The 71076-nt window shown below is 46.8% G+C and overlaps 3 long non-coding RNA genes across 4 annotated transcripts in view; all 3 read left to right on the top strand.

Annotated features, from left to right (window-relative positions):
* The window catches only part of LOC311421276, a 26906-nt gene extending 22976 nt beyond the window's left edge, over nucleotides 1-3930 (top strand). The window contains exons 7-8 of the long non-coding RNA XR_014684782.1: nucleotides 1-233; nucleotides 2258-3930. The exon at nucleotides 1-233 is cut by the window's left edge and continues 11 nt beyond it. This is a non-coding gene — a long non-coding RNA (uncharacterized lncRNA). The remainder of the gene's footprint in view (nucleotides 234-2257) is intronic.
* An 8603-nt stretch (nucleotides 3931-12533) lies between these two features.
* Nucleotides 12534-23760, top strand: LOC311421277. Its single transcript, XR_014684783.1, has 4 exons — nucleotides 12534-12559; nucleotides 13216-13327; nucleotides 13408-13496; nucleotides 22354-23760. It is a non-coding gene; the product is annotated as an uncharacterized lncRNA (long non-coding RNA).
* A 1548-nt stretch (nucleotides 23761-25308) lies between these two features.
* On the top strand, nucleotides 25309-59606 carry LOC311421285. 2 transcript variants are annotated; one of them, XR_014684788.1, is made up of 5 exons: nucleotides 25309-25504; nucleotides 54662-54725; nucleotides 55024-55098; nucleotides 57977-58167; nucleotides 59290-59606. It is a non-coding gene; the product is annotated as an uncharacterized lncRNA (long non-coding RNA). The 2 variants fall into 2 exon arrangements; XR_014684789.1 differs by lacking the exons at nucleotides 25309-25504; nucleotides 54662-54725; nucleotides 55024-55098 and adding an exon at nucleotides 57235-57484.
* Nucleotides 59607-71076: the final 11470 nt, after the last annotated feature.

The raw sequence follows: 71076 nt of genomic DNA, 5'->3' as shown, positions 1-71076 counted from the left end.
CTTGCATTCACAAGCTGCTGGCCGAATCCTGAACCTCTTCCAAGGGTGCAACAGCTTCAAATGGATGTCGTGTTTTCTACCTCTCCTTCTCATCTGGCCTACAGTGCTCAACAAAGCCACTGCACACCTGAGATCTCCACCCAAGAAAGGCTGTGTCACTGAGATGAAGTTGCACAAAACACATCTTACAGTGGCAGGATTTCTTTGAGACGAGCCCCTCTACCTTTGTACAGGTAAGATACTGCTGCTCTCTTTCCTGCCTCTTCCCCAAACCCACATGGTTTGTTTGTACACCACCCCACCCATTTCCCATGCAGACCTGGTATTAAGTCTTTGGAAAGCAAATCCCTTAGAATACTGCTATTCCCACGCTTCTCTATAACCATTCAGCTCTTCTAGCATGCATTGGTGACCCCAACAGATGACGTTACTAATGGGATTTCACTGATGCCAAATGCCAACAAAAACCTCTGCTTCAGGTAAACTGGGAGCTCTGAAGGCATCACTCATGGTTCAAACAGGAAGGTTCACTGGCCTGACAATGGACATCTTCTTACCAAAGCCTACCTTACCTGTACAAGATTTGGGATAAAATAGGGCCAGGTGGGTCTGTAAGCATCAGGCAAGACAGCAGGACATGGCCAATCTAAATCTAAGCTCTTCTGGGCAGTGGTGTGGTGGTGCAGGCACAGCTGAGCACTGTTGTACTCGGGCAGAGCACTGGGCCAGCGCTGCTGCAGGGCTTTTGGTAGCAGAGCCGTCAAGGGGCTGTGCGCAGCACTGTGTGTGGTGTATGGACATACCTGACATTTCTAATGTCAGCAATAACTGCTGTGAAATGTCTCCCTTTACCTTGAAATCGTTACAGTTTTATGTGACAGCAGCAGCTCTAGTCCCCAGCTGAGATGAGAAGTCCATTAAGTGCTTGAAATTGTGCGAATGCATAGTATGAGGACATGCACTCCTGACGAACTCTGCATTGCCGATTGCCTAGCTAATCCTGTTAACCCTGTCCCACACAGATCCCTGTCCATCTGTAGGTACCTGCCTGTGCAGATAGGGGTAATTCCAGAGAGGTGTCTGCTCGGGGGTAGTACATACTTGGGCTACTCTAACCTTCTCATTCTGTTTGCATCCTCTGACATTTAGAAGTGAGAAAGTGCTTTACTTCATGGAGCTACTACTAGCTGGATTTATAGATTAAACATAGGAATTGCAGGTTAAATTCATTACTGGTTCAAATGGGAAATAACTCCACTGAAGAGAGTGGAAATTATTAATTCAGGGAAGCAGTTATCTAACATTTCCTCTCTAAGGAAATAAAGAAAGAAGGCTTGTTCCTCTAGTGACATCCCTTGCTTTTTTTCCTTACTGTAATTCTAGTGATTTCTGCAGGGTTATTTCTGGGACAGAAAAACTGGAAATGCACAAATGCTCTATTCATGGTGAAGTGGCTTGTATAAACTCAGACTAGAGTCAAGTGAACACAGAGGAAAAAAAATAAAAAAGGATTGTGTGTGTCAGATAAATAGTTCTGAAGAGGAAATGTCAATGAAGAGGTTTGTGAAAGTAGGAGCATAAGACTTAGCAACCGATTGAGTTGTAGGAGATGCTTTAGCTTCTGTCTGAGTGCTGAATTAAACAGAGTCAGTGACTGCCCATGGTAACATAACTTAGTTACTGCTTACTGTAGGTTGCACGCCCATCAAGCTTCTTGCTGCTCATGTAGAGAGAACAAAAGAAAACTAAAACAAAACAGCAGCAACAACAACAAAAACAGAAACCCTTCCTGGAGCCGCTCAGCAGCTCAAAGTGGGAGCAGGATTGTCATGAGAAAATGGCAACCAGTCTGTGCTTAAAGAAAAATTAACATATCCCTTCCAAATCTTACAAATTGGAAGTGGCTCAGTATGCACAGGCAGGGGATGAACTGATTCATGCCTGATATAGGGATCTCTAGTTTATACTTAAAGGTGATTTATTTTCATGTCAATGAGATTCTGAATTCTGGTTCTTAATAACTAAAAATACTGTATTTTTACTTAGTTGGTAGTCCCCAAGGAACTGAATCTTGGTGGTAGACACATTAAAAGTTTGGGAAGTTGAATCCCAGAGCCTAAGGCTATTTCAAGTCCTTGTCAAAGTGGGGCTGTAGCCCTGTGACAACCCGATTCCCAGCCCTGTGCTTCACCTCGTGTCAGATCACAGCAATAACGACTTCAAAATGCCTGAAATGACGATGTGATGTTTTGCACAGGGGGAACATTCCACGCTCTGGTGGTCAAGGGCTCCCATTAACATAAATCTTCCCAGTCATCAGTGAAGACCATCTTTGAGGACAGGATATCAATCAAGAAAAGGCAGAAGCCCTGCTGCCACCAGTCAAACAGCCTCCTGCAAGTATATTGCCCTGCCTGAGAGCCAAAAGCCATGACCACAAGAGGCTTCCAGATGCTGGCAGAGAAGCAGGGATCATTACAACTGAATAGAGCCATACACAAAGGTGGAAAGATCCTCTTAGCACTCATTAATTGTAATTTTCAGGATTAATGCAAAAGATTTGGCAGCTTGACAGAAGAGAGTTTTAACACAGATAATTCACTGCAGCTCACTGGAGCCGAGGAAAGGGTCAGTGTCCCCCCTGCCACCCCAGTAATAGGTAAAGAGAAAGACAGAAATAACGAGACAGGGAACAGGGACATAAAGCACCCAATATGTCAAAAGATGTATTTTACACAAGGCAGTGTAAATATTCATGTGATTTATTAGAGCAGCAGACTTTTCATTGATGACTGTATTGAACTGAGGGTTATTTAGAAGAGGAGATCAATAGAGGAGCTGGGAGCCAAAGCCTCTGAAGGCAGATGAAGTAAAAGTACATTTTCTAGGGCCTCACTTCTCTCTGAAGTCACAACTGCCCCTTAAACCTTAGCATGAACTTCACCCTGTCTGTACTTCAGTGCTGGAGCAAAGACATCCTTCCAGAGGCCCAGCCCGAGGCTGTGAGGTGCACACAGAGAGCCTGGCTCTGACAAGCTGCTGAGCAGTCTGATTTCTGTCGTGCAGGGTGAAACCCAGTCGTGAGCACCAAGACAAGCCCTGTACATATCCTGTCACAGAGCCAGCCTTGTGCTGGATCATGGTAAAGGCTCACATCTACACCTTCACTTCCATCCTCAGCAGCAAGGTTTCAGGCAAGTACAGAGCAGAGGGGAGGATGAAGTGAGACACACCATGGCCTTTGGCCAGTGTTTCTGAGGCCTCCAGGCCTGCTAAACAGAACTGGTGCCTGTGGGGACATCCGGAGCTGGCGCCTGCGGGGACATCCCAGAAGTGGTAGCACCCCACAGGCAGTTGCAGGTCTGTGACAAAGGCTTCATAAATGCAGTGTCAGTATTGTAGGAACAAAATTGTGAGCAAGATGATTCCTTGTGTAGATCAGGTTATTCTGAAATACATAAAAAGCTCCTCACCATTGTCTAACCACTGTTGATTTTGTGTGCATTTGTAATATTGGTTTTTACTCCCTATCACTCTTTATTACATTTATTCTTTCAGAAAAGAATAACTCAAATGTCCCTAATCTTTTTAGCATGGAATTTTAGATTCTAATGGGCTTGTTTTAATTTGCACACATTCTTGTTAATAATGAAATCTGTTTAACGTGAGTTAAACCAAAAAGCCTGTAATGGTAATTCAAAACATAAAACTCTAGTGCATTTCTGTAAGAATTCCCTGTTAATATTCTTAAGGCTTTTTAACGGATATTTTAAGTAGGCATTGGTATTAGCAGAAACATCACACAAATTAAAATTAGGCTCTTGGTGACTATTTTAAAATGAATATTCACAGACTCTTCAGCATGAAATTAAATCTAGTTACATTTGATGCTGCTGGTGTATTTTAAGGAAGTATACTTTGCTGAAAAAAGATAGTGTTGCCTGTGAATTTATTATTGGTACTTAATTTATAGCAACCTGTTGAATGTACTGATCGTATTGTATGTAGCATAGCATGGGAGCCTGTGTCAGGCTTTAAATCTATGGAAGAAAGCCTGACCTAGTAGTTGAATGATGAAATTAGGAATGAGGACTTCCAGCTCTGGCCAGGACTCCTTTTCCAGCTTGGGAAAATTATAACTCTGCCATACCTACTCCACTCATCATGATGCTCTAAAACAGGAAATCTGCCTTTAAGGATATGGGGTAAACCTACAATGCCTTCATCAGGTCCACTTAGAAATCTACATTTTTTTGTGTGTAAACCCAGGACATCTCACTGGGGTCATCTCTGTCTCACATCCACTTCAGGACCTTACAAAGGTGCATGTCATCTTGCAGCTCCTCCTTTGCACTTTGTCACAAGCTGTGCTTTCACTTATGTTTAAGGGACTGATGGAGCTTCTACAACTCTACACCTCTGTCATGTTTAATGTGTGCTGCAGTTAGCTCCTCTGATATCAGTGGGATATGAAAAATATCAGGTAGTGACCACTTGTCCTTTCTTCACAAATCAGTCTTTCCTCTTTGCTGCTCTTTACTGAATTATTTCCCTATTTCATTTTCTTCTGACTGTACAGAACTAAGCTCAGCGTTATAAAATCCAGATTACCATCCTTAAGCATTGTGGCAACAAACATGCTTAAAATTAAACACATGCAAATCCACTAAAAGTCCATGGGATTCATGCATATGGTAAAAATTAAGCAAAAGGTTAAATCCTGCAAGGATAGCTTTAGGAACACTCTTTGGGGCTGAAATGAAGTGAAGAGGAAACACAATCCCTACCTACCATAAGAAGATGTTCCTATGGTCCCCTGTCCATAGTTGTCATCCTGGGACAGTCAGATGCAAAATCCCCCCACGTTTTCTGTTTTATTTTGACAAAAACACCTCATGCCTGCCCTCAGGCTCCTGAGATAAGACAGTACTTCCCGTGATATATCTGGGAGCCCTTAAACCACAAAAGCTGAGTGTCATCTTCCTGCTGATGTACACCACAAGAACCTGTCATTCTCCTGATATAGTACAGCGTTGAGAATGGTCTCCATTCACAATACATCACTGGGGCAATGGTGTTTTGAGTTATATGGTGCCAGGATGGCAACTATTTGAACATTCACAAACATAGACAAGACAGGGTCAAAAAAAGTCTTTATTTTTCACAAGGGCAGCTGGACCGGCTGAAGAGTGATTAAAAAGTGGTTTACAGCCATAGTCATTTAATAGGAAGCAATGAAATGATGCTGGATTAAAGCACTCAAGTGTTTTAGGTTCCTAATTCCCATTTGTAAACATGGCCATTAGAAGGAGGACCCTTGAAGTCATGGCTGGAGATCTTCTGTCTCCAGGTAGCGTAGTTGAGAACAGCACAGGCTTTTCACCACCACCCACCTCCTAGGGAGCTCCCTGGAAGAGCAGGATGTGTGCGCACCCCAGGACACCACAGTACAAGTCTGGTGGAGGATTAAACCCAAGATGAAGTCATCTGAGTCCCGGTGCAAATCCCATCGCTTGTTTCCTCTTCTGTTAAACTCAGGAGCCTGTCACTAGCACTTTTCCCTTGCTTGTGCTTGGGAATGTGCTGACTGTGATATGCATTCTCGTATCATTAAAAAACAAATGGTAAATGTATTTGCTCTGTAAGACCTTAGATTAAAAAATTCTCTATCCCCTGGCTCACTCCACTGCTGTGAGCTGTCTCACTGGTGCCAACAACTCTGCCTGTAGCAGCAACAATATTCACTGCTTAAATATTTGCAGGATCACCGTCTGAATTGGTATACTGTGCCAAAACTATCTGGGCTCCATGAAAAACTCATGGAATAAACATACTAAAGCGGGGCCAGCACTTCAGCTATCGCTAGTCGGCGAGGTTCTGTGTAAGCCAAACTGACGATCTGCTCTTCCTTGGTGCCTCTATTAGATATGCAAGAAAATGAACAATGCCAGCAAATGTACATGCAGTTTAGCGATGAATTGGTGCATCTTTTCATGTGTTGTTTTGATTTTGCTGCTTTCTACTGCTGGGAAATTACGCAAATGTTTCTCGTCCAGGGGAAGAATACTGATAATTAAGAAATGTGCAGCTTGGATTTAGGATAATCTCATAAATCCACACTAGTGTTCTCATGCAGTAGCACTTCAATAGCTGTGGCAACTGCTATGTGATAGCAAGGACCAGATTCTCAGCACTCCAGAAGGTCACACTGTGAGTTTCTTGCTGGGCATGTTAGATAGAAATGGGGTGCTTGCATGAGAAGAACACACCAACAGAAAGAGAAGGCAGAACTATAGCACACAAGGCCCTGGCCAACTTTCAGACCAAGTTCTTCAGGTATAGATAAACCACCTCATCTCTTTAGGGGAAGAGAAGGAGGCTACATGGCTCTGCTGCTGTGCCAACTTGGAGCAGAGATGTCACCTTCTTGTCTTCAAGGGTCAGGCACTGACTGGAAGGAATAGCAAACAAACTTTTTGTTTTTGTAACCTCCTTAAAAATAATTTAAAAAAAAGTTCACAACCACTGAAGATTAGGCCATTTCTAGCTACAATTCACATAAACTATAATCTTTTCTGAAAGGTTGGGACTGGATGATAAAGATGTTTGTGTCCCAGGGCGAGACAGAACTCAGCAGTGTTTGGGCACTTTACAACTGCAGTACAAGGGATGCACAAATGTACTCCAGAGGGGTGAGTCTCACCCCACATAGATGATGTCAGTAAAAGAAAAATGCTTTCCTGTGGCTTGATCTGAACTGGCAGTTACTTTCATAACCAGAGACAGTTTGGGGACCAGTTCCTCAGTCTGCTTGTCTGTAATAGCAGTAGATGGGGAAAAAAAATCCTGTACCCTGTACCAGCAGAGCTGCTTGACTTCAGAGGGTACTTGGCATAAAATCCTTCAAGAAAGAACATTAGCAAGGAGATAACAGAGACTGTCCTTGAAGGGTGTTTGTACTCTCAGCCCTCTTAATGAAGGCCAGTTGGGTTCTCAGTTTGAGTTCTTACTGCAGTGTCCTGCGTGGGTGCACAGTCCCAGTTCCCCAGCCCTCCCAGTACTGGGTACTGGAACAGGACACCTAGATGAGCTTGTGGTCCACAGGGAGCCACGGGCAATGGGGACCTCAACTTCGGTTGCTTGAGTCTAGAGGCAACCACTTTAATTCACAGATACTGGAATTTTTGTCAAGGCAAGGGGGCAAAACAGTAAGTTGCTTGCTATGTGGAATTAAAGAAAGATTTCCTGACCAGGCTTCAGGACCAGCATTTCAAGGGCAGACAGTTGGGGTCAGGTTGTCAGTGGATTTCCTTCTCCCTGCGCTGTGCTGCCAAAAGAGCCCAGCTGTGCTGGTGTGCAGCTCTTCCAAAAACCCAGGTGTTGATGAAAGCTGAAAATCTAGCCCTGGCTGTGGAAGTGGAGTAGGTCAATGCTTGGCCCGAGTTATAATTAGCACAAGGGTAGGTTATTTTCAACTACAGCAGACAGTCTCATTAGCATAGTCTCCATACAATTTATTGAAAACTGCAAGAAGCTCAACCAGGGAGTCACATTAGCAGAATGAAAATTAACCTGGGAACCTCCACAAAAAACTTTACCTTGACTTTCTGCTATATTTTTTTTTTTGCTTGATACCGTCCTGGCACTGAGCAGTTTAATTCTCTTCTGGGCACAATTGTCAACCCAGTTTCCAGGAGGGACACATGCCCCAGGATTTATTTTATTCCATTTAAGTAACTATGACCAGTTTTCATAAATTGAGGAGTGGAAATTGCCCGTTCCCTAAGGCGCTCTAACAAATGAGATCAGAAGTCCAATGAATACATGTCTTGCAAAGCTTTTCAGTTCAATTACGTGTATCCATGTGCAACTGGTAACGCCACAATCAGTTCAAATAGTATCTTTGCAAGTGTGAAAGACTGCAAATTAAAGTCTATTTCACATCAGTATCCAACATGTTACTGGAAAGATTAAAAGGAAAATTTTCTAGGGACAAAGGATGAACAATTAATGAGGCCTGGGGTGACTCTGAAACAGGTAGCAAAGAAAAAACAACTGTAAAAGGAGACAGCATCAGAAGTGAGCAGTTTGGTGCCAAGTTGCAGAAAGAGATTAGTGGAGAGTCTCACTAGATCCATTAGTGTTTGTGAAGTACTCATGGAGTAGATCAATGAGCATCACAGAAACTCCCAGGAGGAAGTGAATTAAAAGCTTTTTCTTTTTCCTTTTTTTTTTTTTTCTTTTTTTTTTTTTTTTTTTCCCTTATGGTGGGAAGCAAATAAAGCAGAGCTTGCACACTGGCTGATGAGACTAAAACAAGTCATCGGATGGGCATTTGGTTAGGGAACACTGGCTGTCTCTACGTCAGTTAGGTTAAGATCAAGTGGAAAAGTAAGTGGCCACGTTAAAATTTGTGACAACAGCCAACAGAGGTCAAGTCATTGTTTTTAAGCAAACTGAACTCAGTGTACTTTTAGCTTTAGTTTTTTTTTTCCTTAGAATCTTAGCGTTTGGTGGGGGTGGCTATTTGTATACAGGCAGTAAACTGTGACTTGGTTTTAGTGGCAGCAGTAAGAAGGTACTAAAATCATGAGAGCCACCTTAAAAACACAGCACCAGATCTTCAAATGATTACGCCAGTGCAGCACCACTGAAGCTTCTCGAGTGCTATTGATTTACACCAGTGGAACATCTGGCCCATATGCTTTGTATTATTAAATACTTCTGCGATTATTATGTGAACAATTAAGATTTGTGGAGATGAAAAAACGGGCTATGAATTGTGCCTTCACTGCAGTTGAGGAGGAAGAATTGCTCAGGCAAACTGCTGCCTTTTAGTGTAGCTTGCAGTTTATCTGTGTGTTTTTTCTAGAAACCAGAAAGTGTGAATGGGACCCCAGGAGATTTTCCAGGCTGTCTTCTTCTAGGAAGGATCAGCTTCAGCGCTGTCATGTTTGCCCACCTTGTTCTTTAAACTCTGATATCCCACGGCGTATCCCAACAGCCAGTTCTGGTACAGGAAGCTTTTTCCCCATCCAGCCTACCTCTGTTCCAGGCTGCTCTTCAGATCTCCAACTTATTATCCTATCCACCAATGCCATATGGAAGAATGTGATCTCTTCCTCTGCCTAGCAGCCTTTCTTCATACAGAAAGCTTGTTATTGTGTCTCTTCTGTGTAATGTTCATTCAGTCTGGTCAGCCGTGTTGGAATTCAATGCTGACAAAGTCCAGACAAGCCCAAGTAAATGTTAACACTCCAAATTCTTTATTATTTTTTTCTTTCCTTAAACCTGATTCCCTTTCATGGTTTGCTGCTGATGTATAGAAGTATATCTAGCCATAAGAGAAAAAGACCCATCTTTCAGCATCAGGAGATGAAAGGAATACAGTGAGATAACGTTTTGCAAACCTGAAAGGATTTGAAAAACCCTCTCCTATTTCTGGAAAAAAAAAGTCAATGACAGGGCAAGATTATCTTCATTAATAGTGTGAGAAGGAGTGTTGGCTGCAAGTTTTGTTTAACCTGAAAAGCAGCATTCAACAGCTGGGTTTCCAGATCTAAAATAATATCTGGGGAATCAAAAATTCATTGCCACATGTAAAGTTGTCTCCTGGTAGTGTGTAATGGTGCTCACCAGTATAATGTGCAGGAGAGAAGGATAACCTTTAACATCTCCACCATCCCCAGAGACTGATGTGCTGCTGATTAACAGGTGCTTGGTGGCTTGAAGTTCCTGAAGTTAAAGCTTTGCATGTGTTGCACAAGTCACCATTTTTACTGAGGGCCGGGGAGAGATGTGTTTTGGCTTTTATCCCACTTTTCAGACATGGCATGATGTAACTCAGTGCTCTGAAGGGAAAGCAGCCGTTCCAACAGAGCAAGTGAGCTAATGTGGCGTGGGGGGCTGCTCTGCAGGGCCTGACCCTCCACATCCTGGCTCTGGTGGAGGTTGTGAGCACCTTCTTCAGGCAGCCCGAAATGCAGCAGCTATTTGGGGGGTTTCAGTGCACATTAGAGCTTGGCTAAACCTGAGCAGCATGAAGCACGAGCAGGCATGCCCTTCCCAAAACACCTCTCTCTTTTTTGATATTCGTCATGTCTGGAGGGGAAGGGTTGAGGTTTTTGTTTTTATTGATTCCACCCAGGCTTCAACTTCTGCATAGAAAATATATGGAGGGGCTCGTACAAAACTTGCCTCCTATGAAGTCTTGTGTGGGGTGAGGTGAGCAGGGCAGTGCCTTTGAAGTAAGGTTCCCAGAAGAGGTCTCTCTGCATTTGAAAAATAACCTAGCAAAGTAGCTCCAGTGTAGATCCATTTGGCTGAGCTGACTGCAGCCAAGCCTGCAGACTTTGTTCATCAGTTCTCTGAGTGCCATAAAGACTTGTGAGCAAATGGATGGACTCGGTGTGCAAGCCACAGTTGCTTTGTCCAAATTGAGGTCTCAAGCAGTATTGGCTTATGTGAAAAACATACATTTATATGCTAAAGACAAGGCTGCATGTAATTCAGTGAACTAAAGCAACGTGGTTCAGTGGCAAAATCAGGAAAAGGACCCAGAAACTGGATGGTATTGCTGGGGACACCCCTCACAAAGATTGGGCAGATCATCACGTGAGGCTGCGAAAGGGTTTTTTTTTTTTTTGTGCCTTTGGATTAGGCAGGTCTTTCTGGAGGAGGTTCATTTCTATATCTTGAATTCAGGCAGCTGTTGACTGCTCTCCTCTTGAAAACATCCAACACTTGGTTGCTCACTACGCCTCTCTGCCACAGGAGCTGTGGAGAGCTGGGACTGTGTGCAGGAAGAAGGTCTAATTAACAAAATCTACACTCCAAGAATTTGCTATTTTCAGGGCACTTCTTCTCCACCTGCCAACTGTGCTAATGTTAGCAGTGCATAGCAAAAGGAGTTTTTAAACAAGTGCTGAAGAAAAACCAATCTCTGTCCCTGAACAAAATGCCACCAGCTCCCAAAAGACTTGTATGAAAGACTGATTGCCCTGTAGCTGTCAGTTCTTCATGCTCCTTGGCAGTCTGCTTATTATTTTTGAATATTTTACCTCTCTGTTGGTTTTTCTGGCAAAGTCTCTCCTGTACAAGCAAAAAATAAGGGTCCTACCATGGCTGCCTTTAATTCTTGATATAAATAGGATAGCTAAGACTTCTACTATAATAATAATAATAATAATAATAATAATAATAATAATAATAATAATAATAATAATCTGGATTTTATATGTGTTCTGTAGGAAAGTAAGGTGAAGGTGGACTGCCTGAGCCTTTGAATCCAGTTCCCTGAACTTCAAGTCCCCTGTGTGGGAGGTGTCCAGCCAAGGAGGACCTCCAGACACACGTTGTCGTTGTACCAATGTCATTGGTACAAGCTTCCTGACGACGTGGTACATTGCAGAAGGAAGCTGTCATTGTCCTCACATTGTACCCTGGTAAGGTGAACAGATGCAAGCTGGCAACTTTTCCAAAACCCTACAATGAAGCAACAGAGAAGTAAAAATATTCAAAAATAATCAGAGGCAGAGTAAGGGTTGCACCACAGTCCCCTTCCCTTCCCTTCCCTTCCCTTCCCTTCCCTTCCCTTCCCTTCCCTTCCCTTCCCTTCCCTTCCCTTCCCTTCCCTTCCCTTCCCTTCCCTTCCCTTCCCTTCCCTTCCCTTCCCTTCCCTTCCCTTCCCTTCCCTTCCCTTCCCTTCCCTTCCCTTCCCTTCCCTTCCCTTCCCTTCCCTTCCCTTCCCTTCCCTTCCCTTCCCTTCCCTTCCCTTCCCTTCCCTTCCCTTCCCTTCCCTTCCCTTCCCTTCCCTTCCCTTCCCTTCCCTTCCATCACTCACATTCAAATCAGTGACATTTCATGTGCGAAGGGCAAATAAATACACGAAAATTATTTGGAGATGGAAGTTCAGAGAGGTGTGGAGAAGGAAGGATTTGGTGAGTGAAGGTTTTGTGAAGAGAATCACTGGATGAGATTGCTTGACAGAATTATACTTCATTACTGACGCTTCACAGCCTTGATTTTCATATTTATTTGTGACTCTTCTTTTTTAAACCATGGGCTCTTTTGACATGAGAGTCATGCTGTGTAAAGCGCTATTGATTAGAGTTTCTAATTTCATGCCATTACAGCATGACCATTGGGGAATGAAATGTATTTTATTTTTTCCACTACGGCTATGCCAGCAGTGTTTGGGACGCAGCCATCACGCGGGCTGTCAGCAGCAGGCATTTCCAGCTAAAGATCTTTGCTGTTTCAGCCAAAAGGCGAATGTGCCCGAGGTCTAAGCCTCAGCTCAGTGTGTTGTTCCTGGAATTAGAATAGATCTGTGGTAAAGTGCATTCTGAGGCCAGAGGTTTCCAGAAGGATGGCTGATTTGGGGACTTTATGTTTTTCATTCAGACTTGCAAAAGACCATTTTTTCCCCTTCCAGAGGAATGGTTGGCATCTGCAGCAATACCTGCTCTCTTTCCAGTGTCTCTGGTTTGGTGCTCAAGGAAGTGGAGGGACCTAATTTCACTAAAAGCTTAGGAAAATCCTAGTCTGCTATGATCAGGTAATTTACATTTATCCCTGTTATGTACAAGGGCCAAGAAAGACTGATTGTAAACCTCAGGAAGACCTGTCCCAGCCTCGCTGTAAAGAGTTTTTTTTCCTCTCACCTACTGGATTTGGGCCTTTCTGGTGTTTCCCAAGGAGAGGGTTCATGGTAAGACCAGGGAGGCTGTGAATTAATAGTATTTTGCTCTCTTGGAGCTGCCTGGGGGAATCCTCTCCTTCCCTCTTCCTCCCAGTATCCTCCAGCCCCTCATTTTTCGATATGGCCCAAAACAATCTGTAAGAGGATTCCTCTAGTGTCTTGCAAGAAATTACCACCTCTTTTTCTGTGTAACAAAGGCTTGTGCTATCCTGAGGTAAAGACATCAGGAAGATAAAGTCAGCCTAAGTCTGCTGCTGAGCTTGACTCTAATGAGTTTCTCTCACGGTATAACTAACGTGGCTTGTCTTACACTCTGGTTTTACCTCTGAACAGTAGATATGCACTAGCTGTCCTGAACTAATAAAGCTTTCCAGCAGTGAAGACAAGCTCTAACGGAGCGGCGATAGACGTGTGAACCCCTTACAAATAGCCAGATGAGAGAAAAGCGAATGCTTGAAATCAGTCAAAGGGGAACCAGCCGAGAAAGTTCTCCGACTCCTGCTTTATTCCAGGAGCTACTGACACCCGTCGGCAGGTGATGAATTAGTGCAGCACAGTTGGAGCTACTCGAGGGCTGCAGATGTGAATCCTGGAGCTGTTCCTACGTCTATTTGAGCACTGGAGGTATTGTGGCCAATTTGGGGCTTCCCGTACAAAAAGATGTCAACATACTAGAGTAAGGCTGAGAAAAATGTTTTTTTCAGGAGACAAAGTGGACATCTGATTGCTGTCCATGACTCTTAGGAGTGGGATGTGCAGAAGACAGAGACAGACTGACCTCAGAGATGCGTAGGTAAGAAGCAACACACACAAACTGCAGCATGGGAAATCCTGACTAGCTATGGTGAAAATGTGTCCACCTTGAGGATGGTCAGATGCCAGACCAGGGGCCTAGAAAGGCTGCAAGATCTCCAGTCCTGGAGATGTTCACAACTCAGCCAGACAAGGCAACAAGGAAAGCTGGGCCTGCTTGGGCTGGAGGCCATGCTTTTAACCATGTGGCTGGTGTGACCTGTGTGTGACACTGGGGATGACACTATTCAAGCCTTCCAAGCCCAATCCAGCCCCAGTTAAATCTGCCAGGTGAGTCTACCTACTTTTAAATGACACTGGTCTCAATCAGCATTGCAGGATGTGTCTTGCTGCCACTCTCCTTACTTAGGGGCAGTTACAAGCACAACCCTTCATAATAGGATGCAGCAGTGGCGCTCTCCTTGAAAGGCCCTTCCCAAAGCCAGCAGGAAAGGAGACAACACTGCCACAACCCCATGAACCTGGAGGAACTGGCAGTGACGTCTCTCTCTGCCATGACTGCACGTTTGGATGCAGTGAGATTTTCAGTCTCCCTTGCCTGAGCAGGGCTGATGAGCCAGCCGTGCTCTGAGCACAGGGCACAGCAGCCCCTGGGAATTCCTGCAGGACAGGAGGTTTGCTTTGGTGCTGTGCCAGTCTTTTCCTTTTAGCAAAAGGAAAAGCAACTACACAAAGCCATGTGCCTTCGTGTAGTGAGCAAAAGGATTTTTGGCCTCAGCTGGAGCACAGCCCGATGTGTGATATCTCAGAAGCTGAATGGAAAGGGACTCCACTCGTGGCATCATCACTTCCCACATACGTCCCCTCTCTGATTTCCACTGCGACACGGAGGCTTCAAACAAGAGCTGTCTGTCTCCTGCACAGCTGTACCCTTCACCTGTACACATCAGATCAGTACTGCTGGAGGTAACGGTGAGAGATGCCATCACTCACAGTCAATTACTGGCCACCACCTGGTGCCAGGCTCCCCTGAGGAGCCCTCTTCAGTGCCCAAGAAACTCCAGGAGGAGAGCAATCGGTCCCTTCCCCTGTGCTTGACTTCCAGTGTAACACAATCCCAGGACTCTCCGTACCTACCTGTGCCTGCAGAGTCCTTTGGGCTTTTTCAGGCTTGCTGACATTTATATACATTTCTAAATATCACTGAAGTATTGCTGAGAGAGGGAAACGTGGAGTGAATGACATGGACTTGTGAGCAGCAATGGGAAAAAGGTAGTTGAAAGCTTGATTGTAGTAACCGTGCCAATACCCCCCGAGAAACAAAGCCTCCTGCAGGCACAGTGCCTTTTCCAAGAGATGAAATGAACTTCTTTAGGTTTAGCCCTAAGTAAACGATGGTCCAGCTCATAAAACATCCTGAAGTGCAGAACTGTTTACAGACTTTATTTGTCTTGAGCCTTGCGCTTTGTAAGATCAGAGGCGATTTCATTACCCAACTTTGTGCAATGTCATTCCAGCAGGATCACAAATGCCATGTGAGTGTTTACAGTAATGAGGAAATACATTACAGCCGGAAAGGATGGCTGCAGTTTAATAGAAATATTCTTCTAGAACAGATAAGGGCCAATCCCAAGGATGGGCTCTTCCTTGCTTCTTTTTACTCTGATTTCTGCATTCCTCTTAGCTGCAGCTGAATGAGAGGACCTCTCCTGGCCCTGACTCCCTTTGTGGAGACAGGGCAAAGCAGAAGGGGCAGGACGGAGCCTTCCCTCTCCTGTAAGGGGGCATCAGTTTTGGGGAGCTAAATTATTGCCACTGCTGCACTGTGGATGGTGGAGCAGCGGTGAGGCACAGCCAGCCAGCTTGGATTTCACATAAAATGGAGCTTGGTCAGCTTCCAGGACTGGAATTCAGCTTTTTATTTTCCAAGAAAGGATGCAAGCAATTTGTCTTTAGGATGCTATAAAGACGCCTTCAAGAATATCATATAGTCTGCTAATGCTGCAGAGAACCTCTTAAAAACTTAATTGCCTGTGTCACCAAATGAGAAGAGAGTAGTCCCTTGAAAGATCCTGTGTTTTGAAAACACACAGTCAGTTCTAAATACTTTCAAATGGTACATGCTTCTTTACTCCTGCTGACAATAAGAGTAATTGCTGAGCACAGGATAAAGGAGATTGTCTGAAATGTTTCAGCACGATTTTCTTGTTCCATGTTTTTTTTTTTTTTTTCACAGTGCAAAAAGACAGAGGCATTCTTGGTTTGTGACCAAACAAACAGAGGGGTTTTCTTCTGGTGCCAAGAGGCAGGCAAGACATAGAGATCTCAATAACAAAGTGACTCTCTTCATTTGAGAGCTCCTCAGCTCCCATCCCTGGTTCCCTTTGTCCTTTCTTCACCAGATATTCCAAACCCTGTGATGTTTTAGGGATCACTGAAAGTCAGATGGACAAACCCAGTTAATCACAGTTACACCCTGTGCTGTTGTATCAGTGCAGGGCAGGGGGACCTGAAGGTCCTGGAGACGCCAGGGCTGCTTGGTGCTCGCACCACGTCTGGGCACGGTGAGCCAGGTTAGAAGGACCAAACCCTGAGTGTTGAGATGAACGATGTGAGCAAAGCCCGGAGCAGTGACAGAGGTGGCACTCTGAAATCCAGGTCCCATTTCCACCAGAGCACACTGCCTTTTAAAAGGAGAAAAAGCATTTTCGAAGCCTGCTACTCAGACTTCAAAGAAAACAGGCTCTGTCAAGGATGACTTCCAGAGAAGAGAGGCCAGGAAATAGCATCTGGAGCCAGGGTGGTTTTGGCTGAGCAGTGCCTTCCAGTTTTGGTCCCCTGTATGCATGCTAGACTCAGCCTCAGCATTCCTGCTATGAGTCTGCTGCCCACCAGGATGACAGAGTGGGAGGTTTCCTCCCATCACTTACTCACTGCGCTGACTCACTGAAGTGTCTTAATTCTGAGATACAGGACACCCTGAGCCCCTCAGTTTGCTCACTCACCTCTGCCTTTTATTTTGGCTGTAAGGTTTAGCACACAGCATTCCATTGTGTCGGCCTGGTCCCAGCTGACTGTCATTGTGCTTGGCCATTAAGGACTCATTCAGCTTTCTGCACTTCCCTGTGTGGCCCATGGTGCAGCACAGTACATTGGAAAGCAGTAGCCATTGCAACATGATGTGGCATCTGAAAACTCAAAGGAGACACAGGCTTATGCTGACTGTACAACTGTATGGTTGGTATTCTTCCTTTACACCTGCTCTGAAAGCAGGAAAAAACAGGTATGATCTATAGATTTTCTTTTTTTTTTTTTTTTTAATGCCATGGTTCATTGTTTTTTTGTTTTCTGTTTTTTGTTTCTTTTTTTTGGGGGGGGGGGGGGGTGGCAAGTAGATATACAGAGCACAGCAGATGTCTCAGACATTCAAGAGACATTTCTTCTCGGTCCTTAGATGAAATGGACTGGGCTTTGCTCCAGAAAACAGGAACGATTAATCCATCATTGAACATGAACTTAAATGAGCTAATATTGGGTATTTTAGTTCTGATGTATGTGCTAAATGAAGTAATCATTCAGAGGATAAAAGTAATGGTTTTGAGAAAATGTTCTAAAACGCAGTGGCTGAGGCAGGTGGGGTGAAAAGCTCCCAGCTGGTGCAGGCACCGACGTCGCTGTCACTCCTGCGCGTGGGAGCAGCAGGAGGAGGAGTGCACCAGGACTGGGTATCCTCTAAGCACAGGAAAGGTAAATGCTGCGTAACCCAGACCATCTGTGGTGTAATTTCAGTGTCTTGACACACACCGCCTGCTCTGGCCCCAGGTCAGCTTGCTGCCTCGGTGGCTTTATGCTGAAGATGCCTCAACGTTGTGCTTTGGCTGCCAGAGTGAGTCTTTCCTCACGTTATCTGCCATCCTAGATGCGCTGCTCTGCAAGTGCCATTAACCACAATTACACCCTTAAGCAAGAGACAGCAATTGATATTTTATCATTGGGATTTTTTGCCGTGACTTTTGTACCCACCTGGAGTGAACAAACTATTACAAGTTTCATCCAATTATGTTAAGTGCAGTTGGACATACTGTGCCTAACACAATCTCTTTTCAGTGGAGAGAGGGGCAGTCCGTTATCAGCTCGAGGCACCATCATTCATTAAGACATCATTTGCCTCTCACCAGCAGAGCCGAAGCAGCAAATCTATAGGATGTCATAATAAGGTGTGATAATGAAAGATAGGCAGAACAGGATTAACAAAGGGGTCCTCTCCACATTATACCTTCCTCTTACTACTTTGCTCAGTCCCAGTCTTTTATGATCTCCTGAGGGAACGTTTCAAAGGGGTGCGTGGAAGTTAGGCCCACAAATCCAATTAATTGCTGATGTGGTTTGTGCCTGGAATCACCATGCACCACTTAAAAAAAAAAGCTGCCTGAGTGCAGCAGACTATAGAAAGGAAAATATTGGGCATACAGTACTGTAAATAAGCTCTCGTCCATCCCTGCCTGTTGTTCTTGCCCTGGGCTAGGAAAGTCTTTGACAGCTCATTCAGCACCTTTGCTCTCATGCTCCAGTTGGTCACATCACACCCATCCCTGCCCCTCTGAACCAGCCCAGTTGGGATCTCACTTCTACTGGAGTGACTGGTCGATGTACCAGAGCCTGCTTGGTTCCTGGTCACAGCTCCCCGGCCGCAGGCAGGCAGGGCTCTCAGAGGGCACCCTTCCTGGAGTGAGTGCTGGGCAGGAGGAGTTGGTGCCTTGCGTTTTGTCCACGTCCAGGGCAGACCTCTCACCTTCCAGCCCATTCATCACTGCGCTGAGGACGGGCAGCTCAAAGCTCTTCCAAGCGTAAAGAGAAGATGCTTCAGAGTTTTTTGGTTCTGCAATGTGCATACAAATACAGATCTTTCAGGGAGAGGAGAGGAGGACATGCTTTTACCAACAGTTGCACATAGGTGCCTTTATCCCAGTATGTAATTCTAGTAAATGTGCTGTGACTGGGATGCAGACACAGTGATGCTGGCAGTGAAGATGCTTTTGTTAGCATCAGGTTGTTCACGCATGGGGCTAAACCAGAGTTGTTCTTGAAATCACTGGACATGGAGCTGGACTCCAGAAGACCCGTAAGCCTTTTGTGAGGCATCAGAAGACCCACCAGTGGCAGAAGTGCCAGAAGCCAGGCTTCAGAAGTCCCATCACTCATGGAAGTGAGGGTCTGGGCACACACCGACTGTGTTTCTGCCAGCACTGTCCACATACTTCTGCCTGCAGTAAAGCTCTTGGTGGTATAGAAATGTCATAAAAACTCACATCCTAAACCACTTCACTATGGCCTGTCCCACGAGTTACTTGTAGGGGATGATGGCCAAGACCCCCAGTCCTGGAGGAGGCCGTGGCGCTGGGGAAGGGCTGAACCAGTTGTCTCCTTGCCTAGTCAAATCCAGCTCCAAACCTGACAGCAGGGAAACTGGGAGGGAAGGGTCCCATTTCTGTAGTGCCTTTGGTCTGGGCACCGTGGGCCCACCCAGACAGGAGGACAGCAGGACGGACAGGCAGACTTCAGCCAGGTGCTGCCTCGCCAGCTTGGTAGCAGCCTGGGTGAGCGTGAAGCACAGCACATTTTGTGTGCTAATAGGCAAGGGCCTGCGTGCTAATGTGCTTGAACATATGTGGTAATAACATTAATTTACAACTTTTTAAAATTATTAGCAATGCAGGTTTCTTGCCTGCCTTGTGTGTGTGTGGTACATAAATACGTGCATTATTTTTAGCATATTCCTTGCAATTCCATCTTCCCAAGGAGCAGCCACTACCTGTGGCACTAGGGACTTAAAATGCAGCTAAGAATCAGCTTGTCCAATAAATCACCTGCACAATCCTACACAATCCATCCCTGGAGAGAACGAACCAGGTGCCCAAATGCATGGGGGAATCTTATTTCTATCTATATTCTGTACTGTTATGGCTTTTATCCAATTATCAGGCTTTTTACCACCTATAATGTGTTTCTATTCACAGCACTACAGTCAGTTGCCCAAAAGGTAATTGCTGTGGGTGAGGGATGCAGTGACACGACTGAGGTCACCCCAAATCTGTGTCAGAGAAAGGAACCGAGACTGGGGCTCTCACAGCAGGGACCGAGCATTAAGCATAGGCTCTGGATGCAATTCAACAAAAAGAATTTAATGGCTGAAAAAGGTCCCGTGGTAAGGCCTGTCCTTCAGGTGCCAATGAGAACAGCAGGTCAGCGTAAGACATCTTTGGTATTTTCCCTTCTCGGGACACCATTGCAGTTTACAGGGAGCAGCACAGCTGGAGCAGATGGGCAGCTGACTCCTTCATTTGCCTTTGGATGCCCACCCTCGTGGTGGTGCAGGTATATGTGTAAATGTTAATTTTCTTTTTACCATTAGCATTTTCCGGTGACTTTTTTCCATTTTCAGAGCAGTTCAGACTGCCATGGCCAGTGGCTCTGTTGTGGTCAGTAAGTGAATTAGAGAGATGACACAGGACTGGCATGGCCAGGGCACTTCTACCAGCACAGCAACAACCAGAAACTTTAGGACTGCATCCCCAGAGACTACTTCAGGCTGCTGAGATTCAACAGATCTGTGTACCAAGGCAGATGCTTAAGTACACATTTCCATAAAGAAATTCTTCTCAAAAATCCCAAACTGAGCTTGAGCCAAAAGCACAGGAGATGATCCTGCTGCAAACACTGTTAGAAGAAAGTCTCTTTGGCCAAAATTTCTCATGCTGTTTTTCTGCACTCCAGTAAACCTGGCTGCTGTCTCCATCCTGGAGATGACTTCATTTCACTAGATTTCTCATTCCAGGCTCTCTCTGCCTCAAAAGCAATTGTTTGTGCTGCAGTTGGAAAATGTGTATCATCACAGTTGCCTTTTTTCCACTGCAGAGTAATTAATCGATATTTCTCATGGAGGGCAGTCAATTCTCATTACACTGGGGTTTCACAAAGTTGCTTTTTTTTTTTTTTTTTTCTCCACAGAAGGGATGTGGCATATCCAAGAGGTGCTTTGTGTCTGTGCTTCGTGTTCTGGCTCAGTTTGGGCTGCACCAGGGTGAAGGCAGCATAGCAAATTCCACGTTGCAAGAGGCAGACGGAGTTTCAGAACTCTACGCTGGTGGAAAGGAGGTTTTCCTGCAAACTCTGTGCCATCAGCTGGGTGCCTGCAACATGGTGCCAAGGGACAGGGAAGGTGGAAGGCAGAGCAGAGGTCAGAAGCCACTAGCCTTTTGCTCGCACAAGATCAAGAAGCAGGGTAGGATGGTACCTTCATCCCGGTGCGCAGTGGCCAAGGGTGAGCAACCCATCAGTGCTCCCAGCAGACCTGCACAGGCAGAGTCTGCCCCTGCCTGTGCACCATCAGCCCTTATCTAAGAAGCTGAGGGGTAGGAAGGTGCAGCATGCAGCTCCTGTGCGCTTGCAGAGCATGAGAACCAACTGCTGGACAGCACTAACAAAACTGCATTTGAGCCTTCCATCAGGCTTGTGAGTTCCTTCCTGACTCCGTGCATTTTACTGTACAATATAGCACTGGAAGTCATTATTATTACAAAGAATCACTAATTCAATAACACCGCTATCCTGCTTGAATAACACCCATACAATATTAATGCATTTCCCCCATCATGTTCATTGCAGAACACAAAAGCTGTTAACAGAACGCGAGGAGCCCCAGCGCGAGGGGGGCGTGAATGCGACAGTCACTGTTAGCCATGCATTGCTAGCACCGAATTCAAGCTCTGGAAATTATGATTGCAAAGCACATTTTTGGATGCCATTCATAAAAAAAAAAAAATGGCTAAAAGTTAAAACTTCAAATAGAAGTAGGAAAGCTGCCTGGCATTACACGATAACGTGGCACTTTATTATCCCTCTTCAATTGTTTGACGTTTATGCCTCTGTTTAGCAAGTCTGTTCGTTATCGTTCTCCAATTAACAGAGACTTTTTTTCAGATTATTTTTATGAAATTCTCATTTAATTAGCCATACAGCTGAGTCTCAAATGGCAGTTTTAAAAATATCCTTCCACTGATCAAGCAGCCAAATGGTCTTTCTGAGATATTTGCGGAACTGTAAACCTTCATTTGTCTGCTAATTATCCCCTGGCTTAGACGCTGGGAATTTGAACACCTGACAATCAGGGGTTATTCACCGGACGCTTTCATTTTGCACCATGTGGAAAAATACAAATTTCACTTATTAGAAACTTCTCGTGGGCTTTTTTTTTTTCTCTTTTCTTTAGTAAAGGATGTGGTTTATCAGGCGATTTTCAGATTCTGCACAATAGATGGGGAATTAAAATAATGAGTGACAAATAATAGAAAACAGGTGTGACAGGAGAAGTCAGGCAAGTATTCCACAGGCACCAAGCAAAATGGGAGGAAATACGTTTATAATACAATAACGAAGGCAAAAAAAAAGCAACCCACAATGAAATAAAATCAACAGTAAAATTTCAGTGAATGGGCCCTCCTGCTATACAGCTGGAAACCATTATGGTATTTAGCAACGAATACACAAATAAGCTTAAAATGCATTTTTGCCATATATTGATGGGCGTATGTAGCTGGGTAGAAGAATCCCTTAATCTCCCACTGAACTGCTGCCACATTTGCGAGGGAACGTGGCAGCTCGCCAGGAGGCCTCGGCTGCTCCGTGCTCTGCATGGTGCTGTGCTCCCCTGCTCCACGGGGTGGGCGAGCAGACACAGCCCAGGGCAGAAGCTGCTGCCTGCATCCAGCAGGGTGAGCAGAAAAGGGCCCGTCCTTTGCTGGAGAAGGGGAAAATGCATGGGTTTGTGATGTGGAGTTACAGGGCAAAATGAGCCCTGAGGAGAATGAGGAGAGTAACGGTAACATTTTATGTTTCAGGTCTTAAGTGTAATTCTAGCAGAAGATAACAAGACTTCTGCTTGTGTCAGAGGTAGTTTTTGGATGCTGCTGGTGGTATGCCCAATCTGAGGGGACAGCTGATTCAGCCACTATGCAGTGCTGCTGGCCTGTTACATCTGAGCAGCCCTCTGGAGCCTAGACAAGGTAAGAAGAAGGTAAGTGAGATCCTGCAGTGGCTCATTCAACTGGGTGAGATGCATTTCAGCTTTGCAAGACCCCACAAACCATCCTCACCATTTCTAAGAAGCTCCGAGAAATGGTTCCAAGCCAGAGCTTGGGTGGCAGGGAGAAGAGGCACTAACACAAGTGTAACGGGGAACTAAGGAAATAGCCTGCTGCTGCCGTGGAAGTGGAGAGGATACCTCGGAGAGTCACTTCGGATTTCCAGCTGCAGGAATATGTTGTTATGAATCTCTATCAGAGCACTTGTAGTGCAGCTGGAGAGTATGTCTGACATTGCCTCCAGTGACCTTTTCAATACAGTCCAAGTGCTGCAGAGCTGGTGTTTCAAGAGGAATTCAAATCGAATTTACTCAGGCAGAAAGGATTGGCCTGGGGATAGCCCTACCACTCGCTTTGCGTTTCTCCTTGTCATTCTCATGGAAATTGCAATTCTTTATGCATGGTGCTTCTTCCTGTGCCGCAGCAAATGTGTCCCATTAAACGCAGCAACAGTACTGTGCTTCTCCAAGAGGGCCCAGGATGAGGGCAGAGCGCTGGGGTGCTGAGGCTGTTTGCAGATGGTGCTGGCAGCAGCAGGAGTTGGAGGATGGAGGTGCAGACTTCAGCACAACCCATCAAAACGTCACGGCATGGCAATGCACCCTGGCACCCAAAATTAGCTGGTGCACATCAGGCACCCACTAAACGTGCAGCTTGTTGGCCTGTGATGTGAACAGCAGAAGTTTGTATAAGCTCCAGAGGCAGGTGGGGAAATGCACAAGGGAGAAATTCACCTGGGGCTCTGCAAGACAGAGGGAGAGCCAGGCAGGAGCAGCCAAGGAGCAACATTGCGGTGTGTAACACTCGTGGCTCTGGGGTGAGGTCCCTGCCTTGCTGCAGGCAAGCCGTGAGTGTTGGGGGGGAAATGTTGGTTTTCTTCCCGCGCTTTCCTGGCATGGTGTGATTATTTCATACATGTTTGTATGAGAGGTGCTTTAAAATGTAATTTCTTTGATTAATTTGGTGTCTGTATTTTCACTGTTTTGTTCGCTCCAATTTATGACAAAATTGAACAAAGTGGGTAACAAAATATAGCCCTGTCAGGCTCCTGTCTTCACGGATATAAAGAAAAATGTGAAACTGTCAGGCACACAAATGTGCCAAACCCCAAGGAAAATTATTACATTCTGCTTGACATTTACTTTAATTTTACAAAATTCTGTAATACCATTATAAATAATAATAATAAAAAGCGGCATGGAAATATTGTTAAGTGTATTTATTTTCATTTGCTAGCTTTGTGATTTATGGGTTTGATTTATTTTTTATTTTTTATTTATATTTTTTTCCAATCTCTGCATCAGAAGGGAGACGGAGCACCTGGAGCCCGGATGCTGCTGCCTGCACATCGTGCTGGCCAGGGGAAAGTGGTGAATGAGGCTGTGTCATCTGAGGAAATGTGCCCTGCTCATAACAGCAGGGGAGAGTAATGGGAATTCTCCACTTTCAAAAGCTCTGCAAGATTTTATTGAACCTCTGTGAAGTGCTTTCTGAGGGACAGGTAACAAGGTCAGATCCATAACTGCTATATGCCTATTCCACCCCAAGAAAGTTGGCTTACACCAGCTGAGGGTCTAACTGGAGGTGATCCACTGGTGCCAAGTGGGAATGGGAGACAGACACCCAAAACAAGTGAGCAATCCAACCCAGTTTATGAGAAGTAATGAAAAGCAAGAGCGGAGCCTGGATTAAAATAGGCATGAGGGTGGGAGCCAGCAGCACTCAACTTCCTTGGATGAGGTGAGCTAAGGCAAATTTCTGTTTGAGAGAGATCCTACCAGGTGATGCTGAGGGCATAATGCTCCTTACCACACTCACATGAACACTGCCATTCTACCCTTTCTGTTCGATCAGGGCTTTTTTTTAGGGCCTATGGCCTTGAAGAAGCCCTGTAGCATGCAGTTTTTCATGTGAGGCAGTTTTTCATCACAAGTGTTGGTGGAGGTCCAAGGACCACCAGGACTAGTTCTCACTCCTGCTGGGCCTCCAAGTAGTGTCTCACACCAAAGGCAATGGTAGAAGAAAACCATTTCAAGGCATCAAGGTGACTTTTCCTCTGACAGATTAAGACAAAGAAAAGTGTATGAAAATAATTGATGGGATGTAGCGAATGGAGCTGGCATCATTTACATACTGAAGTGACAGCGTGCGCCATTCACAGGCCCTTTCCACTATAAATAATGTTTTATAGTGACATAAAAAAGCCCTATTCATCTTTGGAAGTTAAAAAGGCACCATCTGAGTGGACAGCTGGCTTCTGGATTCCCCAAGAAAATGTTTACATAGAAGGAGACCCTGTGCTTTAGATAGGGATATATAACAGGGCTGATCCAGCCGTGGCTCTTCAGCTGATAAACTGCAGCACTTCAGGGGTCTCCAGCCCACATCTGTGCCTTCCACATTCGCCCTGAGGACTAGTGCCTGGGGCACGGATGTAACCCATGGGCAGAAACTTTGAGTAGTTGATGTTTGCTACCTACAGAATGGAAGTACATCCTTTTCCCTGTTGTCTCTCACTTCCAAGGTGCCTGGGTTTCCTTAATAGCCTCCTGCCTCCAGCTGTGCTGGGTTTGGAGGTGATTGCTCCCAGCTGCTCACTGCCATCTCTGCTGCTGGCAGAAACCCACCCTCACCTGTTCTGGTTGCAAAGAGCTCAGAATAAATAGCCACATATTGGGTGTCTGGCTTGTTTTGACAAGAGTGACTTAGAGAGTGCCCTATGGGGCAGAGGGCTGGGATGCTGAGGAGGTTGGACCCATGAGCAGATGGGCTGGTGACCTCTGCAGCTGGGTGAGGGTGCAGGAGTGAGTCCTTGTACATCTCCCAGCTGCCTGGCAGTCAACAGGCAGGAGAGTGGTGCTGCTGAATCACGTGGGAGTCTGTCCCAGCATTTGTTCTGAGAGTCCAGGTAAGCTCTGATGTCCTTGGATCATTGAACCATCAGGGACAGGTCCTGTTGAGGAGTAGGATGCTTCCAGAGAAAAAGGTTTTCCTGTGTGGCAAGAGGTTTCTGTAAGCTTGAGTGTTCCTTCTAGCTTGCAGGATTTAATTTGTTCCTGCCTGTGAGGGATGGCTGCTGCAGGGAGCCAAACCCTGCTGAAGCATGGAGGCTCCATTCATCTGAAACAAGAAAGGAAGGGCTGTCCTGGGGTTACTTCTTGTAAGAAAACCATGTTTCAAGGAAAACACTGATGCTGAAAAGAAATCAAGTGTTTAGGCAGGCTCTGTAAGACAGCTCTGAGAGGAAGCCAGTGTGGTAGGTGTGCTCTGCAGGCCTCTGGTCAGTGCTGGTCAGGAGGAGCGATAGCCCAGGAGCTCAGCATGGGAGGGCTGAGGGACGAGCTGAGGCCTCACCCTATGCCATGAGCTTCTGGCCCCACACAGCACAAAATGGACACACAGCCCTCACAGTGCCCTTGCCTCCAAAGCACAGACTGCTGCCATTTGACCCATAGGGCCAGCTCTGTCAGACCTTATCGCTGTTTGTGTGCAGAGAGCAACCCGTCAGTTCCCAAAGAAATCATTATGTGGTTGTAACCTGGTGGTGCCTGCTGTCTGATGAGGACAGTCTGCCTTCTATCTCCTTGTGTGAGTTATTCCTGATAGAAGATGGGAAGGCTGCAGCCCTTCCAACACCTCAGTAGTTTGTTCTTGGTGGCCCCCAGCCAGGCCTCTGTCCCTCGGCGTCCCCTGGGCCGTGCTGCTGGGCTGTGGGGGCTGTCCCTGTGCAGCTGAGGCTTTGGAGAGGAGCTGCTCCCTCCTCGAGGCCATTTGTTTAACGAAAGTATGTGTGGTGCCTGAGAGCTCTCTGGCTCCATGTCCAGTGAGCCTGGGCCTCATCCTGTGTCCCTGTGTGTGCTCAATGGGTAGTGCTCTTCCTTCATAAACAACCATCCGTGCCTCTTCCCTCTGCCACCTCAGCCTCCCAGCTCCCCCAGCAAGGGGTTTCCGCTCAAGCCTCCCCTTTGTAAGGCCCTTCTGGGAAGCTAAACGTGCTGGCTGCTCAGGAAAGGCGTTATAATGGGCAGCTACCTATAGAGGAAGATGGATTGCCGAGTCAGAAATCAATCGAGAGGTTGTGATGGCATCATAAATCAGGGGATGCTGAGCGTTAAAAGAAACCCAACGTTTGATTTATAACTTGGCACAAGCCATTTATCGCCAGCCAAGATTTTCAGAAAGAGAAACATTTTTGTAAGCTTAATTTAACATTATTTTTTTCCACTATGCTAAGCGTTCCTGTAGGGTTTATTTTTCTCCCCCTGCAGATCCAGCACAATTCACAGATAAAAGCAGCCAAACGACATCGGAAGATTTTGTTTTGTTTTGAGATGCTTGACAGGTTTGCGCTCTCTTCCCCAATCCAGGGCCATTCTCGGAGCCTCGACTCCTTCCTGATGTCTTTTAATATCTCTGCGTCTCGCGGGGAGTCGGAGGCTCTGCTGGTAGATGGCTGGTTCAAATCCAACTCACGCTGCTGAAAAGTATTATCAGTTAATCACTGCTCCGTTGCTTCTGTGAAGCTCATTTTGGTCTCAACAGCAGGTAGAGGCTCCTCACCTAAACCTGCCTCTGCCCTCCCCATTAGCCGTGTGGTTGGGGGTGGTTGTGGGAGAGGCTGAGCAATTAGCAGCCCTGGAAAGCATGATAGGATTTTCCCTCTGAGAGGTGGCGATTCAGTGGAGTGGATAAGTTTGTGCTGCTGCTGCCCAATGCTGTGATTGGGAAAACGCAGTCCCCGAGGCCATCAATGGGCTTATCTGTACTTCCCTTCAGCATCCCCTCTGTCATGCTGCCGTGCAGTGTGTAAGCAGCTGTCCGTGACTTGTTGGAAAGGCACAAGGGAAGGGACAAGCACAGAGGATAGGGGATGTTGTGGGGTTTTCTGTTCATGTTGTGACATCGAGGTTCTGTGCCTGCAGGTGTGGGCAGTACAGCAGTGCCTGTCTAACCCTTAAGAAATGAAGTGGGAGGTAGGTGGGGTGGTGGACGAGGCTGTGCCCGGGTTCCCACACCAGCTGAGCAGGAGTTGAGAATGCTGCTTGGGCCTGAAAGCACTGCACAGGCTGCTGTGGGCTGGTGTCCGGGTTGCCGTCAGGCTGCAGTGACAGATGCCTTTCCCCAGCTGCCTGCTGGCATTTCTGGGAGGCCACAGAAAGCTGAGGACTCACCATGCAGGCCCTGTGGCAATGGGAATTGAGCAAAGTGTGTGGGTTGCTGCAAGGACCACTGGAAAGGGGTCCTGGAAAACTGCAGCAAACTCAGCAAGCCCATGCATAAGCCTGGTTGCTGGCCGTAGGCATTCCTGTTACAAGTTGTATAGCAGTGTTAATGCTACAGAAAGGTGTCTGCAGAACCCAGCCCTTGGCTGATGAGGAGAAATGCCCCGCTCTCGGCTTCCCAGGGGAGCTGAGCTGCGGAGGCCACGGCAAGGGGCTTGCATTCAGCGCTGGAGAAAGTTGCTGCTCTGGATCCCCCCTCTGAGGTGGAGTGTTTTCCCCGTCATCTTGAGTTTCTCTAACTCAGTCCAGACTTGCTGGGAAATCTGCAAACCTCAGGGAAGCTCTTTGGCAAAGCTGATGTGCATTTTGCCTGGTTTCGGATTTCAAGTGAGGAAAAAAAAGCCCAGCCCCATAATCTGCACAGTTCTTGTTTCAGCTAAGTTAAAATAATGACCAATTTGTACATGCCAGAACCACAGGATCACTCTATAGCACTTTTGTTAGCGCTGTTTGTCCTTTTGATGGGCATATAATTGTGCTTTTTAATTGGAAGTATTTGTCAGTGCAAATACCCAAGGCCATGGTGTGAGCAGGCTCCTGTCTCAGCCCAACGTACATCTCTGATAGATACACACTGGATCTGGGAATGAGGAAAGGATAAAAAGTAAGGCTCACCAAGTCCCCTTGGGGGCCCTGGTGAAAAAAATAAAATAAAAATAACACTTTCACGGTGAATATGATTCCCAATAGGTCTCCAGAGTGCTCTGTAAGAGCTGTCATGCTGGTAAAGGCAGATCTAGCTCTGGTGATGTGCAGAGTGAATGGCCCGTGGCAGGAGGCACCTGAAGCAAAATCAGGACAACCAAAGCATCCGATGTGGGCTCGTGTGGGGTCAGTGATGTACCACTTGCAGCTCTGCCAAGAAGTCCTGTGGCAAATTCCTCGCTGCTGGGTGTGCAGGGCAAGGTACTGTCGAGGGCCAGAGGGCTCCTGTGTTCCTCCAGAAGCCTTCCCGAGGACAAGGTGGTGTCTCTGCTGCACAGCAGCTCTGGGCCTTGCTGGATGAGGGCTGGTGTGGTGAGGGCAGCACCGTCCCGAGGCGGAGATGCCACCTGCTGTCTTTCTCCCCCTTGTGAAATGATGGATGCTCAGGTCAGTGCTAAAGACCTCCAGCAGCAGCCTGGCTTACGGGGATGCTGTTTGGCAGCATCGGACACGGTGGGCTCTGACTTCATTTTCAAGACCCCTTCTGCCTCTCAGCACAATAGAAAGGCAAGCCTGCAGTACAGCAAGGATCCTAAATGGGTCAGACCAGCAGGCAGGCTCCAAAACAAACATCATTAACGCCAAACCACTGAACCATACAGCGCGAGCTGACAGTGCCTCTCCTGCCTGCTGACTCTGGCCACGCAGATGCCCTCAGCTTAAAGACACAGCTGGGGCCTGTGGGAGGGGAGGCTGAGATGCCAAAGCACCGGGCAGGGGTGGGAAATGAGGTGGGACATCTCCATCGGGATGCTCAGCGGGAGAAGTGCTGCTCTGCCTGTTGAGCTTCCTTCCACTCTGAATCCTGCAGAAGTAAATCTAACCTAAATCTAAATCTAATCTTCCTGCCACTCTGAATCCTGCAGAAGTAAATCTAACCTAAAGCAGGGTCTTTCTCTTCAGTTAGGCCAAAAAGGAGGATGTGGTGGCACCGCACCAGCTGTGTTGTTTCCTCTGTGTGCATCTGCACAGGGCAGGACCGGGCTGTGCCCCCTGCTCCCTGCTATGGGGCTTGTGCCCTGCTCGCTGTGGCCATGGGACAGGGAGTGCGGCCCCAGCGAGGAGAACCAAACCCCACGGTACTCAAATACTCTCCACTTACAAACGGTGCCTATGGTCCATTTAGCGTCGTATACACAAAGTAATATCGTTCATAGGCAAAATCCCGGGAGCCTCCCGGAATACAGAGAGGATCGGTGTTGCCTGGTTACCGGCGGTACGCTGGCACACTGAGATAAATCAAATCAATATGGCTCCAAATATTAAACCCTTTAAAATAAAATCAAAGCTGTGTCCATAATCCCCAGCGTTTCCTCTTTACCTCCTGACAAGGATGCTGTTGTGCTGGAGCTATGCAGGAAACAAGGAAGGACCCAGTCGCCATGTAGGTTATTGTGGCTTCTCTTTTTCTTCCTCTTCCCCCCACCTCGATGAAGAGCAGGGGGTGGGTGCCATCCCACTGGAGAGACTGGGGTGGAGGGAGGGGTTGTGCAGCCAGAGCTTTGTAATGGAGCTGGATGTAAGCAACTCTTTGCATGGCCACGGCTGCATGTCTGTGGTTGCTCACCGCTTACTGTGCAGCCCTTCCCAGCGCCTTCCCTGCCCCTGCGAGCAAGTGCTCAGCCTTGGGATGATGCAGGAGCAGCTGCAGCTCTTGTTTTCTGGGGCTTGTGGGGTGCTCTGGGCTAGACCTGTAAGCCCAGACCACAGGGCTATGGTGTGTGCTGTCTGCCAGTGCTAACTCTGCTGGGAAAATGTGGGGGAAACCCTACAAAACTTAGCAGAGCAGCTCTGGTCCCCCAGAGCCTCTCTAGGAAACTCCTTGGCACTAGAGGGGCTCTGTTCACCCCAGGATTGACGTGCAGGTGGGATGGCTTTGTGCTTGGAGAGGAGATTATGCAAGTCAATAACTTGAAGTATTTAAGTTCTGCTCTTAATTAAGCAGGAAAGTGAGGAAATCATGTCCCGAGGATTGAAAGAGAACCAGGAAAGCATAGGAAAGAAAGCCCTGTCTGAGTCATTTACTGGAGTGAATAAAATCAGTGGGAAATGGTGATTGACCTAACTTGCTTATAGAAATTAATTTGCTGGTCCTGGTGTTTCTCGTGGACACAGAGTGGCTGGGGAGGGCCTTGCTCTGGACTTGAATGCCAGCGATGTCTCGTGCCCACATGAGTGAGGAGGGCTCAGGGCCATACTCGGGTCTCCAGGCTCAGTGATACACAGGCAGAGCAAGCTGGAGACCTTGGTGCACAGGCACGGCACTGAGATAAGTCACTCACTGGCATCTGAGAGCGGGTTAAGCTGTCTATATAGACACAGGCACTTGGAATTTGTATGACAGTAATACCTAGAGAAATCTGCCAGGATTAGATCACTTATATTAGATTTGGTAGATACGCACGTACAGACTCCTCTCCCAAAAGATTGTAATGCAAGCAGACAAGTCAAAATAATGGTGAGGAAAGAGGCTGTAACCTTACTCCAGCTTGTGTAAGGCGAAGTAAAACACAGTGAGGTTTAGTCACTGTCACACCAGGACAAAAAAGCATGGTTGAGCTGGGATCCAAACCCAGATTTTCTAAATCCCAGCCTGAGAGTGTGCTCTGTCAGGACTGTTTGTAGGGATGTGCAAGCAGCAGGCTGGGCTGGCAACTTGCTGGCACCAGTTCTGGGGTCCCAGAGGCTGTGGGGCTGAGATAGCTCAGGACAGAGCCCGAACCCTTGCAGGTAGCACAGTGTGTGGGCACCTGAACTCATCACCTCACAAGCTGTGGCACAAGCAGATTTCCAGAAGAAGCTCATGCTTTCATCACTCTCTTCCTCCCAAGGCTTTTGGAGATTACGGATAATCAGGAGACTCTTAGCAGGAGGGGAATAGAGGAGAATGAGATTTCCTGCCCCCACTCCTGAGCTGCAGCACCTCCTGCACTCTGCTTGCAGCAAACAGCCCAGTGGTGCCTCCAGACACGCAGGTCTTGGTCTCAAAGGGATGCTGGGCTGGTTTCCTACTGTCCTGGAGGGGTTTTATAATAGAACCAGTAAAAGGAAGGGGATGGGGCACTGGGACACCCCAGGTCAGTGGGGTGCTCCCGTTCTGCCTGATATCCCTGCCCTTTGTCTTCTCTCAGTGGAGCAGGATATTTGGAATTGCCAAATTCTTGTGGTTTTAACCACTCGATGGCTGTTTGAAAAGCACATGCTTTTTTCTTTTTTTCTTTTCTTTTTTTTTTTTTTTTTTTCCCAAGAGGTTCTCAAGAACAATCTCCCCTTTGTTTCCCTTGTTACTCAAAAATATGTTGGGGAAAAAAAATTGGTAGTCTATGGCCATAATCCAAACCAGCTGACTTTTGGGGATAAACTTTGCCCTTCTACCTTTCCCCTGTGTCGTACAAAGCAGCACACACCTTTTAGAAAAAAATAATAATAATAAAAAAAGGATAATTACACCCCATAGCTCCTGCTGCACTAAAGGGAAGGAGAAACAGTGAGTGCAGGCATGCACAGGCAGACTCGTTAGGATCCCTGTTCCTAGAGAACAGTGTCATGTAAGTTCTTGTAGATTTGGTTATCATTTAAAGCTCAAGAGGCCTCTTCCCACCCTTGTAGCTTCTTCATGCAAAGTATCTCTGGCTTGGAGAGGACCAGCGTTGTCAGAGGAATTCAAATGTTGGCTGTCCGAGCTGAGGTGAGAAAACACATTTGCACCCAGAGCAGCCAGCTGAAATTAGCAGGCAGCGGCGTGGGACGCGAGCAGAGAAATGATTACAGACTGATAAAGACAGATGTAAGACATAAACAGCTGAAATATGGCTTAAATATTTATAAGAACCCAGGGCTCTCTTACAAATGTTATGTTTGGGAAGGAGATTGGGTGATTTATAACCACTGTTTGCGCTGCTCTCTCTGCCTCTGGCTGTGTGCTCTGCGGTCTCTGCTAGCTTGGTTGTCCCCCGAGCGCGGTGGGACACAAACCTCAGGGTCCCATAAACATCACCCATCAGTGCAGCCGTGCCTGGCCGTGTCCACTGTAGGGGTGAGCCTCTCCCAGCTCAGCACAGGAGAATGCACAGGAGATCCTGTCCAGCATCACAGGACCGACCCCACGGAGGGGGCTGTGGAGGGTTTGTGCTGTGTTTCACTGTTGTATTCACCGGCAGCACTCCCAGTTTTGCACTGCTCTGGCAGCAGTTCATAGTATGGAAAACTGCCGGGGATGTTGGGCGGAGATCACAAGGGTGTCTCCTCACCCAAACGTCTCTCCTCTTGTGTCCTCCAGCTAAAGCCCAGGATGGTCGTGGCACAAGGGTACTACAAACCTTCTCCCATCCCAGCTGGTGGTGTTTTAGGAGGGTCTCCATCCCTGTTTGGTGTGAGTGGGGCAGGGTCAGAGCATGCAGGTGCGGAGGGCTGAGGTGGTGGAGCTGGTGACACCCAGGGCCCAGCAGTGCATTGGGAATGGGCAAATTTGGCAGGACAAAAAAAGGGTGCAGGGCTGGTGGGAGAAACATAGGGGATGAAAAAGCTGAGGGGGCAGGACTGGGCTCTTGAAGCTGGGCAGGAGGAGCAGAGGGACAAATGCCAGGGAGGAGATGGGGCTGGCAGGGACGGGGGTTTGCTGGGTCCTGCAGCCCCAGGCCGGTGAAGCCTCGCTGCCAGGACCTGTGGGTTCCCAGACGTACCCGAGCGGTTGTGGGGTCCCCATGGCCCCGGCTGGCCGAGGGCTCTGTCCCCACGGCACACACTGGGGTGCGACCTCCAGAGACAAAAGCTGCTGCTTGCTAACCAGGAGAGCGAGCTGCTGCTATTAATTATTAATGAAACCTCGCACACAGCATTAAAGACACGGGCAATTCTTTTTGGCAAGTGTAATGAAAAAATTAATTGAATAATCATTCCGTGTAAATAGATTTAGATAAGCTTCTCTCTTTTTTTTTTTTTTTTTCTTTTTTTTCCCCCTTCTTTCTCTTCCCCCCTCCCCATACCTTCCACTTTCCAGCAGAGACAACTCTGTGATTTATTGCTGGGAGCCTTGTTGTAATTCAGAGCATCCTGCGGTGAGCAGTGGCAGTGCTGGCTGGGGCTGGAGGTTTCCTGGTTTCAGATGGCCTCGTTTAGGGGACGCAAAGTGGGGTGGGGTGGAGGGAGGCTGTTAAATTTAGTGCTAAAAGAAAAAAGAAACTTTCTTAAAAGAAACTGAAGTGCCTGGTTTGTAGGGTGCTGGTTTATTAATGGCTTGGAGGGCCTGATGCAGAGCCCATGAGTCTGCCCAGTCTTTGGGGGGCGTTAGGTGTCTCTGTGGTGTGGGTGCCTGTGGGAGACCCAGGCCAGCCCCTGCTACATTGGTGCTCCTGTGCTGTGGATGGATCCAGTGCTTGCCAGGTGTGCTCCTTGCAATTCCTGTTGTCAGATGTTGCTCAGGTGCCTACTGCCTTCATGCTGGTGAGGTGGGGGGAAGTGTGCCAAGCCTTCCACATTTTTTTTGCTCCCATCCCTTTAGGGAGTTTTATTTATTTATTTTTTTTTCCAAGGAATGAACTTGTGTTTGACCTTTGGAGCTCTGGCTGAGAGGGCAAGAGTTAAACAATGAATTCCTCCCAAAGCCAGAGGCCTGGGGCTGTGCCCTGTCCCAATGAGCCTGGCCGAGGCCATCCCCCAGCCCTGCGTGGTGGGCCCTGGGGGCTCGGCTTCCCCAGCACGGCTGTGATGTGCTGACACATCCCTGGGGGCAGCCTGGTGGCAGCCACGGGGCTGTGCTGGGATTTGCAGGAAAAATTAATTCCTCACCCCTCTGCCTTTCGTAAAGTCAGCATTGACCCTCCTGGTGTGCTGAAGGTCCCCCTGTTCTGGGCTGTGTTCCCACCTCCTGCCCCATCTAGGTGGGTGCCAGCAGAGCAGCCTGCTGCTTGCTCTCCTGTCATTCAGTGAAAAATCCGTTCCATTAATTTTAATCTGGGAGTATCTTCGTGGTCAGTGGCACAGCACTCAGCTCTCCCTAGCTATCCCATTATTATGATAACACCAAAACCCACCATCCCCCTTTCCCCACCCTCTCTAAGGCCCCGACTTCGGACTCCCAGTGGTGCTGCAGCAGAACCAGGAGGAAGGGATTCAGCACCAGCCTGTGCCGAGCCTGTTCAGCACTTCCTGCATTTTGAGCCTTAACTTCACCAAATTCCTCCAGCTGTGCTCTGCCCTGTACCTAAGATGATGGAGAACAATTTTAGCTCTAACTCTGCATGCTTTTTGGGAGTAGTATCGTGCTTTTTTGGACTTGTATCGTGATATGTATTCTCTGTTCTCTGGATTCATGCTGCAGTTCAGCCCAGTGTCTCTCCTGGCAGTGGGTTTTCAGCTTTCTTGTCATTCCCTGCAGTTACAATTAACTTCAAACGGTGTCTTATCATTAAATCAACCTACATTGAAGCAGGCAATTGCCAAAGAGTCTGCTCTTCCTCTTATTCTGCACTTACCCAGCTGCTGCGTTGTCCCTTCTGCAGGGAAATAAAAGAAAAAGAGGAGAAATAAAAATTATCTGTAGAAATGAAGTGAGTGCCACGTTGCTGCTTGCCCGTGTCCCAGCACCAGTAGTTTGTAGCAGGGTTTCTATGGCTTTAAATGGTACACCAAATACATTTTTTGCAGGTACTGAGTGGTGTGGCTGTCCCTGCGATGCCAGGAGAGCAGTGGGTCGCTGCCCAGGGGCTGAGCTGAACGCTGTAGGGTTTTTTGTTCAAGTGCCAAATATCATATTGTTAACAATGAGCCAAACCAAAATAATTATGATTGCATCTTGTTTGTGCTAAAGCACCCCTGCCCACCCCAGAGCTGTAAAGAAGTAGCTGGGAGCGTGGCCCTATCACAATCTGGAAGTAATGAGCAGTTGCTGCTTCTCTTGTAATCTTTCAGAGGTTTATAACCTGGGTCTTCTAATTTGCAACAGGCTGAAGCACAATGTGTAATTCCCCATTCCTGTGTAAGGCAATCTAAAATCAGCAAAAAATTGGTTGCTGGAGGGTTTGGTTCCTCCCCCCCTTTAAATATAGCTGGTGCTCAGCCTTTAGCTAGGCAGTTCCCGGTGCAGTACAGCATTACCTGCTGGAATTTGGCTCAAGTGCCTGTGGAAAGGGAAAAAAGTCCTTGGCCCATGAGAAAAAGGCTTTGCCTGCTGGGGTGAGTGCTCAGCCTGCCCTGCCAGCAGAGCCCTGGGGTTTTGTTCTGATTATACATCTCCAGCAACTCTGGACAAAACACGCAAAAATGCACCAGTAGGGGGTCAAAAGTAGGATGAGAGTCTACCTGTAACAGATGCTGTGTTTTTTCCTACAGAAGTTTTATTGCCCTCTCTTATGAAGCAGGTCTTTCAGGGTGTTTTAGGCTTGGTTCCATGTGGATGCCCTCTGCTAAAATGTTCATTACAAAATTTCAAGGTTGTATTTGAACTTCTAATTAATACATATATATATGAACAATATAATGTTGTTCTCTTTTCCTCCTTCCTCCCCTCAATGCAAGAGCTGCTTCAGCCTCATATCTGTCCTCTGTATTGACTGGAAGCACTTTAGGACAGCTCTTATTTGTTTTATATGGAGCTTGCTTGTATCCAGCATTGCCTGACCCAAGTCAAGACGAGTCTTGTGTGTGCCTGTGAAGGAATGGAAAGGAGTGATATGTGGGGAAAGGGAAAGCTTTAGAGGCTGGCTGCTGGGCAAAATCTCTTTCAAGGTGGGAATGCCCCTCTCCATGTGAGCTCCCTTCCTGCCTACCTCCTCTTTCTGCTCCTTACAGACAAAACCAAACACACAGGTGACCTTGCCAAAGGCACTCAGTTTGAGAAGAGGCTATCACTGCCTGACAAAGGGGGGGGGGCTGGGGGCTGGTCTGACTTCCAGGCTCCTAATGGTGAGTCTGATGAAATGAGCTTGTCATTCTGCTTAAATGACATTTTTTCCTCTCTTCATCATTTCTGAGGGTATGTGGGAGGGGAGGAGTTATCTCAACTTCTTAAGAAGCTGGGCTGGGTGAATTTTGTTTTCACGCAGTTACTACCAATCCTTAAGCTCTGGATCTGTAGAGCACATCATGCCTCTAAATGTGTGTTGTTAAATAGCTTACTTGAGCCTCTGTGCTTCTATTTTCTCTGTCGTAAAATAGGAATATTAGCCCATCTCACAGGGTTGTACTGGGCATGATTGATTGAAATCTCCACACGAAAAGAGCTAGACATGCACAAAGTGTTATTGCAGAGGCAGTCAGAACCAGCTCCTTACCTGGCCAAGGGCTATTTTGCTTTGCTGGAGTTGGTGGATTTGTCACTTAGGCAGTTTAAATAAAAAAATAAGAGGAAGCTGTCTGGGGTGAGCATGAGAAACCACTCGGCATGAGCAGGGGAAAGGCACTGCCTCCCCTCCTCGGTCCTCCCACAGCACTGAAACCTGCACTGTGCTCCTGTGAGCCTGCAAGGTGAGGCAGAGGCTGCTGCATTTGCAGTGTCACATCATTTTTCCACGGTAGTTTATTTATCAGACATGTGCCTCCAATATAATTAATGTCATCCTTTGCCAGAGCTTCTGCAGAGGAAGAGGTTCAGTTGTGTGCTGGTGGCATGAGCTTAGGGAGGAGTGCGTTGAAAATCCAAGCACACAGGAGTGAGTAGTGAGACAGGGGGGTCATTCTTCACCTCCGTGGTGGTGTCTGCAGGAGATGCTGGGCTCCACAGCCAGTGTTGTCACCCATGCTGTCATCTATTCATGGGAGTCTCCAAAAAATAAAAGTTGAGGATGGGAGATGAAGTGCAGATACCACTGCGATGACACAGCTGGAAAAGTCCAACTCAGGGTGCAGATGGGTAACCGTCCTTGGTGCTGCTGTAGCTCCAGCTGTTCCTAGCATCCACCTAGCTCTGCAGCCATCTGTAACATTGGGTAAAAGAAACCAGGATGGACTTGAGTTCAGGGATATGAAATACAGATGCTAGAGGCATGGAAAACTTGTACTGCTGTTGACCTTGGCCAAGCAAGTGTTGTGTTACGGAGAGCTGTCAGGAGGTGCTGCAGTGCTCACAGCTCCCCAGGTGTCCTTGGAGCTGGCAAAGATCTGGGGGGGGGGGGGGGAACTTTGGTGTGCTTTGTGTCATGAAGTGGAACTTGAGAACCAAAAGTGGCTGGAGTGGCTCTGGCAGTGGATTCAGGTCCAAAGATCCCAGTGAAGTTTGTATCTCCTCTACAGACAAAGACACAGATGAAAGAGAAGCAAAAATGTCAAAGCTATGATTGCATGATGCATCTCTGTCTCCTCTGTGATTTTTTGTTTTTGTTTTAGTAGTTTCTCACTGCTCTATACTAAATTTTCCTCATCCATCTCTGCAGGGTCAGCCAAGGAGACTGGTAACTTTTTTTCTGTTTTCCTTTTTTTTTTTTTTTTTTTTTTTTTTTTTTCCATTTTGTCCCAGGGCTTCCTCAGGTCTGTAGTTTCCCTCAGGGAAGCAGGATGGCTGCTATCTTCTCCCACAGCGCAGCATGCAGGGGCTCACACGGTGCCTGTGCAGAGCTCTGGGGTGTAGCAGGAGGGAGAGGTGCAGGCCCATGGCTGAGAGGGGTCTGCTCAAGGAGGGAGCTGATGTTTTGTTCCATTGACTCCCTGACACTGATGGAAGAGGTTTTGCTCCAAATTATTCCAAACTTCAGATCAATGGGGTAAGATCAATGAGTTCAGGATAATCTGTCCTGAAATCCCTACAGGTTTGTTCACCTTACAGCAAGACGAGGACATTTCAGCAGCTGGAGGTGCAATTGTATGGGAAGCACTGTGGGGTTGGGATGGATGTAGTAGGATGCCCCTGGACCCAGCCAGGACGGTCAGACCAAAGCTCCATCATGGATGGGGCAGGTTTGTGTGGCGCAGGTCCTTGGGTGCCCAAGAGCACATCTACAGTGCAATGTCCTTCATGCAGGTGTTCCTGTGGCTGTGGGAGAAGGACCAATCCAGCTTATTATGGGGGATGATAGCTGTTAATGTAGGTTGCCATGGTGAGTAATTAAAATCTTCCCACACGCCCGTTCCTGCACCACGGCAGGTGCCCTGCACAGCAGATGTTATGCACACCATATGCACAGGAGCAGCTTTTGTGCAGAGGAGAAACCCGTGGTGTGGTTTCACCTCTAGCTCTCTTGGTCAATGAAAATGATCCCTGGCCTCAGCTCAAATATTATTTTAATGCTATTTTGCAAAATATGGAGAAGCTGCAGGGTATAGGCTCTAATCTGTGGATACTTACTGTCTTTGTGAACGCCATGTACTATTCACAACTGTTGAAAAATGCATCAGATAATTGCATTAAAGAGAGAAACCTCTGAGAAAGAGGCAATATCTGTGATATGTGGGATATCTGGTACCTGTTACCTGCAGGGGGTGCTTAACAACCAGCAGGTCCCACGGCCTTGTGTCTGGGTGCCCAAGCCTGCAGGTCTCTCCCATTGAAGTGGAGCACAAATGCGATGAATTTCTCCTTACTCTGCTTCAGGACGCCTGTGGGAAGGAGCGTGACTCAGGGCAACGTGGTCAGAGCTCTGCATGCAGCAGAGACCTGCCCTTGGGTTCACCACCTGGGAGCACTCCATCAGGCACAGTTTGTGACACTGGTGTCCTGGTGAAGGTCTGAAAGATGATCTGTCCATTGCCAAATGGAAAATACAAGGTCCATCATGTCCTAGGTCTGACTCTACCATGACTTGCGTGCTGCTCCTTGCTGGGCTTCTCCTTTTCAAGCTTGGAAAAAACTGCCTGACTGCTAGTACCCCGACTATGCTTTTTGTCTCTATGCTTTTTGTCCTGCAGTTTTCTTTACAGTGCCTCTATTTTAATCTTCCATAATGGTTAGGAGGAAGCACTGACAACTGCTCCTGCATTTCTCAGGGGAAATACTTGACCTGAAGCTCACGCAGCTGCCCCTGCTTCCCTGTGCCTCTCCAAAGAGTGGGGCCGTGAGCTGAGCTTTGGTCGGGCACCAGGCGATCTGGCACTCGAGGTGGGTGACTCTGGCAGCAGCCAGAGCTCATGAGATGTCAGCGAGGAGGGGGCTGGTGGGACAGACAGGAGCAGACCCTCTGTCTGCTCCCCTCCATCACCCCTGGTGCTGGGCGGCAGGCCGGGCAGGTCGGTGCAAGGTATCGATTGCCAAAGGAACAAAAGCAAAGCACGAGTAAAGTGCAATAATCATGTGAGAGGAGAGAAACTACAGAAGTACACCACAGGTTCACTTAACTCCTACTTGGTCGATAAGCTGCTTATTGAAACGCATTATTCTTCTGTTCCTGATTCCCAGAAGTGTCTGAGCTGCCTGGAAGACCATAACAAAACAGGCTGCCTCCTATGTCTGCCATTGATTTTAATGGGGAAAGACAGAGCACTGTGTAATAAAGTGTAAAAAGATGATTCCCCCAAAATGAATAGCACAATAGGATAACAAAGATGGTGATTACCGTGGAGCTGTTCCGTACTCTTGTCTTTGCGCAATGAGCGTCTGTCTGGCTTCCTGACTTCCCCGTCCTTCTTCGTGGCTGCGCTGGGTGATTGCTAATTTAGGGCCGCGAGCGGGGCAGCCACACTGCAGGTCAGTCCCATCCCTATATAGAGAGAAATGAGATCGCTGTATTTCTGTTTCACTGCTCCGATACTCTGCTGCTTAGGCTACTTGCAATTTAAGAGCACGTATTTCCTTTTTAGCTTTATTATTTAAAGTAAGAGCTCCTGTTAAAACTGTGAAATACAGATTTCTTCTGGACTTGCTGGCTAAGCAAAGTGTAGTGGTTTGGGTAACCTCCCCCACTTTCTTTTCCTGATTAAATGACAACAAGTAGTTACAGGTTTACTGGAAATGTCTTATTCAATGAAATAAAGTGTTTGAGGAATAGAGGGGAACAGCTATAGCTCAAAGTTAAATTTCGGTAAATGTAAAAGATGATCAAGTAGAAACATTGTGCCTAGAGTCATTTGAACTGAACAACAGTATTTATTGTAATGCCCATGTTGATATTGGCACATTTTAGATTTCTGTATTGCACAACTTGATTTTTTTTTTTTTTTTGGCAAATCCATCCTTTACCCAAAAAGAATTTGTATGACCTTAGCTATAATACGGCAAATACTCAAATCTATTTTAAAAAGGTTACTTTATAAAGTAAGATCTCAAGTGTACATGTAGCCCAGATGGATTCTGTTTGCAATGATAGTTGGGGGTCTCTTTTTGATGCATTGTTTCAAAATGAACTCGAAAAAAAAAGAAAATGCTTCATTCAGTCTAAAAGAATGCAGCAGCAGAAAAAAATGCTTATTGTTTTCCCTCGGTGGTTCCCCTAGCCCAGCTACAGATGCTGATATTTGCCATAGGGCTGTCAGTCTGGCCATAAACCAGGGCAAATACTGTGGGGTGCTGCACCGTGCCAGCTTGTCTTGCTTGCTTGCTCCTGTGTCACGTAGGAGCAGCCGTGGTGCTGATAACCACCGTAGACCTGTTGGTCATGCTGCTGGGTGATGCTCTGTGCTGTGCTGTTGTACAAGTTGGGATTTTGTACTGTGGCACTGCCAGAAGCACTGCAAGCCCTGGGCATGCTCCCCTTATCGATAGTGAACCTGCCCAGGCTTGTTAGTGCTGTATTGATCACACCCCAGGGCGCAGGAGCCATTCTTCCTGCCAGAAGGCAGCAGGGACCATCACAACAGTGAGTTGTATTTTTTTTTTAATAAGTTATTTAGGCAGGAGTTTTTGCTGGTAACCCCATCACTAAAACCTTCCTGGGCATTTGCTCAGTTCCCTGCTTCACCAGCCATCTGAAATAAGGTGTGCCCTGTCCATGCGGGCCAGGCCAGCTGGGACTTGAATCTCTTCCCAAGGACGCATCTTAAAAACCATTTCACAACACTGGCCCTTTGCCAGCACTGATGGATGCGGTGTCCCAGCTTACTGGAAATTCAGTGAGTCAAGGCGCAGGGACTGAGCAGAGAAATGCAGAGCTGACAGCGTTTCAAACCCTCAGCGTCCTGAACCATCAGCATCCAGACTTAGAGCTGGTTTAGATTAGATCAGGCGACTCATTGGGGGTTGGATCTCAACTCCCGTTTTCACAATGTTTGGATGAGTTTCTGAGGAGTGAGGACTGGGGGCACACTCCTGGCCCTGTCCTCACGTCTTCAGATGTTTCCAAAAGCAGTGGGAGTGCTGGAGGCATCTGATGCTCTTCAGCCTCTGGCTCCCAGGGGTGGGCACTGATGTCTCTGTAGAGCTTTGGGCCGTGTTACCTATTTATGAACTGTTTGGGGCAGTTTAAGGCCGTGTGGAGGTATAGGACTAGCCTAAGGTTCAGCCACAGCTGCGAAGCTGCCCTAGAGACACGTGCCTGAGCTCCATGTGGCAAGTCACTTCTGATTTATTAGAAACCCTCCAGGCTTCCTTGGAGTTTCCTTTTCCACTAACTTACCATCAAAGCCACCACTTGGATCATATTTTTCACCCTAAAACCTCATCATCTCACAGGCAGAGCTGGCCTGCCCATGGCAAAGCACGAGGTGACCACTGGAAAAAGCCAAGGCACGTGTGAGCGGGGGCAGACAGAGAGGCCAAGGAAAAACCACAGTGAATGGAAGTTTTGTCCCCTCGCTGCCTCTCTCTGGGGTTGTGTCCCACCACCCCCACCTCCCAGGAGGCTGGTGTCACCCACAATAGCTTAGTTTTGAAAAGAAGGTGGATAGGTAAAGGAGAGAAGGTATAATTATGGGTGGAATCTGGGATTTTTTATCAGATTGTGACACTGTCGAAGGCTTTCTGCGCAAAGTATACTGTTGAAAAGGCAGTGATTGTGCCTTTCCCACCACCATTATCAAAGCTCCAGTCAGTCAAAGCCTCCCTGTTATTAAATGCTGCTCTGCAAGTCTGCATTGTGAAGCTGAAGGATATAATCACAGGTGCCAGACATGGGGAGAGAGCTGATCCAAAGGTGTGAAAAAAAAGAAAACACAAAGATGAGCTGAATAAAAACACATAAATGAGGTGTAAAAAATCAGATTACAGGGGGCAGAGAAGGTGGGAGTAAAATGAAGCAGAAAAAAAATCCATTACTTAGGTTTCTTCCCCCCCCACACACCCCTTTGTTAAAATAGAAGAAACAGGAAAAAAAAATTCAAGCCAGCTCTCCATCATATTTTCCAGTATTTGGTGGTACTGGAAGTACTTCAGGCACTTCGTCCCTGCTGCTGTCGGTGTCACAGAGCCATCAGCACGGCGGGTGCCTGGTGCAAGTGGCCGGACCTGTGGTGGCTTCGGCAAAGCACAGCACCAGCTGTATCCGTCTGCTGGGTCGGTGCAGGATTGGGCCAGTTGGGTTGCCCAGAGAGTGCAGGAATTGAGGTTTTGCATCCAAACGTTTGAAGTGAAAAATATTATCCCAGACTTAGGCTCTAGGTAGAACACTTCCAAATCTTTCTGCCAAAGTGAATTAGAAAGGGGATTATGTCTATCAGAGCTTCTGTTTCAAGGGGACTGGACTGCTGCACATTGCCTCCAATGATAAAAAGGCAGGCTGTGGTTGGGAAGCCAAAAAATAATTTATAAGCTAACTCAGCCTACTCTGGTACAACAGTGTCAAGCTGGAAGGGTTTGTTGCCACTGAGCTTTTTCTTTCAGCGCGTTTTCAGATTCAGCTGTTGTTGAAGTGGACACATTCCTCTAGAAAATTTCTATTTTGATGAACTTGCATTTAAAAAAAAAAAAAAAAAGTTTCAAGTAGCATTGGCTCTGTCTTTTGAAGACAGCTCATACACCAAGCAAGCCAATTTTCCTCATAGCCTTTAAAAGTGGGTATCTCCAGCTGATTACTCACAGCCTGTCCAGGATCCTTCCATGTTGGCTTTGTGCATTTCGCACAACCTCTGCCTTTTACCCACAGCACCCACAGGAACCCGACTGGAGTACAGCTGGGATCAGCTCTGTTGCACACAGTCTTGTGCGTGGCTTCCCCCCGTGCTTATTTCGGCTTAGGCTAAGCCTGTTTGTAGTCATTGTCAATTAGGACGAAAGTGGTATAAGCACATCACACAGCTGTTCTGCAGTAGGTTTGCAAAACCCTTTGATAATAACACTCTGAGGTCAACTGGTGCAACTCCAACCAGACAAAGCTCGCTAACTTTTTAGCTGGCTTATGGAAACATTTCCAGGTAGAAGATCTATTAATAGGCAAAACAATGGGTCACCTTTCCTGTGCATAAAACGCAGATAGCATTTAGTGGAGCTTGCACACCCAACCAGCCCTTGCTCACTGGGCAGGAACAGGGATGCAGTTATGCTTATAACACACAAAAAAAAAGCCACGGATTTTTTTCATTCTTCCCAAATCATCTTGGAAATTTGACTCTATTGGGATCAATAGGAATTTTCCCAATTATTGCAGTGGGGCAGGGATTTTGTCCTGACTCTTCTCAGAGCTGAACTGACCTCATAGAAATATGTATGATCTCACCGGAGGAATTTCAGAGTGATATTCACCAGACTTGTTTTAGTCATGGGGATAAGTCAAATGATCGTATCTCTTCCTTCTGCCCTTCTTATCCTCCAGTCCAACCCATCTGTCTGACTTCGCTCACCCATCCTGCCAGCCAGTGTGCTGTTCATGCATAAGCCTTGTTCCTGTCCAGGCTACCCTGCTGTTAGTTGTATCTTGCGAACATTTTCCTCTTTCTTTTAAACTCCAAATCTCAATGGTTCGGAGCAACACTTGTAACCCGAGCAGCACACACCTGGGGTGAGGTTAATTTTGAACATGGCAGGTCATCTCTCAAGCTGGCAAGACCTTCGTTCAGGTTCTACTATATTTCAATTGTTATGGATTTTCAGGGCCTCTTTTCTGAATGGTCACCTCTGAAATGAAATAATATGAGGTGCTATAGATCTGTTTGCTGGCAAGGTTATCACAAAGGCAGGCAGGACAGTTTGCCTCTGACAGCATGCACTATAAAGCCTCCAAGGTCTTCCCATAAAGTCTGTGAAATACTACCACTATAGCCATGCGTCAGTGATGGTTAGGGTCAAGTTTTCAACCTGACCTTTTAGACCAGCTGAAATATGCGGCTTTATTCGTGCGTGATCGCTCTGGTTCGGGTGAAAGCCCAAGCAGCAGTGAGCTGGTGCTCAGAGCAAGGAGAGCTGCCCAAGACAGTGCTTCAAGGACACTCTATGACTTGTTTGTCCAGGTACAAAATACTACTGAATTTCTGCGCCTGGCTGTGGAGAGGCAGCCAAGGGCTTGAAGTAGGAGAGGGCATAGGTGTTCTGGCCCAGAAATCGGGTGCTGGCAAAAGTGGGTGGTGGAGATGGCAGAGAGCAGCTCATCTTCTGGGCTCTGGAAGTGGTATGAAATTGGACAAAGATAATGGGAAAGAGTGGAGAACCTGCAAAGCACCGTGGGCTCCCCTTGCTGTGCTGCTCTCACCTACGGGGCACCCTGACAATAACACAGTACTCACAGACCATGGCTTTTTAAGTGCCACGTGGGATTATACCCAAGTTTGAAATGAAAGGACATAAACCATATGCTCAGTGCTGATGGAGTGAAATGATTGACTTTTGTCCAGTTCCAAAATATGCTTTTTTTGGGGGCATTTTCTTGATGTTGTTTGCAGATTCAGCAGGTTGGCTGATGAGATAAGAATTGTCCAGCGAGTGCTTGCTTGGGAAGATTTACCTGACCTTCTGGGAGATATAGCTGGGGGAAGTAGTAGTGTTGGCATTTGGTGGACATCTACAGCCACGTAGTTAAACTACATGACACAAAAATTACGACAGTTTTTGTTTCAGATGCAGACTTCTGCTATATAAAACTGAAATCTTATTCCACTACAAGCAATATAGAGTCCGTTTCATATCTTTTAGTCTTGTGGACTCCATAATATCAGAAATACACATGTAAGGAACTTTTATATCAGGATGTTCTTGCTCACATAAGAACAGAGAAGTAGCCAAGATTTATACATTTCCTCTTAGGTGTTTACAGCTGCAGATTTCAATGAGAAAGCTCTTCACCAGCTTTAAAGAGAGAAATGAAATAGTGTAGTGAGGGGCTGATTGCTGCTCCGTGGGGAACTCCTGCCCACATTATAGACTATCTGCCTCACACGATAATGACAGACAAGCCGATGACCTTTCTATGCTAATGATTTGGCTTCTCTATGAATTCATCCTATGTGATACAGGCAACTTGTCTTTACTCAGTGATGGATCATGCCATGGGATCCCAGAGCTTTCTGTGTTAGTTAATGTTCTGTCAACACAAGCCCCTGAGAGGTTGTCCCAGTTGTCCTGGATGACAATTAAGCTCTCTTGAATAAAAGAGCTGGAGCCTAGCGAGTTTCCAGAAGCTAACGCACTTCCTGAGATACAATTGGTCACATCCCAGCAGAAATCTTTCTTGTGTCTGCTGGCTTACCCGCTGCTCCTAGCATGCATCCCAGGCGCACTAGCAAAGTTAAAAATCTACAGTAAAATGAACTGGAAAATATTGATCCAATTTAAAGCAGCATTACAAATGCCCAAATCATTGCATCCTAGCATTAACTAATTTTCAAATATCTAATGGTTTTACCTGCTCTGCTGCACTTCATAATGACAAGTAAATGTGGTAGCACACCCGGCTTCTCCACTGCAGATGTTTTCCTTCCCCTGTATCAGATGCAGACCCTATATCTGCCCTATCTCAGGCATCACAGCTCTGCAATGAAGCCACAGTCTGTGAGATCACGATATCCAGGTCATTTCCAACAGGATTTGGGTGCCCAGCTTTGTACCTTTCCTACACAAGGACCAGTCTCAGTGCTGCTGTATGTCAGGGCAGCACTGCATGCTTCCCTTCAGGGAGGATGATTTAAAACAAGTTGATCCTCAGCCCAGATATTACCGATTACACTTGTGTTTGCATAGTAGTTGAAGATTAAAATCAGAATAAGGATGGTGGAAGATGTGATAAAGAATTTCAACTAGGCACATAGCTCATCGCAAATGTTGAGGGAAAACCCTGTGTTTGCAATCTGCAGGGAAGGCTCCACCATCACCATGTCCACAGCAGAAACTGGTGTCGCTGCCTTCCTCCCCACTCATGGGCCTTCTGATACAACCTTGGCACCATGAAGCAAAGCAACAGGCACATCGCCCCACTTTAAATGAGCACAGTCCTGCAAACTGCTTTCTTTCAGCCCCATTATGCACTTTTTCAGATGCCCTTCTTTTTGTCATAAAGGGCTGATTTGCTTTGCTGGTGTTTATCAAACCACATTGCAGTTTCTCATAGCAAGAACCTGTAATCCATGTGGGATCACTCATCAACAGCTGCAGACACTGGAGAGGGCAGACCATGCAGCATCAGACCACATCATGAATGCTTAAGAACCAGGTGTGCTCCAGCAGTAAAACCCCATCATTTTGTGGTCACCCAATTGCTCTTGTTACCAGTCCTTCCAGTAGTCATAGGGTTTTGACCTCATGGAAAATGAGAGCTGCTTCCTACACCATTCCCTGTGTGTGGACAGAGAATTAATGCATCTGGCACCTGGGCTTTGCTAGGTGGTGTGCAGGCTGCGAGGCGCTGAGAGACCTTCACTCTCTTGGCTCCTTCATTCTCTTCAACCCATTCCTGCTGACAAGCAGCTGTCCTCAGCTAAGTCTTGAGCCTTATAATTGTGTACATTTTTTTTTTCTCTGCAAAGTCCAAGAATGTCCCAGTTTTCCATGATTCCGATGTCCCTAATTCAGCCTCTCATGACCCATCCCCACCTCACTTGGTGGCTCCTCTAGCCTGGACCTCCTGCACTGGACCCAGGCATCTTGCCCCATTTCTGGCTGCTCAGCTCTCATTCTGTCTTCCCAAATTTCTGCCCATCTCTCTGCCTTCCTGCCCTGCTGCAGCACCCATAGTGCCCTCCTCTGAGGTCAGTGTCATGAGGGCAGTGGGGAAAATGGACTCACGTAGTGAGGGCTAACAGGGAGGATTTGGGAATGGCTCAGCTGATGTCCTGCCTGTAATGCACCCTTCTGATATTGCCTCTTCATTGCATGGAAATCAGGCTCCACACAATTATCCTTTTTTTTTTTTTTTTTTTTTTTTTTTTTTTTTTATCACTCTCACACCGCATTTTGAACAGGTTGTAAGACACTTCCTCATAATGAGATTAGCCCCCCTCATTGCTTTACAATATACATTTTTATCTGGGTGCATATATAGAACAGGCTTTTTAACTGCATAAAGGTGTCATAGTGAGGCTCAGGCCCTAATGTATGACATTATCTCCTCCGATGATTGCAGTCAGCATCAGGCTATGCATAGAAAAGGCTGTTAACTGGCGTGCAGCAGCCGCTTGCCAGAATGAAATGCACTCACCTGGTAAATGCAGGCAGCAGCTCCCGGAGGTCAGATCCTCGGGTGATGCGAACGAGTGTGGCTCTGCTCAGAGCAATGGAGCGGTGCCAATGTGCGCCGGCTGGAAACCCAGCCCCAGCTAAGGTGCTGCTGTCCGGATGGGATTCCTGCTATGGGCAAGGCTGCGCAAGCTGATGGCTCTTTTTTTACATCCACTCAGCAGATTTCAATGAGGCACTGGTGCAAATCGTGGGAGCAGCTGGAGTTTATGCTGGATGACTCCTGGCTTGACTATTTTGGAAAGTCTGGTTTCAACACAACTAATATCCTAATGCAGCCATGAACTTTGTGATTTGATTTGGTGATGTGGATTGGGAGAAAAGCTTCAGGCTTGCTCTCAGGCAGATCTGGGGACCCACAGCATCCTCTGCCCTGGGGGCCAAAAGGGTTTTGCCCCCTTGGTCTGGATAAGAGCACATTGTCCCTCCCTGCCCCTCAGCCCCATTGGCTATAGGGTCTCAACATCTCTTTGCACCAGTGTCCTGGTGGCTGCTCTCAGGCAAGCGTGTGAGCACTCTGATATGTCTTATAATAAATAAGCCCTCCAAAGGCTGATTAATGTAATGTGATTAAAAATAAAACCAAGCCCAGCAAGTGGGGTGGCATGGGTGTGCTCTCACTTTGTTTATGCAAGAGCTGCAAAACCTGCTGGCCGTGCAAAAGGTTTTATTCACCCAAACCGACTTTAGATATCATCTCTAAGTATTATAAAGGAGTTTTTGTTGTTGTTGTTGTTTTATTTTGTTTTCAATACATATATAGACTAGGAAAATACAGAAGATGGTATTTTTTTCTGCCTCTCAAATGCAATAAGATCTATGAAAACCCATTTTCCCCTGTAGACAAATAACAAATCTCTGCCCTATTCCTGGGGGCTTTACACAGTTTAGAGGAAAGGAAGCATTATGTGGCAAAAGCAACACTTCAAAGAGGTCTGTGTGAGCACCGGGGAGTGTTGGGTTGGGAAATAAACAATCAGTCATTGCAGCTATTTCAAAGCAAATACAGTAACTAATGGTACTGAAATATCACCTAACAGGAGTGAACATTCACACCTCTCAGGAGCTAAAGAGCTCCTTTCACCACACCCTGAGATGGGAACAGATCAAGAACAAGGTTCAAAATGGTCAAAATTGAGTTTACTTTTTCAGTTTTTGTTTAGAGTTCATCCGTAAATACAATCAGACAGGTGGGAAGCAGTGCTCAAGATTCAGCGTCTTCATCCTAAAACTGACAGTGTTACCATTAAAAAAAAAAAAAAAAAGAAAGAAAGAAAAGAAAAGAAATTAAAATGGGAAATTGTAGTAATTTGATTTTACAAGAGAATAGTTCCAACTGTTCTGGGAGAACCAAAGTTAATAAAAGTGCCAAAAATATATTTCTGTTTAAAAGTTAAGGAAATCACATGTATTGGTAATTTCATGTGCTTGGAAGGGAATGCCAGTCCAAATGAAGCCATACCCACTTTTGAGAAGGATATGGCATGCAAAATCTTTATTGTCCCCATAATTTTTGTGCAGCCCTTGCTGGTGCTGTCATCCTAAGTGTATAAGAATATGGAAATTGCTTCTGTGTCAGATTTTGGGCAGAGCAGAAGAGCTCCTGTACCAAAGCTTGTCTACTTCCAGCTCTTCTAGCAGGTCTAAAAGCAGAGCTTGTCTTTCTGATGGGAATTGTGGCATTTTGTAAATGAAGCTGCACCTGTTTAACTGAGGGTGTGATATTTCAACCAATTAGATCCATTTGTGCAGGAAACCATGCCCTTGTTCCTCTTTGGAATAGCTTGGTTTGATTTAATTATGACTAAACCCTTATTAACACAGTTTGCAAAGGCTGGCTGTGCCAGTGGGACCCAGGCAGCTGCCCTGGGTGAAGCCAGCAGGACCCTCCCTGGCAGGTTAACCCACCCTGTCCCTAAAATGGGCCAACACTTTGCTTTTGGGACTGGCTGTGACCTCCCAGCTCCGGCTCCCTCTTGGTTTCTCTCCCTCTGGCTAACAGATGGGTGGCTTGGAGGAGCCCAGCACCAGCCCTGCAACCACAGCTCCTGCAGCTCAGCTCTGCGTGGAGCCTGACCCCTTAACTTGGGGCAGGTGTGCCCACCTTTTAGTATAATGGGCAAAGAAAATTGCTACAGGCAAGTTAATTACTACAAATGTTTGCTGTTTGAGTAGCAGTGTAGCTATTGCATTTCAAAGCCAAGGAAACTGAGGCATGGGAGCCTGACAGAAATAATGCTCTTCTGCTTTCTAGGTTTGTTATTAATTACCTGATCCTTATAATGCTTGTTGGAGCTCAGTAAGTGCTCTCAGGGATGAGAGAGCTGCAGAAAAATTATTCGTGTGCCTTCTAAGGATTGTTGTTGGGAGGTGGAGTATACTTCAGGCCTTGCAACCATAAGTGCTGGAGCACAGCTGAGACAGCAGGGCAAGCTTCTCGGCAGATAAAACAATCCAAACCTGTAATCCGTGTTATGAGGTCATCTAAAGGACCAGTCACACCAAATATGATCAAAAATTAGATTTCTCTGGTGGAAAAAAATCTGATCTGGCATTTCTCACAGCCTTGGTGTCTTTCCTTTGAAAGAATCCTTTGTTCTGCAGGTCTTAGGATGAAATTAAGTCATAACTCATGTAAATACTGATTTTTGACTGGCTGGGAGCCAGTCCTATATCCTGTAGCGATTTATACCCCCTTCCCCACATACACAGACCATGTCGAATTTCTCTCCACCCTCCAAACTGGGGTAGATCGAGGACGTTTCTTATATTTTATTATATTTCTTATATCCCTGGAAACCTTATGAGAGATCAGAGCATATGGAGGGCATCCCTCTGGCTCCAGCACAGGGGGTCCCCAAGCTTTATAAACTCAGCAAATTACGGACCTGATCCTGGGGCTTGGGTATTGCTGTGGTAGAGTGAGCTCACTCACAGGTCTTGCTTCTTGTGTGTGAGTTGTTCAGGAACCATTTCTGGCTCAGAGGTTTTGGTTATAATTACTCGTCAGATGCTTTGGCTGGAAAGCTGCTATCCATGGGCAGTTTGTGACACGTCCTCTGAGCGCATGGTGTTCATAATTCAGATTTACACGGTCTGGGACTGGTCACCTAAGCTGCATGGCATCATTTTTTATTTCCATGTTGTTTTACATTAGGGAGCAATGAATAACAGACTATGAAATTTGGGGTGAATACTAATTCATGCTGACTTGTGTGAAGCTTTTGGGAATTGCAGACATTTCCCAAATGCCCTGTGGTTTTCCAAATGCTAGTGAGTCACAGCTAACCACTTTCATTCACAAAAATATTTTCAAGATTGTTTTTTTAACTATTTAATCAGCTCTGTGAGGGTTGGAGTTCTGTTTTCTGACTGAAGTTGGAGATACTCATGCTCATTTCACTTGGATGTAGATCTGGCCTAAGTTACCATAACAGCATGTAATTACATATGAATACAAAAAAATGCAAAGTGTGTTAACTCAGAACTTTCTGAAATTAAAAGCAAATGCTCAATTAACATGAAAAAGAGACCTGGACTAAATTTTGCCTATGAGACCCTCAAGCCGATGCAGTTCTGGCTGTGGATGTGCCTTTTGCTGAGGGAGGAACATTTCACATTGCCTTTCCCCATCCCCAATAGGATCAGATGGAAATGGTTCTCATGCTGGGATTTGGGAATAAGTCTCAGGGGAGATGGATTAGTGGGCAGTGGGTTGTGAGAAGGTCAAAAAGACAACAGATTGCATTGCTCTGTGCACGCTGCAGCTCAGCTGTGCATCCATTATTTAGCAGTGTATGCTGTGTGTTTATATCTGCACCTCTGCTTTGGGGAAATTCTCTGTTTTTGCGTGAATACACACATCTCCTCTCCATCCTGCCAATGAGCCACAATAACCAACAGTGATACTGAACATTCGTTTTGTTTGTTTGTTTGTTTGTTTGTTTTTTTCCAAAGGTAGCACGCTCAGAGCTTGGGCAGCCAGGCTTGAAGGCAGCAGCTGAGTGCTGAGGGAGGGGATGCAGAAGGAGGGGGGATAACTCGACCGGCCGTGCAAGGCTGTGCCGAGCCTGGTGCCAGGTGCGGAGCAATGCCCGGCTTTGGGAAGGGACCATGCTCTGCCCCAAATCCCTCCTGAAACTGAGGCACAGCCACAGCCTGTTCAGAGCTCCTCGCTCGTTGCTCCAGGCAGTCATTGCAGGGGCTGCTGTCCTCCATCCAAATCCTTGCATGGTGCTGCAGCAGCAAAAAAAAAAAAAAAAAAAAAAAAAATCATCCTGTTTGGGCAAATAGCGAGCTCACGAGCTTTGTTTTATTGAAACCATCAGGCTTGGCTAAAATCTCCGGTCTCAGAGCGAAGCTGATGACTTCATCCTTGGAGCTGCCTCCATGTAACCTTTGCTTTCACGGATCTACTAGGAAGCTCCCCGGGAGGGGAAGCCCAGCTGCCAAATAAATCACACCTTCCCGGCAGAGAGGTGCGAGGTGCTCCACAGGAACCCGTGCTGCCTGGGAGAGGAGACACAGGGATCTTCTGCAGAGGTTTTTGGGCTTGTCCAGGTGCCAGCATTCTCCACCAGAGCCCATCGATGTAAATGCACGAGTTCTTGTGGAGTTTCGTTGCTCTGTTCCCAGTGAGGACTTGGCCAGAGCCTGTGTGCGTGGTAGGTGGGAAGGAGCCTGTAGTCAACCGAAGCACTTTTTTATTTTTCTTTCTAGTTAAAAGCAGATATATTTTTAAAAAAAATATTTGCAGGGGGAAACTATAATTTAGTTTTAGAATTTCCCATTTAATACTCCCCCAATGCCTGTGAAAAGCTTTGAGTTGCAGTTCATGATTTGAATCTTTATGGGCAATTAGCTGGAGAAGGACTTGGAGAAACACAGGTACGGATTTGCAGAGCTTGGGGTAGGGTGATGTGGGGATGAGAACCTGTAGAATGGGAAGCTTTGCCATAAGGAGGAGGGGAAGGAGCCCACCAGTACCACATTTCTTTAAAGATGCTTGAGCATCAGTGTTGCATACTGTCAGCAGCCCATAATTCAGACTCGTTCAGACCAGAAGCCAGATTTCCACACGCACACTCTGCAGTGCACACCTTGGGTTTGATCCGCTGGATCTAACAGAGCAGGCACCGAGAAGAGGAACTGGGAACCTGAGAGCTCTCCAAGCCCAGCCCTGGCTGAGGGTGATGCCATCTGCCCAGGAGAACTGAGCAGAGGTCTCAGTTCTGGAGGGCAAACAGGGATTAAGTCCCTGGTGCCCTGCTTGCAAAAGAGCAAAGGCTTGGCTGGAACCGCAGAGGTTGCTTCCCATGTCTCCTGGGAGAAGACTGGGGGAGAAAAATTAGATGTAAAATTTGCCTTTTGCATCATTTGAGGCTGGTTTCAGGGGGCTTGGACAGTGGGAAGGGAAGACTTTTAGCTTTGGGGCCTCTATTTAAACTAGACCAACTTTTATTTTATTTTTGCATAAGAAAATAGATGCTGCTGGATCATGGTTCTGGTCCACTATTTTTCCGTACAGACTTGCAATCTGAAGGTACTGGAGATTCTCCAGGCCAGAAGAAGACACGAAAGTGGAATTACCTGATTCCATTACTATTGTTTGTTTGTTGTTTTTTGTTTGTTTGTTTTTATATCCTCACCCCAGCTCCAGTCAAAATATATTCACTTGTGCCTCAAAAGGAGAACAACTTGTGGCTCCTTCAGATATGACTGACTCAGACGCATCATCTCCATGAACTGTTTGTCCTAAAGCCTTTCCCATCATTTTGGCTTTCTTCTTTCCCTGTTTTATTTCCCTTTTCTGTGTCCCTCCTCCTGCCCTGTACCTCTCCTGGAGCCAGGAAGCTCTGCACACAGCACCTCTCCGTGAGCACACGCTTTCTGCTGCCAGCACAACAGGTCTGCCATTTTTGTCATTATTCTCAGTGTCTCCCACACCTTGCAAAGCAAATATCCCACGTCTACCTGTAGTGTTATTTGCTTGTAGCCTTCAACTGGCAAATACTCTCTTTAATGAGTCCTCAAAAGAACTGAGGAGGATGAGGAAGAGAGCTCTGGCCTCCAGGGAAGAAGCTAGCCAGCTTGGGTGATCTGCCTCTGCCATCTTAATGTCCAGAGAAATTAATCGAATCTGGTGATTAATCCTCCAAGGGCAAGTATTTTAAACTACTAAGCTCTGACCCTGAAATACCCAAAGTGCTCAAATACCCTGGTGCAAAGTACCCTAGTGCCCAAAGGCTGCAAATGAGAGGTGAGCAAAGGCAAGACAAGGCTATCTCTGATCTTGAAGTTAGGTTAAAAACAGCGGGTAGCTGGGTAGGTCAGCATCCAGCTTGCCTTGACACTGGAGATTTGGTGCTGAAGGCACAGCCACCTCCAGCGACTTTGTGCCCAGCTCCTGCCAGGGGTGGGAGGTCGGGATGGCCCCAGCACCGCAGCAGATGCTGGCTGATGGATGGCACCCAGGTGGAATCAAGGCTCCCCGAGATGGTCCATATGCTCCTCATCAACCTGCAGCTGTTCTGCAGTGAGTGTCCCACAGTTACAGGAGCATAGTTATAGGAGCAACACAGACATATCCTCACAGCTGAACGGTGACTTCTCCTGCTGTTCTTAGGTCTTCTTTGCAAGCCTGGAGTACAAAGCTTCCCATTTATGTGCCGTGGCCATGCTGTCAAGGTGTAAGTAATCTCTTTCATACTTACTGAGCTGCATGGTCACCAAGGTGCAATATCTGATGGGCAACAGATGTCTGCTTTCTTCCAAGGTTTCAGTGCTGTATTATTGCTGTTATTTGCTCTATTTTGTGCTGCCAGGGAGGGGAGGAGGGGCAAGAACTAATGCAGCCTGCTGAATGAATGGCCCCCACAGTCCTGGGCTTTGTGGGGGCTATTTTAAGTGCTTGAATAATACAGATCTTGCATATCTCCTCAGACCTGCAATCACATCTCCTGCAGTGGGGATTTCTGGTTTATTCAGGCAGCCTTTATCCAAGCACCCTCTGGTGATGCCCCTGTGCCTGCACAGTGCTGCAGAAGACAAAACAACCTGCAGGTAAGATGAGGACTGTGCCCTCTGAGGATGTCTCTCCTGAAGGTGAGGTGCTTTACCTTTGCATTAGTTGTTTGTGCTTGGGGACCATGCAGGGAATTGTGCCTAGAGGTGTTCGGCAGCAGTTCAGGCACACCGGGGTGTGCTGTCATAACTTGCTTGATGGAGAGAGTGCGGTGGTGCCTCCGACTCTGCTCCAGTGCTGCCGCGTCCTTTCTGCTTTTGAAAAAGTGCTGTGCAGCCTTAAACTTCCACCTCGATACCCTCCAGGAAGCCTGGCTTAACGCCTCATCTGAAGGACATGATACGAGTCATTAAAAACATTTTTTAAAAGTCTGGAGGTGACCTATGGGGCTCCAGGAGACCGGCTCCAATGCAGCAGCAAGCGGCCAGCTTGCCTCTGAGCCGCGGGGGCTGCTGGTGCCGGGGCTGTGCCCCCGCGGAGAGCACCCGGCTGATCCCGAGCTGTTGGGAGAGTCCTGGGGGAGATGCTGGGAAGAGAGCTGTGGGGAGACCCTACATCGGTGTCGGAGCTCAGACAGCTGAAATTCAGCCCAGGCCCTGAGCCAAATGCTAACTGCTTTTAGCAGCCCCTGGTCAGTACTTCAAGCTCTTTGCCTTGTGCTTCAGAAGTGTTGGACTCTGTCTAAATATGGATGATCCTTTGTGTGTGGGAAGTGTCTGAGCTGTCTGCAGAAGGGGCCACCATCTGCAGATGGATGGCTGGAGACCCGTGGCATTGCTGGCAGGTCACAGACCGTGGTGGAGATGGCCACCTGAGTGCTCCCTGCATTGGCATGACCATGGGACATCCACATGTCCTCAGCAGAGCTGCTCTGGAGGTGCTTGCTTCCTTTCCCTGAAGTTACTGCTGGGCTCCCAGCTGCCAGCCCAGCTTTAGAAATGCCTCCATCCTTTATTGTAAGTGCCACAGTGCCTGAGAACTTGTCACCCACTGGGGACTTGTGCTTTTCTCTCTCTAGGTGCTTAGCCCCACACCTGAAGCCCCTGTCCCCTCCCCAGCCCTACCACCCACAGCAGACCTTTGGTGCAAGGGATGAGTCCATGTTCCCTGACACTTTGCTGCACAGTGAGACACAGACAGTTTGTTTCAGCAGAAATTTGGGCTATAAACCTCTGGGAGACTGGGCTATCATAAAAGATGTATCCCCCTCGATCAGTGCATGATTCAGTCATTAGAGGTAGAGGATTGGAAAAGAAATGCCAGCTCAGGGATGTAATTTGGCTCCGTGGAGATACCTAAGCCTTGTCTGCGCTAATACTTGTAGTAATAGGTATTAAATTGGCTCATGTAGACACAGCCCTGAAAGGCAAGAAAACAACTTCACATCTCCTTTTTAACCTCTTTTCAAGTCAACCTTTTTTCAGACCTGAGGCACAGCGTGTCTTTACTGCTGTTTATGGGATGGTATGGCCTGGGGGGCTCACGTGCGTGGCAGCCCGCGGTGCCAAGATCTGTGAGCGTGTTCAGGAAGAGACACCCACAGGGAAGAGTTCAGGATCTAGGTAGGCACAACAGGAAGAGGAGGCGTTTCTCCATTTTGCACAGTGAGGGGCTGACTTGGATGCAGGGGCTTAAATCCAGGTGGGACAGAGCTGTGGCCAGCAGGGCTCCCCTCTACACAGAGCTCAGGCTGGTGGTAGGATGTGCTGCAGGAGAAGCAGCTCCCAAACCACCCAGTGTTACGTGATCAATGTGTGCATCTACCACCCAATAGTGCTAGGTTACTTCAACCTGCCTGCCTATAAAATGCCTGGCATTATCTGCCTGTGCTCCTGAAGCAGCATCCCAGGGCAGGAAGAAAAGCCTTGCCTGGCCATGGCCAGAACACAACCCTGCCTCTCCTGAAGCAAAATCTGGTGCTTTGCCACCGAAGCAGCTTTTCCAACCCAGTGCATTCATCATCGCTGCCGCAATCTGTTCAAGGAGAAGCATCCACAGCTTCTACCTGGCAGGTGGGTCGCATCCTGCTATGGGTCAGCGCTGCTCTGGCCTCATTATTTGTGGATGGAAAAGGTTTTTGCAGTCTTTCAGAGTTAACAAGTCACTGTGTTGCAAACTCTTATCGTAATCCAAGTTAGCCTTTGAAAATGCATTGCCAATTGTCTTTGTAGGTAAACATAAACAAGTATCTTTCATCAACATCCAGAAGACAAACCTTCATAAGCTGCTGCGGGGCCATTTGAGCAGCACCTCAGATGAGTGTTCTTGCAAGCCTGGCTCCTTGGGAACAGTACATCTGACCAAGCTCTCTGCAGCATCTGATTAATGCTGTCAAACATAATGAAGGGAGGAAAAATCACAGAGTCAATAGGGATGAGCTGGAGCAAGCTGAGTCCAAGTCCAGCAATGTGTGCCTGTCTCATGGTGAGCTTTTTTGTTTTATGTTTCATTTAATAATGCACCATTCAAATCCACAGTGCTGTCTTAGCAGGAGAAATGGGCTCCCATTCCTTTGGTCACATCCAGGGCTGAACGTGTATCTGTGTCACAAAGGTATTTGCATCTGGAGTCTCATCCTGCCCGAACTAGAAGGTCTCCGAAGTGCAAAGGCTGCTCAGCTCCTCTTCTAGGTCGGGCCCATTTCCAAGGTAAATGCAAGTATTTGCAGGCAAGCTGGGGAAACAACTGCCTTACCCACTCTAGGGAGAGGGAGAGAGGTCTGGAGAAATATTATTACAAATTCCTGGCTTGAATAACTACTTTTGTCTCTTCTGGAGGCGGCACCCCCAGCAGGACAGCACAGAGATTTCAGTGGTGCGTAAATGTTGAGACTGTAACACATCGGGTGTTCTTCTCGGCAGGGCATCCTGGAAGGATCCCCTAATTGTTGCCTTCTCCTTTTTTTTGCTTCCGCAGTGAACTGTGGGAAATAGTGGGCCATCCTACTTCTGCCCCACTCCTGACCTCCTCCTGCCCAGCACTGTGACTGGGAAGGGCCAGTCGCTACTGGGAAGTTCAGCAGAGCTCTTCTGGCTGCTTGGGGCAAGGGTGAAGGGTCTCAGAGAAGGAGCAGACATAATCTGTGCTTCGTTAGAGCAGCCACCAAGGTACCTGAGTCCTATTTATCACCCTTACCTACTGGGCATCGCTTTCAATAAAGGAGAGGAATAAGTCTTACAAGCTCTCCCAAAACTCCCCTAAGTCTGTATGTGAGGGACCTGATGTAAAGTTCTGGCAGGTCCTCTCCTAGGAACTCTCCTAGGAATTTAGAGGCAATGTGGGGGGAAGGGAGAAAAAGAAGGTGTTGGTTTGGCACAGGTGAAGGCTTGGGTCAGCTCTTGCCCAGGACAGACCAACAAGTGCACCTGAAATCTTGGGGGCATCCTCAGCAGCCAAACCCTCAAGACTTGGGCCAATTCTTCTTGCTCTCAGCTGGGCATGAATTAGCTTCAGGGGCAGGGCAGAGACACAGTTATTCCCCAAACCAGAATGTGGGGTCCTAAATTGCTTAGGAGATCTTGATATATTTATTTTAAATGCAATAATCCCCAAATTATTATCCTTTAGCTAGAGACACTTGGAGTTTCTACATTCAATCCCATTTTCAGCCCATGTATATAGGTAACTCAGCAAGATGTGGCAAAGCAGATTCCATAAATCCGCAACAACGATGTTTAGGAACAATGGAGGGACCATATCTGTTTCCTTATTTATCTCTTAGTTCTCCGTGCCTCAGAGATTGCTGCATGATCTTGAATGAGTCTGTCTGAAAGTGTTGCCTCACGTTAGCCCTCCAAAAAATTGTTCGCTCTTATTTGTTGTTAAATCTGCCAAATGTTTTACGGTTCTCGTGATACATCCTGGAAGTCAGTTGAGTGGCAACAGGTTTGGTCTCTTCTCCTGCAATGATGTCTGAATAAATAGCCTCTGATGTTAGTGCATGTGGCATATCAAAGCAATTGTTCTTGGTCTGTGAAATATAGTCTGTATTAATCTCTCCCTTACCTGTAAACTAGGTGAAAAAGCGTACACATGCACACAAATTATTTGATGTTTTTTTCTCTAAATCAAAAAAATTGTCTCCGTGGTCCTATTATCTCCTCTTATTAAGTATGTTTTCATGCTGTGCTTTTTTTGTGCCCACAGTCAATAACAATTTAAATGATACTCTTTGATGCCCTTTGTTCACATCATTTATTTCCATCTCTTTATCTGATTTTTGCCAACAGGACCTAATTTGAAAGAGGCTGCAGTTCAGCGGCAGGAGGGATTTAAACACTGTTAAGACTGACATTTTCCCTCATCTCACATCCCGTGGGGTACCTGATTGCAAATTTATAATACACCAGAGGTCTCGCCATCAGAAGATACAGACTTACAGTAACAGCAACTAATTTAAAAAAGATCTCCAGCGCATCAGTGTCTGGGGCTGGTTTACACAGACTAATTAATCCTTATTTGACCTGAATTAACTCTTAATCTGTGTGAAATGAAAGAGCTTTACTGGGATACAGCAAATTTTAAAAGATGGAAAATCCATTCAGAACAGGAGGTTTCTGCAGCTGGGTGACTCGTGGATTAAAATACTTGCCGGCTGTGGAAAATTAGCTTGTTCTTTTTTTTCTTTTTATTTTTTTTCTCTTTTTTTCTTTTCCTTTTCATTTTTTTTCCCTTCTATTCCCACCCCTCTTTTACGAACCAGCAAATACAAGAAAGGGGCAGAAGACTTTTTGCCACCAGCTGTTGTCCATTGGTAAGTGGTATAGATGCAGGACAGATTAATCCTCCATGCCATTTCTTGCTGGTACCTTGGATTTATCCAAGTTGTCTGCAGGATGGCACAAGGGAGAAAGACCACTTTGGGGCGTATCTTCCCTTTGGGTGTCCCCAGGCTGCTCAGTCTCCAGCTAAGAGATGGCTGCTCTGCTTCTTGGGAGCAGCCACCTGGGCAAGGACTGTTTGTCCCATAGCTTTGTGACAGGGGAACAGGGGATTCTGAGGGCACAAAATGTTGTGCTGGACTCACACAGATGGAAAAAAAAATAAGATTTTTGACCTTGGAGTTGCTCCATCAGGTTTGATGAAGGACAAGCTTGGTCAGCTGTCCTCTTCCGTCTTGGAAGACTTGGCCAGAGCACAGTGACCAAATGGCTCATCCAAGATGGTACCAAGAGGGTATCGGAGGTACAAACGCATCCCTGGCCACAGTGTGCCCTGATGCAAGGGCTAAGTGGGATGTGCTGGACTGGAAGTGGGATTTGGAGACCGGAGCTGGAGCCAGGATATGTCAAGGCCACCCTGAACATGAACAAATTCTCACTGCTGAGCCCTGGGGCAGTCTTGTTCAGCATTTGTGGGTGTGTTAAGGGCTGGCTAGGCCTTGGCAAAGCTGTGTTAATAACGAATAGCTGAAGGATTTTGGCCTGGCACGTGTACCTGTGCCTTGGTTAGGTTTTGTGGTGTGCTGAGCTGAAAGCTCCTGCCTGCGGAGGCTCTCTCAGAGCTCACCCCGTTGTGCTCTTGTCGCCTCTCGGTGTGCAAAGGCAGGCAGCAGATGCTTGGAGGAGACCAGAGATGGCAACGTGGCGGTGAACTGATGGGGCTAGGTGAGACATCTTCCCCAGCCCCAGGCAGGCGGGAGCTCACCTTCCTCCTGTGTTCTTGGCATGCTTTTTAACCCTGCTTACCCATTATTTATTCTCTTTAGCTCTTGCCAGTATCAGTACCATCACATCTTATCTGAGTGCAAAGGACAGGATCATTTTCTCCTCTTTCTGGGGTGGAGACCTGTCCAAAATCACCCAAGATACCTGAGGCAGGAGCGTGACATGAGCCCCAGCCCTCTGACCCCCCTGTGCCTTAGGATCTCCTCTGCCATGCTGGTAATGTCACTGCAAATGCTGTTATTATTCCATTAAATGTCCACTGCCCTAGCCACAGCAGAGAGGCATTTAAAAAGATGCTACCACATTACGCAGAATAAATGTCACCCTCTCAAATCAGCAAGCTGTCGATGGCTTAAGGTAACCATTTAAAGGTTATCCAGTGCTGCTTGTATCTCTATTTTCAATTACCCCCACTTGTTGGCTTTGAAGTCTTTAGTATGGAAAATAAATCATAGCGCAATGTGCTGCTTCCATCATTCAGTAATGCCTGATGTGACAGCCACAGAAGATCACAAGATTATAGCGATAAGGGTCTAGTTTTAAAATGTTTACCATTTCCCAGCTGGATCTTTGACCTCGGACTGCATTAATGTTGTGCCATTTTCAGGTCTAATGCCAATCTCTGTCTTGCAACATATCATCATTTTAATGCCTGATTTACACTCTGAATTATGGTAATTTATTGTAATAGTGTGATTTGACCTTTTCAGTATTTCCTATTTTTATTGGCTAGCTGTTTCGTCCCTTTCCCCAGAGGTTAGTGGGACTCTGGGGGGAGCGGAGGAGATGAGCGAGCCTTCCACAGCACTCAATGCTGAAAAGGGCAAAAAGTGAATGCACACTGCTAATTCAGGGACCGGGGGACAATTCAAGGGTGATATTTGTACCAGACCCCGCGACAAGAACAGAGGGGACACATTGTCAGCATTATGGATGAGGGGGCATCTTCAGGAATGACCAAAGGGATGGTCGTGAGCCTCTATCAGCCTCCGTGTCGTGCCTGCATGGGGCCAGCTGCTGCTTGCCTGCCGGGAGGCTGCCCTCGCAGTTTGAAGCTACAGTTTGTGCTCTGAGCACATCAAAATGCCCCTGAGCATGGCTGCCTCTGGCTGTAGAGGAAATCAGCTTTGGGAACCTGTGTGTGCCCTTGTGAGAGAGTAGAGGTGGAGAAGACCAAGATGGGAAGTGAAAATATAATCCTAATTGTTTCTCCTTTTCATTGCCCTCTGCCCAGAAATACCACCTCTCCAAGGTAGGATTTGCAGGCATGCAATAAGAGAAAGTGTTAGCTTATAATTCAAGGAAAGGGGAAGAAAAAAAAGAAAGAAAGAAAGAAAGAAAACCCAGAAACACTAAAATGATCTCTTACAACAAAAAGCTTTGATAAAAGCAAAGCTGAGCCTGAGGGTGATGCTGCTTCTTCACCCTGTTCATCAGTACCAGGTTTGTTCCAGAGGACCCAGCCTATCCTTTCTGTTTTGGAGTGTTATATTTTTTTTAAGGACTGCCCTTCGGCAATCCTTTTGAAATGAGTATTTGTGCCTGGCTCTGGGAAGGAGCAGTGAGGGCAAGCAGTCAGCTTGTGTTCAGGCCACGTTGCGTGTCTGGGAGCAGTAACCTCAGCCTCTGCACTCAAGGAGCGAGAAAGCACGGCAGAGCCAGGCTGGGACTCAAGCTCTCCAAGAGGCATTTCTAAACTTTTGTTAATAAGGGCTCAGAAAAACAGGGGTCTAATCCTACCCAGAGGGGTGCTGGTTGCTGTTACGAAGCTTTGATGGGAAACAAGGACAGAAAAACAGAGGCAAAGGAAGCATTAAGAGTCTCTTGCCGTAGAAGTGTGGGTAAGGTAATATGGAAGCTACTCTGAGCAGAGCAGGCTGGAAACACAGCGGGACTGGACCCATCTCCTCGGGTTCTTGTAGCTCCTGGCACCATTGGGATCTGGCACGTCCCTTGGGCACATTTGCTGCACCTAGAATGAATTACAGAAGTGTGAATTCTGTCCAAAACCAGAGGCAAAGCTAAAAGATGTGCCTGGAGAAGGCATTATCCTACCTTGGTCCTGTTTACACGTGCAGGCTGGGGGACTGCAACCACCAGGACAGCAGCAGGTGCGTGAAGCGTGCAGGCATTGCTGTGGCTCAGCGTCTGTAGGTCAATGTGATGTATTAACAGTGAGATTAAGGGAGACCATAAAATGCATATTGTGCATATATGAAATTGTATTTTCAGGTGATTTGTTTTCTGTTGAGCCATCCAGCTCACCTCTGCCCAAGAGCTAATTTATGATGTTTACTTAAAGTGATGGGTCCGGGGCAGGAGATGGAGTGTAGTAAAGTATCTTCCTCTAGTGTTAGCTGGTAGACATGTAATTCTTCTTGCTCTGTGTCTGCACCAGGTGTTTTATAACAGGCAAACATCTGTACTTTCCCATTCATCCCAAAGGCCATTTCCATTACCCCTTGGTTGGGCTGGCTAGAAATAACAAGTTTTCCTGGTGCTGGGCTTCAGTAAAATACTCTGAGCTTCTCATGTGATATGACTTACTCCTAACACCAGTGAGCACTTAGTGCCTCACAGACAGGGTTTTATTTCATGGTCTCTAACAGGATTGTACTTCCAGAAGCTGAATTTGTCCCAGCATTTGATGGAAACTAGAGGGGAGCTTCCTTTCTGTATCAGAAATATCTATTGAAGGGTATGTAGCTTAAACTGCAGGACAGGGGGTCCCATTGGCACAGTGCTTGGGACTTAGCTGAGAGTCTTCAACAACTCATGCTAAAAATGACTTAAATTCACTCAAAAATTGGTAGGAGTTTAGTGCCTTTGAGACATCTGCCCCTCTGTCAAATCTGGTTAAAATTGCCCACAGCTCATCCTAATGAGCACTGGTACCTGTGGGCGGTTCTCTTGGGCTCCCCCAAATGCATTTGTCTTTTTACCTTAGGAAACTGAGACAAAAGGGATCTTAATTCTGACTGCACTGAAGCCTTAAAACTTGCTTTTATCTGACACCACAGAGAAAGTGTTTCTGCCCTATAAAAGCATGTGTTAGACTTGTTCTGCATAACAGTGTATGTCAAGAGGCAAAGGCAGCTGAACGGGGGCTGGTGGAGCTCAGGATTTTCACTGATTTCCTCTGTGATTTGAGGCAAGTTTCCTTCATTTTGGTGTTCATTTGCCTTAACTGTAACCAGGTCAACAACATCCAGCTGAGGTTTGATTTGGTCGCTCATATTTGCGCAGATCCCATGGGGTCCAGATTTGGAACTCTATGAGAATTTGCAGGGGGGGTGTTTGTTTTAAAGAAGAGTTTTAGGTACAGGCAGCTGTTCTGAGGGCCCTTTTTGCTGTTCTCATAGCTGGTCGGTCCGTTTATTCTACAGGATGACAATTACAATATAAAATCATTGCCTATAGGAAGGGAAGAAAACCAGAGCTGGGTATTCCTGAATTGTCAGCTTTCTAAGCAGTCTTTACAAACAAACAAACAAAAACCAACCCACAACTGTGTGCGATTTTATTGCACATTTTCAATCCATTCAGCCACTTCCATAGCAATACAGAAAAAGTACACACATTTTTGATGCCTGCTTTGTAGATGTTATCACCTTCATTAGTTTGATGTGCAAATGGTTACTTAGCAATACTAATACCTGCAGTGAGTGGTTTCAACCAGCTACAATCAGGCACAGAGCTGTGAATGTACTGCACACGCTGGTGCCTTCAAAAACGGCTCCTTTTTAAGTTTCTGCTTGCATCCTGTTTCTGAACTGGGATTTTGCACAAATATTTTAAAATAATTGTTTTAACGTTTTCATGCTTGCTTTTAAAGTAGATCATCCTCTGTGATCATAGACAATGGGAGCAATTGTTCAGTGGTCTTCTACTCTAATCGAGTCAATTTGCTTTGCTGGGATTTCCCTCTCCCCTGTATTCAGATCTCAGAGTGGTAGGACCAAACAGAGTGAAGCGGATCTAATTAACTTCTCTCAAGGGTATTGACTGTCTGCAAAGGAAGAGGAAAGCAATGAGGAATACATTATAAGAGCCTATTCATTGCCAACTCACACACAGTAGCAAATCTTCCTCTTGCAAAGCCAGGGTTTACATAAATTTCCTTATTTGATTGTGTTTCCTGTTGCATAGAGACACCAATGGCTATGTGAACCCTTACGGTTTCTGAAGACAGAAAGCCAAGAGGAAATAAAGTAAAAATGCTTTGTGTAAACAGTGGAAATTAGAAATTCATAATTAGGCTTCATTCATTAGGAGGATGAAAAGTGAAATGTACAGGAGGTTGATGTATTGTCTTTTCTGATTCAAAGTGTATCAATTTGCAGATATAAAATGAGCCTGGATGAAGATCAGACATTACCTTCATCTCCACTGAACACCTGTGGAAATGGCACAGACTTCATGTCCATGCAAGCAAACACTTCATATCCTGCAGCACCATGGCCAAGGAGAGTGGGGACAGCAGGGTGGGCTGGGTGGACAAGGCTAAGCTAGAGGTGACAGGGACAGGGGATAACCTCCTCTGATTTCCACCCACTTGGGTTTGGGTGTTGAAGACCAGGAGCTCATGTTAGAACTTCTAAAATAGGGAGGTATTAAAAGAGGGGAGGTTTAGAATATATGTTAGGAGGAAATTTTTCACTCAGAAGGTGGTGAGGCACTGGCACAGGCTGTCCAGAGAAGCTGTCAATGCCCCATCCCTGGAGGTGTTGGATGAGGCCCCGGGCAACCTGATCTGGTGGGTGGCATCCTTGCCTATAGCAGGGGTTTGGAGCTGGATGACCTTTAGGTCCCTTCCAACCCAAGCTTTTCTGTGCTTCTCTAGTCAGTATCATTTAAATATCACAGCCAAACTGTGCCTCGGTCCCCAGAGGGCACTGCACGTGAGTAACAACCTGCAAACACTCCAGCGTTTGGTCATGGAAGTTGACCACGGGTTGTCTCTTGTAACAAACCACTCTCTAGCACTGATGTCAACTGGTAGATAGATAAACACATACGTTCGTATGCCATGACTTCTGAGATAGCAACAACCTTCATCCCAAAGTGTATTTGCCAGAGAATTTCTTGTGAAAAAGGGCCACAAAGGAGCTGCAGGCACTGTCAGCTCTGGCTAATGAGACACTATGTCTATGTAACTGAAAAGTCATTGTTCCCCATTGACACAAACTCGGAAGGACCTTCCTGCTGCCCTTGAAATTCTGGCGGGACTATTTGCATGTATCTGAGCAGCTTCCTCTGGCTGAACAGGGGCATTGTCACAGGGCCACATCTGCTTAGGAGACACGAACCTCTTGAGCAGGAAGGAATGGAGGGAAGCTGAAATACAGTTACTTCTTACTGTACAAAACACAAAGGAACCTTTATCCCCCTTCTCTGAAGCATTAGCAGTTAGTAAGTCTTTCCGACCGTCATACTGAGATGATATAAATGAAGATGGTGTGTCAGCCTACGCAAGGTAGCCTGCAAGCATCTGGGGGCTATTTTCAGATGTCAGGAGTTAACAAGGTGCTGGCTCTTCTACTAAATTGAAACCCTTTCTGAACGTCCCTGCTTCTGACACAATCTGTTGATTGTCATCTTTATTATACCAAGTGCAAATAAATGCATAATAGCATCTTGCCACAAAGTATTGCCATTCAAATTGTACTCGTAATCTGTATGTCTAACGCAATCTCAGTGTTCCCTAATGAATGCTTTTCCATACCAATTTCTGCAGGATGAGAGCCCTGGCCTTGCAATTCACTCAGCAGTTGTGCTCCAGACGTGCGTGCACCTTTGCAAGGGGGAGAGGAAAGGGACGTTGTCAACACCTGCGTCAGCACAACATCAAATCAGATTACAAGAGACACTAAAAGCCATAACCTGAGCAGAATAACTCTCTTCGGGGCACAGCTGTGAGCAGCATCGATGCTCTCAAAATATTTCGCTGGTGTAGCATCACCTGCTTAATGACAGGGTGTTTTACAAGCCTCTAAACTCCCCTGCGTATTCAAGCTTCCTGCACGAAGGCCAGGCTGGGCATTAGTGAGTTTCAGCCATCACGTTTCTGCAGACCTTTTGCACTGCACAAAGCTTGTGTGGGCTCTTGGTGCTGCTGCTCTTTGCTCTGTTGGGCAATGCCCTGCTCTGCAGCCCCACTGGGCCATCGCAGAGATGGATAACAGCTGTTTGCTTGGGTGGTAGAAAAGTAGGAATCACTCAGGGTGGGATGAGAAGCAGAGCAATGAATTATGTTTCCTAAACAAATGCAAGACATATTTGCCAACAGCAAAGTGTTTTACGGTTCCCACCTCGTTCTTACTTGTTTGATGGCTTTTGCAGCTCCACATGGAAAGCTGGCTGCGGTGGCAGAGCCCTATGAGCAAAAGACTGAGCTGGGGCCTTGGGATGGTTTAGCAATAACAAAGAGTGGTGCTGTGGTGAAGAATTGGGAAAAGACTGATATAATTATGGGGAAACACAAAGCAACTGCTCTGCCCCCTTCCTCACTGGTTGGGCTAAAATGATCCCTCTGCAATAGCAGGAGCAGCCACTCACACCTGTGTGTGCTTATTGCCTCCTTTGCCTTCCATCACGGGAGTGGTGCTAAATTAATCTAAGATAGATATAGCAGCAATAGTTATTAAATGCAATAATCACCTGTATTCTAAAGAATGCTCAATTTACATTCAAATATATTCAGTTCAATATATGGTGCCATTGCACTTAATAAATAGATCAAAAGGTGGTTTATAGGCTGTGCTTTTATCAGCTTTCTGCTGCGGTCATCAATTAAATCATTAAATTATGAATGGATTGGCTCAGCTCTATTAAATGATAATCTTCAGCCCCATATGTTCTGTGATTTCTTCCATAGCTGCTGGGGATGCATGCTCCTCTCCTGCCTCCAGAGAGGGCAGGAGGCCTATATAGGCCTTTCCCCTATAGAAACTTAAGTCCTAACAGCAAAAAAGCATGCTGGAGAATTGTGTTTCTTCCTTTGCTGCTGCTAAATGCAGTGGGATTTTGGAAGACTGGCACAGTGTGGTGGGATTTGTTGTGAATGTCTTACAAGGTGCCTGGCCTTTCCTCAGCTCAGCTGCCTTCCTGGGTGAAGCAGGGTGAGCAGGACCTCACAGAAGGCTTATAAGGATAAATCAGCATTTCCTAGATGCTACTGTAGGGCACTTCTGTGTTTGGCTGAAGGCAGCTATGTAGGCTAACAAACTGAATGTGCATCCAGGGCTCCTCCAGGGGACAAAGGCTGATGTGCAAGGGCCTGAGTGCATGCCTGCAGCCTGCGAAATGGGGTGGTGGGTGCAGCGTGTGTGGTGGGAAGGGACCAGCCAGCCCCAAGGCACAGGCAGCACGCCGGGCAACACAGCTGTGATCCCAGCTAAACCTGTCTGAGTGCTCAGGGACATCCCCATCCCTGCTCACTTGTTTTAGACCCAAGCATAAATGCTTCTGTCAGTAGAGTTGTGGTCTTGGTTGAGCAAGTCTGGGGATTGTGGAAGGGCCCAGAGGGCAGAGGCTGGCTGAAATTTGGGTGCTGAACTTCCCTTGCTCCCTTTGGCTCACCCAGTTCCACAGCTAAATGCAGGCAGGCTTCCATTTGGCTTTCTCCAAAATCAGCACAAGGCTGACACAGTAAAACATGCCTGTGAGGAGGCTAGTACAGCAAAGCTACACCTTAAAAGCAAGACATTACTTTTTAGGGTAACAGTGCTCCTCCAGGAGCCCGGTCATCTGCTGCTGGGTGAGTGAAGACAGGGCCTGGTGCTGGGGCCCACAGACATTGTGGTGCTGGTACCTCCCTGCACCTGGGGATGGCAGGGGAAGGTGTTTCTTAAACTGGAAGTCTATCAATCCTCTGCCTTGGAAAAGCCTCATTAATTAAACTGTAGTCACCTAGAGGGAGGGTATGTTTCCTGGCAGGTAAATGATGGGAGGACTGAGGCCTTGGGCAAAGCCGAAGGTGTTCGGTCCAGCAAGATGCAAACTGCCAGGAAATAACCCAACGGGACAGAGTTATTGCTGTCATACACCTCATAAAACATTCTGGCTTTCCTCTGGCACTGGGGAGGCATGGAGACGAGGTCCAGACATCCAGAAACCTTCATGTTTCCACTCACAGCAGCACAGGCTGGTGCCTGCCCTGCCTCTAATACCCGAGGCCCCAACAGAGTGGTTTCAGAGGCCCGAAGCAGTGTGCTTCTGAGCAGAGGGCCTGCTGTTGCAACCAGTTTCTTGCCTTTTGCTCTCTACACATCATTTCTGTAGTGATGGTATCAGGGTATTTTGTTGCTGCTAATTATAGTTAGCAAATAAAACAGTGTTTTGCAGTCCATGGGTTGATGCTGTGAGAAGGGCTAGGGCTGTAATCTCTGTTTTGTAATATGGAAACTGGGCTAGGGCTGAAGGCATTGTGCTACAATCACAGGGCACATCAATACCAAACCTCTCTGCGGGGAAAGCTGGATTTGAGCTTTTACCACTTTTACATCCTCTGTAGCCCTGAGACCTCCCCACTCCCTGCAGACAAAACAGGCCTAAAGCCCAGCTTATTTCTGGGTGAGTGCTGCTTGCCCTGCTCCGGTTTCCCCAGGACGCCCTCAAAGACAAAACCAGTGCTTGTGCGAGAGCAGGCCTTTATCAACCCACGTCACACCAGAATTAATGGCTCCCTTAATAAAAGTGAATGAGATCATCACTCTTGGCTTAATTTTTCCTTTTTATTGCCTTTTACATGTACAAGTAATGATCAACTGCTTATATATCTCCACAGCCAACACTTAAGGACATGTTCAAATCTCTCACTCTCTAATGAATGGCAGTGTCATTTCAGAGGGAGTATCAGCATGTTCCTGGAGCAGAAGGAAAGGCCCTTTGCAGGACCAGCTCCAGCCTCATCTCCAGGTCAAGACTCCCAAAATGGGTAAAGTCTTATTAAAGCAGCACCAGGCACTGGTCCCACTTCTGAGCACTCCATGAAAGCTCAGCTTAGAGATCATGTGCAGGTTTAGAAAAGGCAAATTGAAATAGGACCTTCAAGTTTCAGGCACAGCTTAAAAGATTCCTTGGATTTGCACATATGCCTTCAAGAGAAGATTTCACAGAAGTGTGTCTAAAGACACCCTGGGCAGTTGTCCACTCTGTCCCAGAATGAGCATCAGAAACAGCTTCAGGTGCCATTGAAATGTTGCTTAGACACAGAAGAGCCTAAATTCAAGTGGAGCTGCATGCATGTTTGATTCCCAAATCCACATATCACTTTAAAAAAATGGGATTTGGGCTCTAAATCTCTTCTGAAAGTCATCTCTCTACCTTAGGTATTACTCAGCTGCGTAAAAAAATATAAAAAAATCAGTTTTTACTGAATTCAGCAGCAAAATCATGATGTAAGGGGAGAGAGAAGATTTCCCTACTCATTTGGCCTTGCTATTTTTCATAAAATATATGCCAAGTGCTGTGTGTGAATGCTGATCCCAGCTCATGGCTCTGCCCGTGCAGTGAGGTGGGAGCTGCTGCAGCTGACCCCAGCACAGAGCTGCTCCAAGCACGTGCCCACACAGCACTGCGAGCTTTGAGGCGTTATCATCAGTGCATTGGCTTCCTCCTCCTGCTATATGAAAAATTGATTTCCTGTAGCTGCAAAGAATTTGCAATGTACTTACAGAGGTATAATTGGTAGGAGCACTGGCTGCAAGACACAGCAGCACGAGTTGCAGCACCCAGCCCCGTTCCTGCACTGGGGGTCCCAGCGGGACCTGTTCCTGTACAGCCGAGGAGGTCACTGGGGTAGGGACAAGTAGTGAAAGGCTACCCATTGCTGCAAGGCAGAATACGTACAAAAATTAATAGTTCTCCTTTTTTTCACCTACCATTAATCTGCAGCATGTGTGAATTGTAATTAAGCTCATTTAGAGCAGGGCATTGTATGCAAAACACTAATATCAGCAATATAGTCATCAGTATTAGCTCCATTTGTCAAAATAATGGGGGGGGGGAGGGGGGGTGAAGCGTGCCTTGCATAGCTCAAGGTCTGAATGAGCAGCATGGAGTTCAGATGCTCTTTTGACGTGGAAGGCCACAAAACAGCACCTGTGCAACCCTCGAGGCCAATTCTGGTCTGCCGTACAGCAGGGTCGCTGATTTACATCTTCCTGGGAGCCCCTACAAACATCTCGTCTGTGTTAATGAGGGTAATGAGACCACTGCCTGGCGTGATGTTAGTGTTGGGGTGGGGTGCTCTGTAAGTGCTTAGGGAAGCATGCATGGAGTGGGTTAAACAAGGGCGAGGACTTGAGGATGAGGGATCTGGATGCCTCCAGCCCCAGCGGCCTGGGG

The sequence above is a fragment of the Aythya ferina genome (assembly GCF_964211825.1).
Source record: "Aythya ferina genome assembly, chromosome: 19".
In the NCBI taxonomy this organism is placed as follows: domain Eukaryota; kingdom Metazoa; phylum Chordata; class Aves; order Anseriformes; family Anatidae; genus Aythya; species Aythya ferina.
Note: the sequence above shows the minus strand (reverse complement) of the source record. Positions and strands in the feature narration are given on the sequence as shown.